Below are 60,511 nucleotides of genomic sequence, written 5' to 3' on the forward strand. Positions count from 1 at the left end.
CGGTAGCGGACAGCGAAGCAGGTTGCGACGCCTTAAGAATGGCGTCCCCCAGGGATCTGTCCTGGCCCCCCTCCTTTAAAACATCTACACCTACGACCTGCCGATCAGTCTCCAGGAAGTATGCAGACGACCTTGCGCTGGTGTACTCAGCTGGAGACTGGCAGACCGTGGAGGAGACACTGAGCCAGGACATGCAGACACTAGCAGCATACCTCCGGAAATGGAGATTGAAGCTCAGCGAGGCAAAGACGGTGTCGGCGGCCTTCCACCTTAACAACAAGGAAGCCAAACGTGAGCTCCGAGTGAACATTGATGGAACACTCCTGCCATGCAGCGCCGCCTAACAGGTGGGAGATCGACTAGCTGCTGTCCTGGTGCGGCCAAAACAACCTGGAGCTCAATGCTCTCAAGACACTGGAGATGATTGTAGACTTTAAAAAGACCCCTCCCCCACCATCACACTGAATGACACCCCAGTGACCACTGTTGACTCATTCTGCTTCTTGAGCACCACCATTTCCCGGGACCTCAAGAGGGAGCTGTATATCAGTGCCCTCACCAAAAAAAAGCACAGCAGACTATGTACTTCTGAGGCAGCTGAAGAAATTAAACATGCCAACGCTAATTATGGTACTCTTCTACACTTTCATCATCGAGTCCATCCCCACCTCTTCCATCACCAGCTGGTTCACAGCCGCAACAGACAAAGACAAGGGCAGAATGCAATGCATCATCCGCTCCGCTGAGAGGGTGATCGGCTATAGACTGCCATGGACCTGCACGCCTCCAGGACCCTAAAATGGGCCAGAAAGATCGTGGCCAAACCCTCCCATCCTGGTCACGGTCTCTTTGACCCACTCCCCTCTGGCAGGAGACTGCGGTCCATCGGGGCCGGGTCCACACACCACAAAAACAGCTTCTTTCCCACGGCCATCATACTCATTATCAAGGCTACATGTGGCTGAGATCATTGGCTAGGTTGCAGGATATGAGTGGGTTTCTTACACATACTGTATACATATAACATTGCTCATCTTTCACACTACACTCTGCACACACTGTATAGTACATGCACTCATACTTTTAACAGTATATCATATTTTGTATATTGCACTGTACTTTGTTTGCACTGCACTATGTCTTTGCACTGTCCTGTCCTGACCTGCATCCTGTCCTGTGTTGTCTGCAACAGCGTATGCCTTAACCCATCAAATTCCTAGTATGTGTCTACCATGTACATGGCCAATAAAACAGACCTTGAATCTTGAATGATACAGTATGGTGTGGCATGGTTTGGTATGCAGTATGGTGTGGTATGGTACAGTACAGCATATTTAATTTAATTTCAAACCTTTATTTATACTCGTAAAACAATGAGGTTTCCTCATTTACAGTGTTGACGAGTTATGGTATGGTGTGGTACGGTAGAGTATGATATGGTGTGGTTGGTACTGAATGGTGTGGTGTGCTATAGTATTGGTAGCCTACAGTAGGCTAAGACAGACACCAGCATCAGCAGGTACCCTGCAGTACTATTGTGTTTAGGGTTGCTATGCACTCTTTGCCATGTCCTGTGAACTAATGACCTTGCTGAGAGAAATGGAATTTTGAAATCCCTGATTTGTGTGTTCCATTCAGGCAATACAGTAGGATGAAAGTCCACTTCCTTACACAACTAAGAATAATACAAGGGCCCTACCCCTCTCCTCTTACACAACTTAGAATAATATAATTATCACCTGCCTCAGCCCTGTGTCGTGATAAGCAGCTTGTGTGAGAATATGGAGCTAGCTAGCACAGTGCTGCTTGACAAAGCTCTGATGTAGCTCTAGAAGAATCACTCTGTAAATTAATGCTGGATTACATTAGAGGGTATTGTAGGCCTACTTGTGTTAAAAATGCATACATATGAACATGGGCTAGCTCTTTCTCTCTTTCTCTCTCTCCCTCTCTCTCTCACACACACACACACACACACACACACACACACACACACACACACACACACACACGGTTGTCCCCTTCCCCACCCAAGTGCCTTATATCAATGATGTCATTATTTTCTAACCGGTGGAGGGGAGGGGACTTCAGTTGTCCTAACGGCCGTACCTCCACTGTAACCAATAGCAATGGGACGCAAGAATCTCAAACGCTCGCCGTAGACGTATGGGAGGGTCTTGTGTGTCAGCTCCGTTCCTTGCCAATGTACACCCCGATTAGTAGGCTACATTGCAACAAGGGAAGGGCGACAGCGAAAGGCAAAGAAACGGAGTAGGCCTATTTCAAATTTGAAAGCACACGAGGGGCAGAGGTAAATAATCATTGCCTAAACTGTTTTTTGGGGGTTAGTTTTCTACATTATGATTTTAAATTTGAATCCGAGCTTTTCGAATGAGTAGAAGTGAGTTCGGACGGAAAAGTAGGTGGTGGCTGCCTGAACGCGTGCTGATCAGCCCGAGGATTCAACAGATTGAAAGCACCCACTCGCTACATTGGTTTCAAAGTATTTTCAATTTAATTGATAGTCTACATTGTAATGGCTTTGGAATTGTGTAGAAAAGTAACCTATCTCTCGCTCGGGGACACCTGTTTCTTTAGTAAGCGGCTCGTTGTGCGGATGCATACCTGGACTTGCCAGTTAATGTTCGGATGAACCGTTGAGAACACCTCGGCGTTGTAATGTAGGCTATGGATGTGTGTTTGTGTGAAGGTAGGCTACTGTAGGCTAGGATACATTTGCTTACTTTGTTTTTTAACAGTCGAATGTAGCTTAGCCTTAACCTTAACCTAGTTTACTGGATGTTTATGCGGCCCATACGTCCTGAAAAGTTTCACGTTCCGTGTTCTTGTTTGAAACCTGTTAGGGCAGTAAGATAATTGTGGTATTTTTCTAGGCGTTTCCAGTTACCAATCGCTATAGAAATGAAATAGCCTAATCTTAAATCGGGAACTTCCTTTAACTATCCGCAGCATTCGTTTTGATTAAGGCACGAATTATTGTCTTCAACTGACGTTGTTTCTTAAAACAATTCTCGGTCCCGAGGACATTCCTCTCCCGGAGTCACCACACCCTTCGGAAGCTCCGTTTCTCAACGTCCGTGGTCGCAGACCCCGCCTGCCAGATTTGTTGCTGCTGTAACCAACTCAAGTTGTCGTGTGTTTGCAATGACTAGTAGCCTAGGCTACTTTGTTAAAATCCAGATCAACAATTAGTCTGACTTCGTGCCCCCCGTATCTCCCTACAGTCTGACCAGGATACTCTCTCTCTCTGCGTGAAGTAGGCTAAATAACCGGGTTTGAGGATGCAGGCATATTGTATTAGCCATACACCGTGGTTAATTGCATTGAGGAATTCATTTCGACCCCTTCATACGGTCGTGTTCGTATGTAGCAGGCAGGGAGGGTCTGTATGATGTCATTGTAGTGGAACAGCTGACTGCTGACCAAGCGATTCACTCAGGTTGCCCTGAGAGCTGGCAGGGTATCGTTAACACACACAGGATTAACCATAATCCACATGATCAATGTCACTGTTTCGATTTTGACCATAGCGAGACAAGAAATTACAACAGGACAGGTCTGCAATATCGTGCACATGCATGCATGTTTGTGTCTTAATCTTGAGAACGCAGAAGCTTGTGTCTCGTCTCTTCAAATGTACTACCGGGCCGTTACTGGTCTTGTCCATTGTATAAAGTGAAGTCCCCTCAAAATGGCTTCTGCTTTGTCTACAGCCATCATTATTGAGGTTGTGTGAGATGGTTGAGTTGCTCTGTGGGTCAGTAATGAAAGTCTCAGTGCTAGAAATAAGGCCATAATGGCCCTTCAGAATACACACCCCCTCCCCAGCCCCAAAGCCCTCATCCACCCTGAGGTGCTGCTCTGTTGTCTGTGCGCAGGATGCCGTTTGTAATACAAGGACAGTTTTCTCTGTTGTGGGATCGTGATAGATTCTGGTTGTGTTTTAATTGGGAGTTGCGGGTTTTGTTGACTTTGTGGGTCACAGTTTCCAAAGCAAAATGTTTCGGGAGGAGCCAGCCAATGTTTGGTCAGTGGATTGACAGTCAAGATTGGATTCTCCCTACTTCACACTCCAGCAGGAGGACACGCTGTCTGGTACTGTCACATTTTGTGCGTGTGGGTGTGAGTGACAAGATGCAGTTCTGGTGTGCGGCAGCAGTAGGAACTGTACGTGATGTGTGAGTGTGTGAGAGAGAGGCCGGCACCTCAGGATACGGAACATTAGCTCAATGATGGTGACATCACACTGCAACACAGGAAACAGGAAAGAGACAGAGACAGAATGGGAACGGCTATGAGGGAGCACCAGGCTGGTTGGGACTAAGGAGGAGTGTGTGTCTGTGTGTGTGTGTGTGTGTTTGGAATGCACAAACTGTACAACTAGGCCAGCTCTCCTTCTGAGTGCAAGCGAAGGGCAGGAGGGGTGTGTGAGGGAAAAAGAAAGACACCTTCAGACAGATAGACGCCAGGCTTGTGGAGGAGCGATCATTTCCTCACACAGCTTCTTATATTAGCGCTTACTTACCCAGTCGAACAACCATGACTAATTCATCTGTTTATTTATTTCAGCTCATGGGATATTAATCAAAGCATTCTCCATTTGTGTCGCCCATTAACGGCGGCTGTTTCTAGGGTCATCTTTCCCCCACTCTCCCCCACTTACACTGTGTCTCTCTCTCTCTCTCTCTCTCTCTGTCTCGGTGAAAGCTTGTGGGCGGATCATGGATAAATCTCTGTTATATTTTCTCCTCCTGTCCCCAGCTCGGAGGCGAGATGCTGTGCAGTGTGATAAATTGGGCTGGAGGAGAGAGTCTCTATGGCTCTGTCCTATTTCAGTCCTCCCCTCCTTGGCTGCTACTGTAGCTCTCTCTCTTTCTCTCTCTCTCTCTCTCTCTCTCTCTCTCTCTTTCTCTCCCTCTCTCTGCTTCTCTCTCTCTCCCTCTGCCTCTGAAAGGACATTGCCTTTCATCTGTCATCCCACTCACATCCTGCAACCTAGCCAATGATCCCATAGCCCTGTTCTTAAGGGGGTGACTTGGGCCCAGTTCCATTCCGACCTGTTCTTGTCCACTAGGTCTCTTTGGTTAGCCATGGATGGATCTGATCGGGCTTGACGGTGGCTGTAATGGATGAAGGTCTGATTCTAGTCTGCGGAGAGATTGAGAGATCCATTGCAGATTGAATTGAATTGAAACTTTTATTTATTCAGGGAAAACAATTGAGAACACGTACAAAATAGGAACATGATCAATACAACAAAACAACAGAAAATCAAATAGGAAGTCATAAGATCCCAGAATAAAATTAAGACTAGAAGAAATGTGCAGTCAACATGGAGCGCATCTTTTATCCCTTCAACCTCTCCTGCGAGACAAGTTGGTCAAGCTTTAGGGAGTCCTGCAGTCTGTCCCACCTATCAGGTGCATACATTTTAAATGCAGACTTTCATGCATTGATGTTATATCGAGGTATGTAATTTGTAAATTGAGTATTGGCTTGCCGTGCTTTAAAAAATAAATAAAAGAGAATGTTGTTCTCTTCGCGTGGCAAGAGACGACCATCCAGATGATGATAACTCACACATCTCCCATTATTAACAGAAGGATGTGTGAGAACTCTGTCTTTGATCCAACCAGGGCAGCGAGAGCTGAATAGTCCCCTCAGGCTGAGAGGATGTTGGGAGCATTATGACTGTCCCAGAAGTGGAGGAGAAAAGGAGAGTGGTTTTAGAGAGGGGGGGGGGGGGGGGTTGGTGTTGAAGGTAGGTGAGACATTCCTTCTTTAAGCTTACTGCTGGCTTGCGTCCTATAGCCACACACCACCACTAACACACTATTCTAAAAATAAAAACCACTATGCTGTTTTTTTCAATCGCAAACTTACTAGACTAGACTACAGGCCAAGAGTCAGCCCTCGTAACTGAAATGGTTCCCCTCTATAATCACATTCAGCACATTTGAGTGTTGGCTAAAACGCCAGAGTTGAAACTGTATTCCCTGCAGTTTCTCAAAACCCCGGTATCGGCTGTATCTTAACCAAGATGCTCTACATCTAGATACACATCTCTTCCCCCAAAACTCTGGGACTGACCCACATAGCGGCGCACAGCACTGCTCTACGTCAGAATCACAGTCACAGCCGAGGCCCTTGACCGCGTGTGAAACGTTGATGCGGCGTGGGCCTCATTGTGGATTTCCCATCGTGGCGTTGTGTCCCCGAAACATAAATGGCTCAGCGGGGTCGATTTCTGGAACCCGCTCTTTGGTTGTTCCAACAAACCTGTCAGTGAGAGGAGCCTGGCCTTTGGCACGCGTCATAATACTCGACCCCTGACTCGGTGGCGTTCAGCCCTTTCGGTGGTGGGAGATGGCTTCCGGATCTGATGCAGTCTCTCGGGCGAATTCCCGAGCCTGCGATATTAACAGGCTCGGTCAAGCCCTTGTTGGGGATCCTGGTTTCCCGCTCAGGGTCGCCATGCCGGGCTCGTGGGAACGCTCCAGACGGCACCACTTGATTCTGCTGAGTCAGTGTGCTGACATTAGGGAAGGCAACAAAATGTCTGGGTTAGTTGGTTCTCAAGGGAGGGATTGAGGGAAAGGAGGATGCCTACAGGTATGTAGAGTCTCTTGTTGGTTCGTTGGTCTTACAGTCCATCTGTGTCTGACGCACTCATACAGGGAAACCAGTGAGGACGCGCTACCTGATATAAGATTCAACTGGTGAATCTCTCCTCACAGACTTTGACTGGTGGGAAGAAAACTAGCAAAAGTGTCTTTTCTTTCTCTCTTGCTCCTCTCTCTCACTAGGGATGGGGATCATTATTTTTTATTGATATTGATACCGTTATCGAGTCTGCTTAATTATCCAGTTCCTTATTGATACCACTATCGATACCTTTCTATGGGAAAAACAAGACGGACGGCAATACATGTTTAACAGAACTGATTTTGCATTTGTTGCTTTTTCGCCTCGTCTTTATCTTTCACTCTTGTGAAATGAAGCCAAGCACTTGACCGTTTTGCATGCTCTGCCATTCTCTCAACAAGCAAACTTGTGAACGAGTGTGCAAGGCAATACAATAACAGCGGTTGGCATGCAATTCAATTGAATTCAAAAACTTGATCAATCATTTGTTTGTGCACCACGATCGGACAGGACGTATAATGTGGGTGAACAGACGTCCCGATTGCCCGTGTCAAGCCGGTTGTACCGAGAAATATCTGTAGAACACTCGTTTTCAACTGCCAACGGTTTTAACCACAACATAATGTGATGCTTGTTAACAGTGCTCACATGACATTTATCAAGTTAATCGCAGACCCGATAAGCAGACCCGATAAGCTTATTGATTACCGGGTCTTGAGAAATTTGGAACCGGGTCCTTTTGGACCCGGGTTTTGATCCCCCATCCCTATCTCTCACATGCACATATTTTCTCTCTCACACGCCCACACACACACAAGCTATCCTCTCACAGCCTGATCATGTGACTCATGCGTGAGACTGCTACAGTATTTGTATGACTGGGCCGACCCCAGAAACTGATGCCTTGTCTGGGTGTGTGTGTGCGCGTGTGTGCGCGCGTGTGCGTGCGCGCACACCAGTGAGCAATACTTAACCGAACTTTACTCGGCTTTGTCCTATCACGTGTTCTCTCTCGTCATCCTCTCTCTATCTCTCTCTCTCGAATGTTGAGAGGTTGTGACTAGTGGCTACAATGTTACAATCTTCATACTTAAAATGTTCGAACTAGTCTCAAGCATAACGTTGTGTATTGTCATACTCTGGTCGTGATGGTTTTGTGGATTTACATGGGGTCTCTTCTGCTGGTAGCTGTAAGGGGTCTTGCTTTGCAGCGCTACCGTATGTTTAGCATGCAGCTGCTAGAAGCCGGGGGGGGGGATCTCCTGACTTAAACCTTTATTTGTCAAGCTAGACTCACCCTAACGCTGAGGGTGCCATCTTTCTTTAATGGTAAAAAAAAGAAAATAACCCAATGTTGGGTAAGTCAAACTACAGCTACAGTTATGTCCAGTATGGTGGACCTTAGCACACCTCGTACATCATGAGACCATTAACCACACATATAGATCGATCATTAAACATTGATAACACGCCCCAGCAGTTCAGCCCTCATAATGGATGCTCCAGTCAGTTTAGAGGCCAAGGAGAATGAATCATGTGGCTAAGCTCTTCATACCTCATCAACTAGCAGATCAAAGACAAGCGAGTAGGCAGGCTTAGCCACCCTGGCCCGCAGTTAGCATTAGCCACGACTGCTCTAATGTGCTGCTATCACCACTAGGTCTATTGGCAACACACTTGTTGGGCCGCATTCCTCGTGTGGAACATGAGTTAACTAGCATCACTTAATGGAGTAGTTTGATATTTAGCATTATAAGCCCGGTTATTTATGATCATATACAACGGCCCACATTAGTGCTCATTGCTCATGTCACAGCTAAGTAAGATCCATAGTGTACTTAGCTGTGACATGAGCAATGAGCACTAAATACCAAACTACCCCTTTAACTGGCAGGCTAATTAGTTGATTAGCAGCCTGTTGCATGCAGCCTCTAGCACTTTCGTATTGACAGTTGAGGAAGAATGTCCTAGTTGGTTTTCATATTCTATTTCATATTCTTTCTATTTACAATTATTTCAGTAGACAAAACACATATTTAAAGGTATTCTTTATGCAGAGAACAGCCATTTCAAGTGAAACTGCTTCTGGTTGACTTTTCACAGCACCGAAAACTAGCTGGTGCAAATGGAACGATACAGGGGAAGGAAACTGAGAATCAGACGGACAAATGGGGAAGCGGGAATCGGAGAGACAGAGAGACTGGTCGGGTCAGCTTTCTCCTTGTGTCAATAAAGCTTGTTTAAATTGTCGTGAATGTGAAAACCCCAGGCGGACACAGTAGGAAGAACATGCGAGAAACAGAAGTGGGGGGACGGGGGACGCGACGGATAGAAGAGAGAGAGAGAGAGAGGAGGGATTACGTGGGAGAAGGGAGCGGTGTGTTGAGCCACGCTAGCGGGAGGCCCCTCTTGGCCTTGGAACGGGAGGGAGAGGCGCACGAAGTGGGCAGTGTTCCACAGTGCGGGGCCCCTAGCGACATGACACCATGTCCTGTCAGATCCGACACGCTGCGAAGAACAACAGCACAGAAACAAGCTGGCCTAGCGCTGTAGGCCGACTCCTCTATTAACGGCCCCCCACCTATTACTGCTTGTTTCCGTAATTGCGAATGGAAGAAGTGCTTGCATCTATGTCATACACTGCAGAGAGAGAGAGTGTGTGAGAGACAAATGGAGAGAAAGTGTGCGCGCGTGCGTGTGTGCATGCATGTGTGATGGTTTTAATGTGTGTGTGAGTGTGATGGCTTTAGTGTGTGTGTCCTGTCCCCTAGAGCAGTGACAGTATGATGTATGAGGTGGACTCATGCAGCAGGCTATCACAGAGAACAGGTGGCTCTCTCCAGAGACAAACTAACTCTAGTGGCCTGATTTACTGTGTGCGTGTGTGTGTGTTTCAGACTGCCTAAAGATATCTATTCTGGACAGTGAGGTCTGGGGCTGGGTGGTCTGCAGAGGACACAGGAGGACGACGGGGACATTAGCGCTCTCTTGAGGCCCTACTGGGTTGTCCAACACGACACAGTGACCACCAGCAAGGATATTTGACGTGTTGTCTTGGCTCAGCACATGGGTCACAGAGCTCCAGTTTGCTCATGGGGGACGGCGTGGTCGTAGCTAAACTAGATCAGTACCGTGACAGAGTGGTGTGTGTATGTGTACAGCCTGGTCTCACTTGGCAGACTTCAGAATTCAACGTTTGTGATGTTGTATGATGCCGTCTAGAAATGGCGTTGGGAGTTGTATGATGCCGTCTAGAAATGACGTTTGGAGGCGATGGACAAACGTCGAATTCTGAAGTCTACCAATTGAGACCAGGTTGCAGTGTGTGTGTGTGTGTAGGTGCGGTCTTATGTCAGATCTGTAGAAGCTGGGGCTTCCTGGCAGACGTCCAGACGCTTGTCTCATCACCTACTGCCTTCTCTCCATTATTGTCAGCTAGAGGGAGTCCACCATCGATCTGTGTGCGCGTGTGCACATGGAATCTAGGCTTGTACCTTTGCTGAGAGGCCAAGGTGACGCAGCGGCTGTAGATTTGTCACACGGTCATGTGTGTGTGTTGTTGGTCAAGGCCACCTTTTCCCATCAATCACTGCCTATCATTGTGCCCTTGAGCAAGGCACTTAACCCAAACACTAGTGCATGATTGCACGTTGCGTTGGATAAAAGCATCTGCTAAATGAGTGTCCCTGTCTGGGGTTCCAGGGCCATGTGTCCCCTGAGGTCCAGGCTAGCGTAGTGTGGAGCTCTGCCTCCCCCAGCCTCTACTCCTCAAGCCTCTCCTCCTTCAGCCTCTACTCTACCAGCCTCTACTCCTCTAGCCTCTCCTCCTTCAGCCTCTACTCTACCAGCCTCTTCTCCTCAAGTCTCTCCTCCGTCAGCCTCTACCAGCCTCCGCTCCTCTAGCCTCTCCTTCTCCAGACTCTACTCTACCAGCCTCTCCTCCATCAGCTTCTACTCTACCAGCCTCTACTCCTCTAGCCTCTCCTCCTTCAGCCTCTACTCCACCAGCCTCTTCTCCTCTAGCCTCTCCTCCATCAGCCTCTACTCTACCAGCCTCTTCTCCTCAAGTCTCTCCTCCGTAAGCCTCTACCAGCCTCTCCTCTACCAGCCTCTCCCCATCCTCTCCAGCTGGAGTTTCCCTGCTCCAGGAAGTCAGGAAAGGGAAGAGTAAGAGGAAAGGGTGCGGCCCCCCAAAACAGCCTTTAGATCACCCTCCTTTCTCTCTCTCCCTTTCTTCTCTTTTCCCTTCTTACTTCCCTCTCTCTGGGTCTCTCTATTCCCCCTCTCTCTCTCATTCTGTCTCTCTTCCTCTGCCCCCCTCTCTCTGTCCCTCCCTCTCTTTCTTGTTATTTATCTCAGGCCCTTTCTCATGGCTGGCTGGATTTGCATACAACACTGATAATTATAGTTCCAGTGGCCTTGCACAATTTTGCAGGGCTCCCCCGCAGGGTCGATCATGGGGCCCCGCCCACTGCCCTACCTAAACCAATAATAGAGTGATATGGAATAGACATCGCTTTCACCTCATGCTTTAAGAAAAATAATGTTATTTTAGATTTGCAACATGCACAACAGTCACAGGTACTGGTGAAAACCATTTTAGTGCTGTGGTAACGTCGGGGACACTTGGCCTGATTGTGAATGAGCAGTGTCTTTGATTGTGCCACGTTCAGTTTCCTTTATAGTAGGCCTCGGAGCATTTCGGAGGGACAGGATCTGGAAAGGAAACCTGGCTGATAAGTTGTCTTTATATGGGTCGATGACGAAAAGGTGTCCGATGTCATTCAGTACAACGCTGAGTGCCCCGTCGAAAAATTTTCATTTTTTCATAATCACAAGTTTATATATCCATGTGCAGTCTGGCAGAAATATAACCACCCAGAAAAAAAGACATTTTTATTTTGAATACCACTCTTTTTTTTCTTTTTTTTTTTACACGTTACACTGAATGACACGCAGGTCATTGACCCACACATGTTGATCCCTCTCAGCTGTACATGTATCAAGATGTACAGTACGTGTGTGTGTACAGTACATGTGTGTGTACAGGTACGTGTGTGTAGTACTTCTACTCACCATGCGTGTGCGTGTGTTTCAGATGGCTGCTATCCGTAAGAAGCTGGTGATCGTGGGTGACGGAGCATGCGGGAAGACCTGCCTCCTCATCGTCTTCAGCAAAGACCAGTTCCCCGAGGTCTACGTGCCCACCGTGTTCGAGAACTACATCGCCGACATCGAGGTGGACGGGAAACAGGTACGGCCCCGACCCAGACCAGGCCGCCCTCGCTCTACCTCGCCCTCTGGCTCTGTGACCTTGTCCAGGAACAAGCCCTAACCTTAACCCTGACCTTAACCTAAATCGCTTCTGCGTTTAAGAGAACTAGCCTTTACTGCCCTTCTACGCCGGCCATAGCTGAACCCCTTCTAGCCACGACTTCTCTCCCCAGACGCTTGTAAGAAGACTTGATCTGAGAGAGTCGGATCAGTGTTTCAGAGGGTCACATGGATTGATTGGCATCTTGATTACACCCATCCAGTGCTGTTAGCTCTTCACAAGGTCGAGCTGTTGTTTTTTATACTAGTTTGTCAGAGAAACAGAGACCCAAGGGAGGGAGAGACTGATGGAGAGACAGAGAGGGAGAGATGGAGGAAGGGAGAGAGAGAGAGGGAGAGAGAGAAAGAAAGAGAGAGATTGGTGGGCTTGGTTTGCTTTTGTACTATGCAGCCCACAAGAGACGGAGGCCTCACAAGTTTGAACAACAGGAAATGGATCCCATCGCCAACTTCCTGCGTGGGTTTGGAACAAGTCTCGCTTCCCCTCTGGTGACTAATGCCTCATTTCCTGTTCCTGTTTCCTGTGTACGGGGGGCTAAGAGGCCTCAGATCAGCTCATCGTCCATGTACTCTGACCCTGAACACTCATCTCTGGAGTACCAAACTGATCCTCAATAAGTGACTGGCAGAGTCTGATACATGGATGAAAATACAATTTCTATTTGTTTGCTACTAGTACAGTAGGTGAACTAAACCGGTTAAATCAAGTGTCCCCCAAGTATTTGCAAATAGTATTCCAACCCCCCCCCCCCCCTCATACACACACACCTCCAGATGGACCTATAAGCGGCCAATCAAGTTCAAGTTCACTTTTGTATTGAAAACCACATACTGTAGCAGTCAGTACAGGCTGAAATCCATGGGCGTACAGGGACATGTCCATTAACATATAAATTACTTGCATACATACTCTTCTGGGAAGGCTTTCTACAAGATTTTGGAGTGTGTCTGTGGGAATTTTTGCCCATTCGCCCAGAAGAGCATTTGTGAGATCAGACACTGATGTTGGATGATCATTCCTAAGGTGTTCTATGGGGTTGAGGTCAGGGCTCTGTGCTGCCAAGTCAAGTTCTTCCTCCCAAACCTCACTCAACCATGCCTTTATGGACCTTGATTTGTGCACTGGGCCACAGTCGTGCTGGAACAGAAAGGGGATTCCCCAAACTGCTCCCACAAAGTTGGAAGCATAGAATTGTCCAAAATGTCTTGGTAAGCTTAAGCATTAACATGTCCCTTCACTGGAACTAAGAGGCTTAGGCCAACCCCAGAAAAACAACCCCAGACCATTATCCCTCCTCCACCAAACTTTACAGTTGGCACAATGCATTGGCCAAACCCAGACGGCATGCTTTACACCACTCCATCCGACGCGTGGCATTGCGCTTGATGTTCATTCATCTGAAGCTTTAAATTGGGACTGTCATTCATGTCTAGATGGCGACAGGCAGTCAAATAACATGTCAAACAAGCTTAGGATTTATTTTGGAACACTAGCTGGCTGTCATAACCAGTTTGTTGGCATTTTGTTTTGACAACTGATAAATTGATCACTACGCTGTCATCCGCCTGCGCCATCTTGGCAGCTCAGTAGATGTGACAACTCTTCCGAATAGAAGAATGGCCAGAAAAGCATGCTGGCTTGCATACTGCACAAAGCCACCGGATGTAGTAGGTCATCCTGGTATTTTTAGCATACTGTATTTGGCATACTATGTATTGGGACATACTAAATCTTTTTTTTGGCATACTATATAGTATGGAAATGTGATTCGGAACGCAGCCCAACTGAAAGCAGAGCAGAAGGGGCTTATGGGAAGTTCAGGCCTCTGCGTGATGATAACAATGAACCTCTTGATGTCAACACTGAACTGTTGACACAAACCCTGTAATCCCAGCCAGCAGCCAAGCGCTTTGACTAAAGACAGAGTTGGGAGGGGAAAGAGAGGTTTAGGGACTAGCACTGAATCCTTAGAGACACCTAGTGGTGAGATAACATCAATGCAGCCAGCCAGCCTGCAGCATTCACTGCTAATTATTTCTCTCTGGTCACACTCATCACTCTGGATTGTGGGGGTGGGTGGGTGAGAATTTTTGTGAGATTTTTTTTCTCTGCATTAACTGTAGATCCTGGATGTGCTTTTTCACTCAATGGTTGTTCCTGTGGTACAAGCAGCAATAGCAAATTCAATCAATCAATCAATCAAAGCTTTATTTATATAGCGCATTTCATACCCAGAGGCAACACAATGTAGTTTACTGTATAGTTTACAAACTATGTAGTTTACAGTAGGATAGTATGCCTGCTCTTTAATATACAATATGGACCATGCTGTTATCTGGATTTCCTCAAGGTGTGTGTGTGTGTGTGTGTGTGTGTGTGTGTGTGTGTGTGTGCGCGCGCGTGCGTGTGTGCGCGCAAACAGGAGCACTTTAGCACACACAGCCTTCCTCCACATTCCAATGGGAAAGACTGCTGCTGCAGGAGTGTGTTTTCCTCCCTGCCAATCATTTTGTTTGTGCGTGTGTGTGTGTGTGTGTGTGTGTGTGTGGTGGTCCAGCCCAGCTCAGCCATTCAGAGACTGGACTAGCAGCAGAACAGTATAAAGGTTACAGTGCCAGTATAAAGAATGTTTTGACGTCAGAAGTGTGTTGGCGTCATTTTCTCTTTCTGTCGTCTGTTTCACCTTTCTAACTCTGTTTTTCTTTTGTCTACTTTTTCTCTTTCTCTCTCTCTCTCTCTCTCTCTCTCTCTCTCTCTCTCTCTCTCTCTCAGGTGGAGCTGGCGCTATGGGACACAGCAGGACAGGAGGACTATGACAGACTGAGGCCTCTCTCCTATCCAGACACAGATGTCATCCTCATGTGCTTCTCCATAGACAGCCCTGACAGCTTAGGTAAGACTGGGACACATACACACACATAACACGCACACACTTTCTCACACCAAAGATATGCACTGTAATTGGGACACGCTGCGGACATACTGCGGCCATTCCTTGTAGTACTGGATACCGCGGTGGTAAACGTCCACCCTCTATTACACATTCAGATTTCCATCTTGTAAGTTCGCTCCGTTCCAAGAAATTCTCTTGTGACGATGACTCAATCAGTTTAATTGGCTCAAATGGTTTTGTCCCAGCTAGACTGTTCCATGGAAAACAAAGAGAGCCAGAACAGAATGTATTTTTGAGCACGAGAAATCACGTCAGGCCAACGGAGACCCGTTCTTATTTTATCCTCTTGCTTTCTCGCTCGCTGTTCCTCTGTGTTTTGATTTGACCGTGCCAACGGCTGACGCAGGCCAGCGTTCCTCTGTTATCTCCGCACGCCGTCTCCCTTTCCCATGGGAGCCCCGGTGACGGGGTTTGGCAGGGGGAGGTACAACAGGGAGCGGCCCGTATTCCTTCCTCCACGCCGTCTGTTGTCAGACTGGGCAAAGGAAACTGAGCCAGTCCTTCCTACAGGCCTCCTAGAACTGACCTCTGGACTGATGTAGGCCTGCTTTTCTCCTAGGAGAGGACTGACCTCTGGACTGATGTAGGCCTGCTGTCCTCCTAGGAGAGGACTGACCTCTGGACTGATGTAGGCCTGCTGTCCTCCTAGGAGAGGACTGATATCTGGACTGATGTAGGCCTGCTGTCCTCCTAGGAGAGGACTGATATCTGGACTGATGTAGGCCTGCTGTCCTCCTAGGAGAGGACTGATATCTGGACCGATGTACTTTCCTTGCCACAGACGAAGCATAGTCTAGAATTTAAACGGTTGTTTCAGCCGTCAAGTTTTGTGGTCCAGGAAATGGGTCTATAGTGTGTAGAACGGGGTGTATGGCTGAGTGAGGTGTGCTGTAGTGTGTTGTGTGTAGAACGGGGTGTATGGCTGAGTGAGGTGTGCTGTAGTGTGTTGTGTGTAGAACGGGGTGTATGGCTGAGTGAGGTGTGCTGTAGTGTGTTGTGTGTAGAACGGGGTGTATGGCTGAGTGAGGTGTGCTGTAGTGTGTTGTGTGTAGAACGGGGTGTATGGCTGAGTGTGGTGTACTATAATACTAGAATACTATATTATGGATTGATTGTGGTGAATCTCCCCACAGAGAACATTCCGGAGAAGTGGACCCCCGAGGTGAAGCACTTCTGTCCCAACGTTCCCATCATCCTGGTGGGCAACAAGAAGGACCTGCGGAATGACGACCACACACGCCGGGAGCTGGCCAAGATGAAACAGGTGTGTGTGTGTGTCAGTACCTAAACCTTATCATGGTATGAGTCAGGCCTGGGCCAAATGCTGTAAAAGAACGTGGGTGAACCTGACCCATCCAGTGTTCATTTTGTCGACGAAATTGATGTTTTGTTTTGTCAATGACATTTATTTAGTTATTTTCATGAGACGATGAGTAAAAAACACAAATTTATGGATGACAAAAACTATGATGAAATCTATTGACATTTTCGTCAACAATAAAAACTAGACAAAAGGAGGGATGATTTGGGAAGAGAATCAGAATGCTGAGATTTCTGTGAAGGTTGTGGCTCATGCTGAAACACAGGCAAGAAGAGCGCATAGAAATGTAATTCAGTAGCTTTGTCCATCAGTCTAATAGATGTTTCCTCCAGAAGTATATACGTTTGGAAACTATTTAATGGTTAAATAATGCAGTACTCTTTAACTAAACCCATTTGATTTCAGTCATACTATTTAGTCAACTAAAATTAGACTAAAACTAAACAATTCTGATGACTAAAATCAAACTAAAACTAAATAGAATTTAGTTAGACTGACCTACTACATCAAAATTTGCTGTCAAAATCAACACTGGACCCATCTTAACCACTACAATCAAAGCAATGGACCAGACCCCAGGTGGTCTTAGGGTGCGTGTCCACCGGGGAGCTGTATTTTAGAGCTGGCGCTGTTTTCTCGTTGTTTACAATGGGTAATGAGCTCTAGGGCGCTATAGAGACGAGAGCTGTGTTCCAAGCCCTTTTTAGCGCTACAGCGCCATGAGCTCTAGGCTTTTTTTGCAGTTGAAAAAAGTTTAACATTTTGGGCTAGAGCGCAGGCTGTAAACGTCTGTTCTGACGATGACAACGGTCAGTTTTTGGCAAAACCGCAGAGACAGCAAAGTTAGCACTAGCTAACATTAGCTAGCTATCTTAACTTGGCTAGTTAATCTGCAGTCTACAAAAACACGACACTCGTTGCTAACGTAGCTGTAAAACATCGGTAGCCTAGCCAGCTCTAAACTCCGGCTCTAGTGCGCTCCACGCAGCTGTAAGCTTGGCGCTGTTCAGCTACATACAGCTCGTTGGTGGACACAGCCTTACTGCCTGACTCCTACCTGTGCGTACTGTAGGTGGTTCTAACCCCCGTCTGGACGTTAACCCCCCCTGTCTGGATGTTAACCCCCCCTGTCTGGACGTTATCCCCCCCCTGTCTGGACGTTATCCCCCCCCTGTCTGGGCGTTATCCCCCCCCTGTCTGGACGTTATCCCCCCCCTGTCTGGATGTTAACCCCCCCTGTATGGATGTTATCCCCCCCTGTCTGGATGTTATCCCCCCCTGTCTGGATGTTATCCCCCTGTCTGGACGTTATCCCCCCCCTGTCTGGACGTTAACCCCCCCTGTATGGATGTTATCCCCCCCTGTCTGGATGTTATCCCCCCCTGTCTGGAGGTTATCCCCCCCCGTCTGGACGCTTCCCCCCCCTGTCTGGACGTTAACCCCCCCCCTGTCTGGACGTTAACCCCCCTGTCTGGACGTTAACCCCCTCCTGTCTGGAAGTTATCCCCCCGTTTGGACGCTAACCCCCCCTGTCTGGACATTAACCCCCTCCTGTCTGGATGTTATCCCCCTGTCTGGACGTTAACCCCCCCTGTCTGGACGTTAACCCCCTCCTGTCTGGATGTTATCCCCCCGTTTGGACGCTAACCCCCCCTGTCTGGACGTTAACCCCCTCCTGTCTGGATGTTATCCCCCTGTCTGGACGTTAACCCCCTCCTGTCTGGACGTTAACCCCCTCCTGTCTGGATGTTATCCCCCTGTCGGGACGTTAACCCCCCCTGTCTGGACGTTAACCCGCTCCTGTCTGGACGTTATCCCCCCCCTGTCTGGACGTTAACCCCCTCCTGTCTGGACGTTAACCCCCTCCTGTCTGGACGTTAACCCCCTCCTGTCTGGACGTTGTCCCCCCAGGAGCCTGTGAAGCCGGAGGAGGGCAGGGACATGGCAAACCGCATCAGTGCCTTCGGCTACCTGGAGTGTTCCGCCAAGACCAAGGACGGCGTGCGGGAGGTGTTTGAGATGGCCACCCGGGCGGCCCTGCAGGTCCGCAAGCGCAAGAAGAGGGGCGGCTGCCTGCTGCTGTGAGGTGGGGGCGGGGCCACCCATCAGCCAGCGGAGTAGAGCTCGTCTCCCGAACCGAGCGACCTTGGAGAAACCTTTTACCGAACCAACGGCTTCCTTGGACTGTATTCACACAGACACACACACACACATAAAGATACACACACATAAAGATACACACACATAATGATACGCAGACGCGTGCGAGCGCCACAAGCGAAGTTGTAAAGACTGGGACACGCCTGTTCAAAGCAAAACAAATCAGCCTTCTTTCTTTTTTTTTTCTTTTTTACTCTTGCTCTGTTCTTTTACTCACCCGCAGCCTGGTTCATTTTGTTTCTGCTGTATTTTTTCACCAGCATATCAGCCTGTTTGTATGAAGGGGAAGGGGGCAGCCCCGCCCCCCCCATGTTATGTATGTATGTATGAATGTATGTTTGTATTTATATGTGCATATACTTTACATATACTTCACTGCCATCCTGCACTGCTTCTGCGTTCTGACTCCAGTATTGTTTAGAGAGAAGGACCAAGTAGCCCCGTCCGGCCCACAGAAAGTTCTAGCTAAGTCTTTAGCTTAAGGTTTCATTCATAGCCCCCCCCCCAATAACTTTTTTCAAGCTGTAACCTTCCTGTTGATTTGGTCAGGTTGCCCCTCCGCCTCTGTTTTCGGCCAGTGGAACACCACTGCTTTCCCCCTCCCAACCTCGTCAATAGCCCTCCAACTATTTACTGGGGAGGCTAATAATTTCACCTCCGGAAAATGTCAGTCCCATCTGACTCAGCGGAGTTAAAAAGCGCTGTCCACAGTTTTTTCCCGGCTCAGCGAACTACAGGCTCAACACTACGGCTTCACGCTTTCTCAATACCGGCCCTCTCACTTGGACAGACCCCAACAGCAAGGGCTGAACACTGAGGGAGAGTTAAAGGAATGCACCTCTCTCTTTCTCTCCGTCTCTCTCTCTGTCTCTCTCTTTCTCACTTGTTCATGGTGAGAGCATACATTGGCACCAGTAAGACAGTGGACTATTGTTAGGAACACAATGGAGCCAGTCATACACAAAGAGCTACACACAGCACGGACTCTGGTGCAGACAGACAGACTACTGACCAGAATGGACCAAAACACCTACCCTGGCTTCTCCTACCCATACAGAAACTGTCACTCCATGATTAGAGTTAGATTTCTATGATTGCACTGATCATGTTAGTATCATATTGAAGATGTTTGGAGCAGTCGATATCCGTCCCGCTTGATTGGCCCCACCAACACAGTGTAACAGTGTAACAAACAATAGCCTGCCAAGTTCCACTGGACTTCAACAGCGACAGTTGCCATTGCTACTACTGATCCAATTGGTTTGCTGGAGGAGTCTTGTATGAAAATAGTGCTTTATATGACCCCATACCAGCCAATCAATCACTTCTTCTTTGTGTGGGTGTCGATGTTCCACTCCCCCCCCAATCAATCACTCTCACATTAGAAACCCAGAACACATGATATTATTGAGTTGTGATTGGAAGATCAGAACAGCGTCACAATTTACAAACCAAAGACCAGTGTCTGGTCAGCATCAATGAATCCAGATTCATTAATCAGTAGTCCACACTAATTACTACAGTTATTCGGGCCACATCATTGAAGACAGTTCTCTACTTGTCTCCTTTCCATCTATCACACTGATCTGTAATCACATGACGGGTGTAAGCAATAGGATTGGCGTATATACCAGGCTTCTGCTCACACTGGTGCAGGTGTTTTACCAGAGCTGAGGGGGAAGGAGACAAGGAGATGAACGGTCGGTTTCCCACATCTACTAAGAAGCCATTTCAATGGAGAATCTAGTGAGGTGTTGTTTTGTTGCCCTACTTCAAATCCATGTCCAAGAAACTGGCTTGATGTGCATGTTCCATCCAAAGCAGTTTTGTCTTCACTAGGAAGGCGAGCAGGTGTGGAGAGGAAGTGGTTGTGACGATGCTTTTTGAACAGGACTGGGTGGATGTGGAGATGATCATGTTAATAAAATATTTTTGAAATGGTATGATCCAAAACAAGACTAGAATCTTTTCTTTTAAATTTAACACATTTGAGTTGAGAGGCACTTAAACCCTCAGAAGGCCAGGTAGGACTATATTTTGAGGTACTGTTACTGCAGAAGTATGGTAGTAAGACGCTTTACCTACAGAATTCCCATAAGTAACTAGCCTGTATCCAAATGGTGCTTGTGGTTCTGAATAACACCATGTAGCTCACATCCACAACCAACCCGTATCAGCCACTAGTAATTAGGCTAGTTGATAAGCATCACCTATTTTTGACAAGTTCAGATTTTTTGTTTGAGGAAGAATATTCTGGTAAATATATATATATAGTTTGCACATGTTAATATAATAAAATAAGATTTTTTTACGATTATTTAAAGAGTGAAATTCAACATGTATTCTTTATGAAGAGAAAATACAGGTACCACTTAATTTTACAGCCTGTTAATTCTGTAGGTAAATACATAGTACATCAGATCAAGAAGTACTTATCTGGCAACTATTTCTTGTTTTGTTTTTGTGCATGGCTGTAAGCCAGCACACCAAAGATAGAAAATGTCCGGTTGTCCCTCCCTCCCTCCCTCCCTTCATCCCTTCCTCCCTCCCTTCCTCCATCGTGTTGTGTTGACCTGCAGTTCTATGTTGCTACCACAAAAGGCAGTGTTTTATTGTGCATGGCTGTAAGCCAGCGCACCTAGACAAGAGGCAGTGTTTTTTTGCACATGGCTATAAGCCAGTGAACCTAGACAAGAGGCAGTGTTTTTTTGTGCATGGCTGTAAGCCAGCGCACCTAGAATAGTGTTTGTCTGGCATGCATTTCTCTGTTGGCATCACAAGAGGCAGTAGTCCCAGCACACCAAAATAAAGAAGGCCTGCCGATCTCCACTGCACAAGTAGAGTAGCGGTGAAAGCATAGGACTCCCACCCAGGAGACTGGGGTTCAAGACCTCAGTGGGGATGATTTGGGATTATGGGATTATACCCCAAACCTCCACACATTCTTCCTTTCACTCCAATCTTTTTATCCCTTACCTTTGTCCAGAAACAGAAGTTGAACCAATTGCAGCAAAATAGCTAACGTTACAGGAATCATCAGTGTAACTGCTTTAGCCACTGACTAAACACTACCATTAATGTTATGGAAGCTGCTGCTAATTGTTGTGAGCTCATGAGCTAACTGGCTATCCTGCCCTTATTGTGTTGGATTAGCACTGGAAGCATTGGAACTGATGTGTCCAGGCGATCTTAATTTATCAGACATTATTTCATGTCATTTCAATTCGCAGCTATTTCAGTGGCGTGACTAACTTCCGTTCGACCAGTCCTGAACAGAAACAAGCCAGCCATGCACATAAGCCAGGATGGACCTGGCCTGGTTTTCCAAGTACTTAGTACCTTTCGAATAAGAACAAAGCATTTACCATAACCAATAATGATAGAGAGGAGCTAAATTGCATAGTGTTTGCTAATAGAGACATGATCAGGTGATCAATCACACCCTAATAGAGACATGATCAGGTGATCAATCACACGCTAATAGAGACATGATCAGGTGATCAATCACACCCTAATAGAGACATGATCAGGTGATCAATCACACCCTAATAGAGACATGATCAGGTGATCAATCACACCCTAATAGAGACATGATTGGGTGATAAACCACACCCTAATAGAGATATGATCAGGTGATCAATCACACCCTAATAGAGACATGATCGGGTGATAAACCACACCCTAATAGAGACATGATCAGGTGATCAATCACACCCTAACAGAGACATGATCAGGTGAAAAACCACACCCTAATAGAGACATGATCAGGTGATCAATCACACCCTAACAGAGACATGATCAGGTGAAAAACCACACCCTAATAGAGACATGATCAGGTGATCAATCACACCCTAACAGAGACATGATCAGGTGATAAACCACACCCTAATAGAGACATGATAAATCACACCCTCATTGCACACATGGTAAATACCATGTTCTTACTCTATAGGTACAGGACTTAAAAAACATGTCATTCTATGTATTTACCTAGTAATTACCAAGTAATTAACAGGCCACAAAATTAAGTCATCTGTTCTTTTGTCCAAAGGAACAGAATGAATGATCCCAGTGCTCCTGCTGTGTCACTGCTAGTGGTTAGCGCCATCTTGTGGTAGAAGAACGGATTGTGTGTGAGTGAGTAGACTGACCCATTTCCTGAGTTGGGGCTTCCAGGGACTTCATGTACCGCAGAATTCTCTTCACTTTCCATGTGTAGTCTATATTTCCCTGCCATAGTCGTCTGTAATAGTCTATCACTAACCGTTCTGACAGATAAAAAAGAGACCTAAAACAATTCCTGGGCTGTCTAATATCGAGTTCAGAGGCCTATCATTATATTTAAGAAATAAAAAGTGAACAAAACAGTGAACAAAATCTGGACATTGCTTCTGTTTGAGTGTTATGGTATTGCTTTAACACAATGCATGTTTAACTGTTGCTCCAAGTCCCATTGGTCTGACAGTCAGAGAGGTGAAAACATGCAGTCTTGTTCTGAGTCATATACTCTTATTGTTTATTAAACGGGAAGTGTATAGTCATCTTTTAGATAACATACAACCATTAAGAACATTTCATCCTTTTCTCAAAAAAGTACAATGCTTCTAGTCATTGATTTGCATGAAATGTACATTTACATGACAGAGATGCAGGGGCGTCGTGAAGGATGAATGATCCAGGAATATCTCCCCTGATAAATATTTACTGTAAGGGGCCAGGAGGAAAATCTGTTTTCGTGGGGCCCAAAATTCCTGGCGACGCCCCTGCAGAGATGTCAAGTATAGGCGTAGTGTATCATACAAATTGATGGCAATGTACGTAGTGTAACATGGTATGTCCCTTTACCGGAAATGCCATATAGGTATACACAGATTCTGAGTGCACAATCATTCTGCTTACTCGATGGATGTCAAGAGGGAAACGGGGCATCTTATTGTTATAGCTCTGCAAGATGGAGAGTGAGGCAAGCTTAAAGACATGGTTGGAACTCACAGGAATGCATATCTCCTTCACCAAGGACAGTTACACACAACGTTCTGGAACTTGTAAACACAACAGTCAGTATGGAATCATCTTCATACATTTGTCACTTCCTGCATGTCACCAACGGGGTGACAGGAAGTGTTGTCAGGTATACAACATTCAGACCAACTCGACTTGTTATTTTTAACTTCAGACTTAACGTCCTTCACCATGGAATTGTGGTTTTGATTGAAGTCAAAGAGCCAGAAAGGTAACAGAGGTTAACATGAAATGTCTAAACCCAAACACAGAAACTTAAATTGAGGCCAAAGCTGAATTAGATACAGAGCTGAAATTAATTCTGTTACTGTTTGCATTTAAAGCTGGGATTTTGACTTCAAACCATTGCATATTAACTGGACAGTATTCAGCGGTAACATGATACAAGGCAATTCAAAATACAATCTTTAACCAATAAGATTTCAAAGATACAAATTATGGCTGATTCATAAAACAATAATACTGTCTAAACAAAAGGCACTTCTTTAACAAAATAAGAAAGACACAAGAGGAAGTTTGGTTTGGCAAGCTCATCCAAGGGAACCAAAACATCAAGGACTTAGATTGAGGCCAGTCCCAGACTGGAGGCAATTACCAACGAGAGTCTCTGCTGAAAGTGTGGTTAGGTTAAGTTATTTAATCTCCATCCAGGAAATTGCCTCCAAAAGCCACGATAATCTCAGATGGTGTATAATCCTGTGGTAGGAGGAGGTCTTGTGCAGCAAAACCAGCGTTTCTTTCAAGCAGGGCTCCCAGGGCCGTCTGTCTCAATCTGGCTAGGAGTGCTGGGTCTGAGGAGACCACATGTTCGTGGAGAGAAGACTCTCTCAATCTCAGGCACTTGAGGGTCTATACAGTGTCCTTGGTCCTGGTGAGAGGCACCACTCGCACTTGCTCACTTAAGATTCCCTCTCTACTCGCTCTCCAATGCCAACACAGTCATTTTCCATCGTCCTCAACTTTGAGTGTGTGTGTGTGTGTGTGTGTGTGTGTGTGAGAGTGTGAGAGTGAGTGAGCGTAAGAGCGTAAGAGTGTGCTTGCAGTAAGAGGGGAGTATCCCACCTGATGTCTGTGCTTGTACAATTACACCTGCTCGTTAAGAGTCTCCACTGAGGATAAACATGTACATAAATAAATAAATACCCCTGTAAAACAAGGGCCATTGGTTTGGTCCCATGCCCATTCTCAGTCTATGTGAGCTGCAGCCTCAGGGGTGGGTGGGACCACCAGGACATAGGGAGGGGGGTTACAACAGGGGAAGGGGAATAAGTGGTTTAGGGTCTCTTCCAGCCGCTCCGGATCAGCGCGTCGGCTCGCAGGAAAGGCTGGCTGCGGAGATCTGTGAGTGGGTAAGGGAGAGAGGGGTGAGACACAGGGAGCACAAGGAGTTAACCGGGAGATCGAACTCTGACCCTATGATGTCACTCTCAGGGGTGGGGCTTCAGTGAACGGTAGGATATCTCTCCGCTCATTGACCATCCACATATAATTGAATAATAATAATTTAGCATTTATAGGTAATTAATGGTGTATGTGAATGTAATTGATGTTTAAGTTAACATATCTCATAACATAAAATGCTGGCAGGAAGTTGAACCAATTAGTGTTTTGGGGTAGTTGTAGTACCCACCCAGAGAATGACATATTCCCATAGCCTTGCATTCCCAGTTAGACAATGACATTGATACGAAATGAAATTCCAAAGTTATGGGATTTTATATTGATAAGGAAAACCCAATTACACCAAAAACACATATTATAAAACACTTATCAGCTGGAGAATATCACAGCTATAGTGACAGCAGTCAACAAGCTCTTAGAGGTGCTTTGCTGGAGAGCAGATAACATTCTACTAGCAATCCCAAATGTCATAAACAAGTATACTTCTAATGTATTTATTGTATTACATTTTCTCTAGATGCCACCTCTCGGAGCGTGTTGACCACAGAGCCATTCAGCACACCGCAGAACACAAGTTAGCGTAGACACAACATGGCGGACATTGTGGACAGGTGAGAGGTGGATGAACACTGGACAGCATGCACGTAGAGGTGGGGGGGTGGGGTGGGGGTGGGGGTAGGGGGTGTCGATGGAGGTGACCTGGAGAGGAGGAACGATGGAAGCCAGATGGAGAGACCTATAAAAGAGAACTATACTACCTCTGAGGATCTTTCCTGGAGGGCAAGAAGGAATGGAAGGAAAGAAAAGGACCCTGATATTTTGACTTCTGCCGTCTCTTTAGGGAAGAGGAGGACTTGCACAATTTGAAATGCACAAGAGGAAGGGGGTACAACTGGCTGTTTCATCGTCATAGCGGCAAAAGCACTGTAAAGTGAGCTCAGCACCTTCCACTGTCTAACTGGTGTACAGTAAAGCGTATCTGTCTAACTGGTGTACAGTAAAGCGTATGTATCTGCTGTAAAGCGTCCTCTGTGCATCTGAAGCGCATTTGCTGAAGCAGCTGACATCACTGAACAGTAGCAGCAGACAGCAGCTGAGGGGGCCAAGCAGGCCAGGCTACCTTCCTTACCCTGGGTTTAGGACTGGAAAATAGACTGTCATTAATCTTCTGTTGCGCTAGAGAGGTAGATGGAATAAAGAGTGGTGTTTGAGGAAAAGGAGGTTGCAACGTTAGAAGGGGGAAACCAAAAAACCAAACCACATTAGTTTTATGGAAGGCCATCTAGCCAGTGGTCCAGCCAAACCTCTTTATGCTGAAGTTGATGAGCAATAAAGTTTTCAAGTTGCATTGTCAAGCTACAGTAGGAAGCACATCTAGCGTACATTTCCATGCCTGTGTTATGCTAGATGCCTTTGACTGTATTGCATATAGTACCAAATATATACAGAATAAATATATATTCACATTTTCACAGGCATTACATGAATACTGTATAAGGTAGCATTCCAAAGAGGTTTGGCTGACTTCTACCCTGAGACATCAGCTAGAAGTCTTCTTATGACATACACCTGGCCACCGATGACGGCCTATAGGTTAGTAGAGAGAAGGTGAGTGGAGGGGGGGAGGGGCAGTTTTAAAGGGGACGTGACGGGATTCATGCCGCATGCACAGTGGTCAGGGGTGGGGTTGTGGTTTAACGAGAGACACCTGGACAACCTTGGCGTTAGGGGCGGGGGAGGGGCTAGCAGTTGGAGTCGTCACAGAGGTTGGCCTCACAGAAGAACCGTGAGCCTCGTTTAGCGGTGCGGGCCGTGAACGGCACACTCTTCAGCACTGAGGGGAGGGAGGGGAGGGAAGAGAACACGTCACACCTGAGAAACAACCTGTCTGGGGGGGCGAGGTGGGGGCACGATACCCCCCCCTTACTTGTCCTTGACTCAGGAACTACACAGATGCTGTGGGAGCAGGATATGATCTGGAGCTCTACCTACGGCAACTCCTTCTACACTGTGGCCATTCATTTGTCATCGATAATAAGGGCTATAGCAGTGCTATACTGTGTGTGGATTATATATACAGTGTTCAGATGAGTGACAAACCCATGTCATTAGGCGTTTGAACTGGTAGTGGGGGAGGGAAAAAAAGCATTATTCACATCAATTCACACAACATTAAGACCAGGGTGAGGTAATATCCTGAGAGAGGTGTTGATTAAAGACTGGTGGCGGCGAATGAGACGCGGGTCAGATGGTTAGTTTATGGAACTCGTCTGGAGGTTGAGGCCAGGCGGGCGAGAGACATTACACCTCCCGTGGGAGCAGGGCGTTGGCTCATCAAGACTGTAGTTCTGGATCGTGACACAATTCACAGTTCCAATGGCTCGACTGCATACATATCTACTCACATATCTAACAGTTTAAGGCTCAGTAGTTTAGCTGCACGGTCTGAGACACTAATTTCACACATTCCTATGGCTCATAAAGTCTACTTCTACCACTTTTGCTGTCATGTGCCTACATGCAGGCGACTAGGGTTTGACATTACTGCCTGCCTCTGCGAAATGCAGTTATTTGAAGACTACTATTGTACCATGTAATCTTGTGTATTGTAATTATACATAAATGACCCTGTTATGCCTGTGGATTTCAGCATGTACAGACTGCCGCGTGGGTAGAATATCAATAAAAACGAACCTGAACTTGAACATAATATTCTTTATACGAAATGTGTGCTATTCTAAATAAAATTTGAATTAATTCGATTTGATTCTACTACTGAGTCTCATGGACTAGGTGGGGGGAAGGGAGGCGCGGCGACGTCCGACTCTGGACCACGTAGCACAGCGTGCACTGGAGGGGGGCCGAGCAGTGGATGACCACCGTCATCTTAGGGCCGCCGCGCCGCCCGGGGCTGTGGGGGCCCGTCGGGGGCTGCGCCAGGGGCCCCCCGGCAGCGTCGGGGGGAGGGGTCCCGCCGTCTGGCCCACCTGTGATGATGTCCTCGATGGTGCCATCCTTGCCCTCATACACCGGCCGGTGCTCCTTGGCCTGTCGCTTGCGCAGCTCGGCGATGAGCTCGTGCTGCTGCTGCCTCTTCTTCTGCGCCTGGACCTGTGGGGGGGAGAGGTGTGGCACGCGGTCAGGCCAATCACACGCCGGAGATTCTGACCAGTTAAATACAAGGACCTGATGCGATGACCGTAGCTGCGATATAGGGGCGACGCCGGGGGAGGGTCTAGCAACTGGGGTCATCACAGAGGTTCGCTTCACAGAAGAGAAAAGGAGTAGAGTCCGCACACTGGAGCATATGAAAAATAGACTGTTCGAATCAGAATCTGATGAAGATCGAATAGATCGCAAAGTTATTTAATAAACTATTGGGAAGAGTCTATTTTTCATATGCTCCAGTGCGCAGACTCTACTCTTTTTCTCACTCACACTCTGGTTTGTCCTGCATCTGGTCTGCATAGTGGATGAGCAAGCCTCTTTTTTCTTTTCAACTCGCTTCACAGAAGAACGATGAGCCTCGCTTAACACAATGTCTTGCATTGCCTACCTTAACACAATGTCTTGCGTTGGCCACTTTCACACAATGTCTTGCATTGCCTACCTTAACACAATGTCTTGCGTTGCCTACCTTAACACAATGTCTTGCATTGACTACCTTAACACAGTGTCTTGCATTGCCCACCTTAACACAATGTCTTGCATTGCCTACCTTAACACAATGTCTTGCGTTGCCCACCTTAACACAATGTCTTGCATTGCCTACCTTAACACAATGTCTTGCATTGCCCACCTTAACACAATGTCTTGCATTGACTACCTTAACACAGTGTCTTGCATTGCCCACCTTAGCACAATGTCTTGCATTGTGTCTAAGTATGTTCCTCCAGGCTCCAGGTTAAATGTGATAATCTAGAGACATATAGAGTTCTGTGTTGTACCTTGGGGTCGTGCTGTTTCGCCTCCTGAGCCAGTAGCTTCTCTCTCCTGGCCTCCTCCTGCTTCTTCCTCTGCTCATTGTCCTCCACTGCATCCTGCAATGCAGACAAGATGGCGTCCGCTCAGAGACAAAGGGACTGCAACTCAACAAGCTAACAGAACTAACCAGACCAGGCCGAGATGAGCCAAGCTGCGGAAACAAACAATCATAGATTAATGTTTTATATCTCACACACACACACACACAGAATCACATATTATACACAGCTTACTACAATGAGAGCACACCCATGCATACTCTCTCACACACACACACACACACACACACACACAGATCCTTTTGCAGCACGTTTCCTCGAGCAGATCCATAAATTCAGGCCTAGGACAATGTCAGGAAGAGGGCTGTGTGTTGGGGCAGGGCGGGGCGGTCAGGGAGGTCAGAACGGGCAGGCCAGGAGGCCCAGTCTAAACACCCCAGCTGCTGCTCGGAGCACAGGCCCAGCTGGCCCTTCCTGTTGTTTGGCCTCCAACTCCTTACCACTTCCTGTCAGTGCTGCCCGCTCTGCCCTGCCCTGCTCTGAGAGGCAGAGAGAGAGAGAGAGAGAGAGAGAGAGAGAGGAGAGAGAGAGAGAGAGAGAGAGAGAGAGAGGAGAGAGAGAGAGAGGGAGGGGCGACACCCAGACTAACCCTGTTGGAAATTTCCAAAGGATCAGGAAGAGAAAACCCCATCTTCATTGGTATTAGAGATGGACAGACAGACAGACAGACAGACAGACAGACAGGCCTCACCTTGTAGGCTCTGATGAAGCGTACGAACACAGGGAAGAACACTGAGGGAGGGGTTGTCTTGCTGCTCTCCCCGAAGTAGTTCACCACATTGTTGTAGGCTTCCTAGAATTCGGCAAGAAAGACATTTTGAAAGTGGACCAAGAATATTTGTCAACATTACAAAGTTTTGTCTGGGGTCAGATGTCGAGCTGTGTTGTCATGCACTGGGCTCTGACGCGTTATGTCTGGGGAAGGGACGTTTCCTCAGGTGTGGTTGTGCTTCGTCCGCGGGTCAAAGGTGAGTGATGATCAAAGCGAGTACCTCTGCCATCCTGGCGTCCTTCTGGACCTTGTCCAGCTGTGTGTCGCTGGTCTGGAGGAAGCCCTTGAGGACGGAGTGGTCATGGAGACTGCACTCTCTCCTGATCAGGTCCATCCCCTTCCCCAACTCCTTAACGTCTAGCAACACGTTCTCCAGAGATACTGTAGACACACACACACACACACACACACACACACACACACTCATGGATTTTAAGCCCGATTCCTCATGGCACTTCATGTAATCTTCGTACACAAAAGACTTGTAGTAACCATGGACCCACCTGCAGCAGCTTTGTCCACAAAGTGCAGCTCGTTGTAGAAGTTGGCGAGCTCCGGGTACTTCTCCTTCACCGTGAGAGCGATGTAGTGGAGCAGTGTCATCTTCCTGTCTGTCGACTTAGTGTCCAGCAGCTGTCCAAACAAGAGGAAAGCGGGGCATCGTCAGCCAAGGATCTTTCGTTGAAACCGACAGTGTGGCCAGTTTATAACTAACATGGCCTGCGAGAAGTAGGACAGGTAGTGCGCTCAAATATGTGTTACTTTGACTCAAACGTACCAGATCGAGACTTTGTAGTTTGAACCCATACACGGAGCCTCTCTTGCTGCTGTTCATGTAGTTCCCCAAGGCTAAGATGATCTGTAGGGAGAACATAAGACGTTTTTTAAGTGTCCCTGTTTGAGAATGTGAGTAGAGTGCTCGGAGGCCGACATCCGGCCTTAGCCGGGACAAAAACGTAGACCCTCACTTCGAGCATCCTTTTTAACTTAGGCGACGACTTCACAGAGGCGGACGCGGCGATGATGGCGTTGAGCTGCGGCGTGAGCATGCCAACGCTGTCGGAGAAGTTGCCCACGAACGTGATGATGTTCATCCGCTGGGTGAGCCTCTCGATCTTGCTGAAGAAGAGCATGAAGCGGTCCTCCTCGGCCAGCTGGTCCAGGGGTCGCCGCTCGCGCTCGTACTGGCGCATAATCTTGGTCTCCGCCTCCGTGGGCAGGAAGCGCATCAGGCACTCCACAAAGTCCACGGGCAAGGCCTTCAGGTCAAACCTGCGGAGAAAGGTGCCAGGCTGGTCACGTCCGAAATGTCGATTCGCGCTTCGTAAGACGGGTGTCGTGCAAGCTGTGTAATGCCACGCCCCCCGCCCCCCCCCCTGTCCCCCCCCCCCCTGTCCCCCACGCCCACAGCCCATTACGCTGACGTTGAGATATCTACAGAGTGTGACGTACTTCTCAATGGCTTTGCAGATCTCCTCCGTGCTCTTGTGGGCCTTGCGCAGCGTGATGGCCAGGTTCTTGGAGCGGTTGGAGTCCAGCAGGGTGACCTTGTTGATGACCTTCTGGGACACCTTGCTCTTAGTGCAGGACAGGTCCATGATGGGACCCTGGGCTCTGGTCTTGAACAGCTCCTCGAACTTCTCCAGGTCCAGCTCCTACACACACACACACACACACACACACACACACAATGAATACAATGAAGAATATTTATATTTATGTGTTCTGATATTTAATTCTATGCGATTGAAGCAGTGTTTGGTTGCACAGCAGGTAAACTATACAGATGGTACTTTGAAAGCTCCAGTCGACCCACCTCCAGAACACGCTCATCATCGATCTCGTTAAAGACAGTGCCGTTGATCTGGTTGGGTTTCAGAGCAGTCCAGTTGAACACAGGTAGACGGAATTTCGTCTTAATGGGCTTCTTGATTCTGATAGCTGCAAACAACACAGTATGCAATGCATTTAAAGGTGCAGTATGCGGTTTGTGATTTCCTGTTGAAAATTGAAAGATTTTGAAAAATGACAAAATCCCGCCCCTCCCTTCAGGCGGGTCCAAAGCCACTCCCCCAAACTGGGGGAAAACAAATGACCCTCGCTAGGCAGGTATGTAGGTTGACAGGCTGGTAAACCAACCAATAATTTCAAATTGTCAACTCAAAATGATTGGATGCACTTATTACAGTCTTGCGACAGATTATACATTTATATAAGGAGATGCACTTGTGGGTTCTGGCAAGTAATAGTACATTGGCTTTTCTTATGTTAAATGCAATTATTGTTAGTCGCTTTGGATAAAAGCGTCTGCTAAATGACTGTAATGTAATGTAATATAATTTTAGTGTCAGAGCACTTTATATATTGAATGCTGTTGTTGAGAATTGCAAAAATAATATAACGAAAAGTGCTTTTGAGCCAAACAGCATACTGCACCTTTAAGTACAAGGTTTTGATGGTGTTTGTTTAGTATTGAAAATAACTCATACCGGAGTGCTTAGCTCTGACCTGATAGGCCCAGACTGACTACTTAGCTCTTACCTGATAGGCCCAGACTGACTGCTTAGCTCTTACCTGATAGGCCCAGACTGAGGATGACAGAGGGAGATGTTCCTGGTAGAGGCGGGGCCAGAGGAGGAGGTGGGGGCGGCATTGGTACACTCTCTCCTGAGATGCACAAAACACACAATGACTTAGCATTCAGCAACGCGGAAACATCCACGCAACTTCACTATGGCACATATCAGCATGATCGACATTACACAACCATTCACAATATTGGCCTTAGTTGGCTGTCCATCCAGCTGTTTTCCTGTGTGTGTGTGTGTGTGTGTGTGTGTGTGTGTGTGTTTGTGTATGTGTGTGTGTGTGTGCGCGCGTGTGAGTGTGTGTGCATGTGTGTGTGTCTCTGTACCCTCCCACACAGGAAACCCCTAGTACATTTTTCTTTCCTGTCTGTCTGCACTGTCTGGGCCCGTCTACGAAGCGTCACCTGGCTGGGGCATGGAGGAGCACTGAATATAGGCCTGACCTCATCAGTTATCCCCCTGCGTCTCACACCCTCCCGTCAGAGGACGCACCAGGCGCCGACTAGCACCGTGAGTCATGGGCCGGTACCTGAGGCGGACGGGAGTGGAGGAGGTGGAGGCGGTGGCGGTGGAGGTGGTGGGGGCGGGGGGGCCTCCGTGGCCGGGGGGAGGCTGGTACCAGGCCCCCCTGGTCCCCCTGGTCCCCCTGGTCCAGTGAGACCGGCTGCGGGCCCGAACGAGAACTGCCCACCCAGAGGAACCCCACCAACGCCGCCGCCGCCGCCTCCCAGGGGCTCGATGGCGATGTCCCCGTCGGGCTGTTTGCGCAGGCGGATAGTGCCCTGCTGCTCCAGCTCCAGCAGGCGCTTCTCGATGTTGTAGTGCCGCTGGTAGGCGGCGTCCTTCTCCTTGATCATCCTCCTCAGGGTGTTGACCTGGCTGTTGGTGGACTCGTAGGTGTCCTATTCCGTCCACCAGGGGGTGGCAAAGAGCACAACACACACACACATCAATGACTCCACAAACTTATCATCCCATTTCCTGCTGATAAATTTAGCCACATAGCATCCTTGATAATGGCTACATCATGCATCTAATCGAGATGAGCAGAGACTACAGTCTCGATAACATCTGGCAGTACAGTCCAATTAGAATCGTCATGATCATCAGTTCTCGATGGCCAGCTCACCCTGATGGCCTGCAGGTCCTTGTCCTTCTGTAGGAGCTGCTTCTCCAGGTCAGCCACCTTCATCATGGTCTCATTCTCCACATCCAGGAGCTTCTCCGTCACCTACGGCAACATGTCCAAGCAAGCGATGGGAGAGGAGAAGAGGAGAGAAGGCGGGGAGGGAGGGGGACAGGGGGTGGGTGGATTAAAGTATTGATCCAGCATCCACCAGAGCGAGCAGATCCTCTGCCAGATCCCCGCCCCCCCCACCTCTCTTCAGTTCTACATCAATAAGAAATGCGATATGCCCAGCAGGATGACACAGCAAGCCGGGCCGGCTGGCTGACACAGCTTTCACGTTTGCATTCGGACTGATAACACATGTTTGAGAGGAATTTCTGCCCTCGTACTCCCCCGTAAATTCCTGGCCTTGTGAAAGCAGAGTTTGTTTTGAAATTCCTAGACCGACAGCGTGTCTGCCCGTGACCTTTTCTGTGCGAAAAAGGCCTTTCCTGCTTTATGGCATACTGAGACAACTGCCCAGAAAGAAGAAGATAATAATTTGTAGGATTGTTTTCAACTGAAAACACACCAGGGCAGACAAGATACTGTAGAATCATTCGATATTACTCCTCTGAATCCCTCTGAAGGTACTTAGAAATATGAAAATGAGTACCATTCAGTAATACATGAAGTGCTAATTACAAGATACAGATAGGTAGGATACAGTGGAAACAGGGGGACGTTTTGTCCAGGGCCTGGTTGGTGGAGCTCTTACGTGGGATAGGTGTTCCTCCAGTTCGTCAACCTTCTCCAGGGCCACATTCTTCGTCTCGGCATCCTCCAGGAGCCCACCCACGTCGAACACATTGTCCATATACGCCTGGATCTGCACAGACAGCTTATCGCTCTCCGTGTGTTTAGATTTCTGCAAAGGAGGACAGTCTCAGATATTAAAAACATCAGGTGCTCGTAGTATTGCTCCTCAAGATGTTTTCAAGCTTGTGTAGTTTGGCCTTGTCATTGCGATTGTTTAAAAATGTGTATCATGTGATGATAGCGATGGTCTCACCTCCAGGTAGTCATCCAGACCCAGCTTGGTGAACTCATACTGCAGGTGAACTCTGAAGTTCATGTCTTCCACTGAGTGGACCACGATGTTGATGAACTGCATGCAGGCAACCTGGGGTAGAACCAGAGATACTGTAGCTCGGAACCAGCTCACACACCCAAACCCATGATCTTGGTCACAACAGGGAATTTACCATGAAGTCAATGTTTCCGTCCTCACAACGGAAGTAGTCCATCAGCTTCTCGAACCGATGCTTCTCCTTGCACACCTGTAACGTAGAGGTTACGTGAGCGAAGACGCGGTGCACTCTGGGAAAACATGTGTTCATGATCAGCGATGCTGGTGAAAGGTGAAAGACGTCCGGAAGGTATATTGTTGCAATGGTAAATCATCTCCCTCCCTAACGGGAGACGATCCCCTTCAGTAAGGTTCACAGAAGTACTTCCCCTCTTCTTCATCTTGATTCATACTAAACATGTGATACAGAGTTGCTCTGACGGGCGACAGCCTCAGGTTTGAGCGGCCCTGTAAGCAGAGGTCGGCACACTCCATTTGCTGTGAAAACCCCTCCTAATTATAGGAGTTCATGGGAAGGGGAAAAGTCAAAAGAAGGCAAGGGATAGAGATCTCGCCAGACTCCCACACACACACGAGAGAGAGAGAGAAAAGGAAAACAAACAGAACGTTTTCCCAAACTCTGAAAAAAAAGTTTTTAATAATGGGGAAATACCAAACCCCTCATATGTAATCCCCACATGACAACCATGAGTTATTACTCACTGCAATCAACACTTGATTACACCACAAGATGCAATTACATGCATTTTAAACTGCAATTGGATGTCCATCACGAAAAGTCCCAGAAAGAACTGTCACTGTGCATTGTATTACTCATTTTTGAAGTACCACTACAGAGAGTGGTGGCTCCCACAGTGTGTTGACTAGCCAGTCGATTAGCCACCAGAGCTCTTCGGGGCTGAGAATGCAGAGTAATTGGCGCGTTCCGGTGTTTAGATGACTATACAGGCAGAGACTGGGGCTAAAGCAAACCTTTTGAGGTCCGTCTGCTCCTGTCTGGGTAACTGCTCAGGCTCAGGATCACCTCAGTTACATCTGGACAGAACGTGTACATTTACTTTGTACAAGCTCTTTCACACCTTAGACATATTTGCACAATCTAGGTAGCTAAGGAGCGTACCGACTGCTATACTCTTGTACAGTACATTTGGATTTCTGTACATTTTGTATCAATTGAAAATTTGTTTTGTAGTCTGTGTTACTTTATTGTCTCTTGATGCTGTATTGTAGCAGTGCAATTTACCACCCTGGGATCAATAAAGAACTACTACTACTACTACTACTACTACTACTACTACTACTACTACTACTACTACTACTACTACTATTACCACTACTACTATTACTACTACTAATACTACTACTACTACTACTACTACTACTACTACTACTACTATTACCACTACTACTATTACTACTACTAATACTACTACTACTACTACTACTACTACTACTACTACTATTACTATTACTACTACTACTACTACTACTACTACTACTACTACTACTACTACTACTACTACTACTACTATTACTACTACTACTATTACTACTACTACTACTACTACTACTACTACTACTACTACTATTACTACTACTACTACTACTATTACTACTACTACTACTACTACTACTACCACTACTACTATTACTACTACTACTACTACTACTAATACTACTATTACTACTACTACTACTACTATTACTACTACTACTACTACTATTACTACTACTATTACTACTACTACTATTACTACTACTTCTCCTCCTCCTCCTCCTCCTCCTCCTCCTCCTCCTCCTATCTGGGACCCTGAAAGACTAATAGCATTATGGGCATATGACTGTATGGCTGTGCTTACACCATCTGTACTGTAACCTGGAATCCCCACAGCTCCTCAATCTCCTGTCTCTACACTGGTCCCTTTCATGCTCTGATGAGCCCATTGGAGTTGAGGGGAATAACTGTGCTGGTTATATTCAGTTCTCACACTTGACAACACATTGGAATGAGGCCTGGGTAAACAAGATGTTTGAACCTCGAAGGCTGCATGTCTTTTGAATGGACGCGTTGTTGTCATAGTTTTGGGGGGAATTTGGTGGTCAGATCAGCCTGACAGTATAACGCCGCACCTCTTTGAAGTTGTCGAACGCAGAGAGGATGATTTCGTGACCCCCTCTGACCAGACACACTGCAGCCAGCAGCTCCAGGACCAGGGCTTTTGTACTGTTGGTACAACACACACACACACACACACACACACACACACACACAGAAACAGAAAAAAACTATTAGTAAAATCCAGCTGAATATGGTTCAAACCTCAATTTGAAATTTGTTTTCATTGCAGAAGTCTGACTCTAAAACAGGATTGATAATGACATTGTTGCTTCACAGTATCGAGCCTTATGATTTGTTTCATCCTGTTCTGTCTTTCATAACTATACACAATGGACGGTTAAAGCCTTTGAACTTGCTTACTTGTGACTTTATTCAATCCGACAGTCTTCACATTCAACTTTACTCTAGCCAGCATTACATGGCTGCGTTCTGAATTGTATACTTCCATACTATATAGTATGCCAAAAAAGATGTAGTATGTCCCAATACATAGTATGCCACATGCAGTATGTAAAAAATACCAGGATGTACTACTACATCTGGTCGTATTTTGCAGTATGCAAGCCAGCAGACTTTTCTGGCTATTCTGACCCATAATCCATTGCACAGTGGAAATAACGTCACATTTGCAAGTCGCAACAGCTGTGGATGAATGCCGCTTTATGGACTGATGGATGTGGCCAAATTTTAAGGCGCAATGTTATGACAAGTGGTATGTCCCAATTGTATGCATGCTGCGTGCAAAGTACGCATTTTCTATGGGCAGCAGTAGTACATGCTGGTAGTAAAAAATAGAAGTATGTGATTCAGAACACAGCCTGTGTGTTCTGTGTGGTCTGTGTCCCACTCTAGTAACTCCCCGGAACCACACAATTTAGGAACAACAATCCTATTGTTACATATTTTCTTTTCTTTGTTTTTCTTGAATTTAAGTCCCTTATCGTGAAGCCGTACAGAAACTCTCTAATCTGTAGACCCAGAGGGGCGTGGCTTCAGAAGGGCCCGCTCCTCCTCGTTAGAGGGTGATCAGCTCCTGGGGTTCACAGCTGATCTCCCTGTGGTGAACAATCCCTCTCAGCGCCGACGAGCACATCTCTGATCCTCACCACAGAGAGGGACAAGCCCCGCGCACAATGCATGATGGGAGGAGCATATGAACGGGGCTTAAGTGGATCCTCTATTGTTGGACCCGACCCACCCTTAATATTCCCTAATGCGGGATAATTACTGTGAGAGAGGAGAGAGAGAGAGAGAGAGAGAGAGAGAGAGAGAGAGAGAGAGAAGGTCTAGTGTGCGGGTTTCCATCCCAGGTCTCGGAGGAGGCGTGAGGGAGAGGCAGATCTGGGGAGCGTTACGGCTAACGCCACGCCCCCCTTCTGTGCCTGCGTGCTCTCTTACCGTGAGTTCTTGTTGTTCATGCTCAGAGCGATCTCGTTGACTGCGTGAGCGTGGGACATGACCATATTGAAGCCATACTGCGGAGAGAGAGGGGAGGCAGAAGAGAGCAGGATGTGGTATTGAAGAGGGGGAAAAAAACAGAAGCAGAACGTTCTCTGTCTCTTCAGGTGAACACCGTTCACTTCTTCATCACCTCTTGCGTCATCATAACCTTTTTTGGTCACGTCGATAGTATGTTGGCCACACAGATAGCATGCTGGACACATAGACAGTATGTAAGATATCTTATGCAATGAGCAATAGGTTTCTCCTTGACCATTCTTTCTAATTCCACTGGAGATTAGGGATGATATGAACATTTTGGCCGATACCAATAACAGATATTAAAATTGCTATTATGGCCGATAACCAATATTTACCGATGTCAATATGATCTGTATAAAAACAAGTTTCTATGATAATAAAATGTTATACATACTAAAAAACACAGGTAAACACTGTCTCTATTTCCAAAACATTTTGAAAAGCCGATAAATCATCGATTTACCGCATTGTTTCCTCTCAAAAACAACACAGACAACAGCAGCTAGACAGAAATAATTATCGGCTGTTCACATCGGCCCTGTTTTGCACAAAATGACTAACATCGGCCGATACGGGTATGATTGCCGATATACCGTGCATCCCTACTGGAGATGGGTGCATTTGAATGATTTGACAGTAGTGATATGGGGCTTTGCGAGTGAATGTACAGTACGGTGCCAAACTTCAGTACCTGGTAGTTCATGATTGCTCTGAGACACATGATGCACACGTGCACATCGTCCTTCTGGCTCACCAGCCTGGAGTTCTTGATGGTTTTGCTGTTTGTCACTGAGCCATAGCTGCAACGGAACACAGAGGTTGACAACAAAACATATTTTCGACATTCAATGATAACGAAAGGCCATTCTGAACGTAAAGACATTTTATAACACTGTGAAGTGAGACTTATGTTCGCTGAGCTGTGCAGTGTACTATATCTGGCTTCCATGTGAATCTGGGGTTCGAGCGACGAGCTACAAAGCGTGCCAGAGAACTGGCAGAGAGCTGCAAAGATGGCCCTGTGGTCACAGATGCATTCTGAGATGTGAGGCCGCCAGTTTCCTGACAGCCTGTTACCAGACTACATGGCTCATCATCACAAGCACAGATCCAACATACACACACACACACACACACACACACACACACACACACACACACTCATCACAAAAAACGTTTCTGTCAAGTGCATGTTCTCACCACTTTTTCTTTCTACTTTGTTCGTCTCTTTTCTTCAGTTTTAATTATAATCGAGTATACAGAACGTAAAGCATTATAATCTGGATACAATCAATCTGAGCCTGAATATAAAGTCATGTTTACACTTTGCAATCTTGCACCTTTTAATCATTCTGGCTCCTATCATGTGTAGCGTTTCTTTCCTCTCTATGTGTGGTAGGCTGTGATGAGGGAGAGAGACAGAGAGAGAGAGAGAGAGAGAGAGAGAGAGAGAGAGAGAGAGAGAGGGAGAGAGAGGGAGAATCACAGGCAGGCATTCCACACGTGGAGCCCAGTGCAGCTGGCTCTAATCTGGGCCAGGACAGAAGACACACATCTGGATGGAAGAATGGAGGGATGGAGCTGGAGGTGGAGGAAGAGGAGGAGGAGGAGCAGGAGGAGGAAGGGAACGTTTAACAGTGAAAGGAAATAAAACAGTTCGGCGGGTGTGTCTGTCACGGCTACAGTAGGTCAACGCAGACAGAGAGAGAGAACAAGAGAGTGGTGGAGAGAGAGAGAGAGAGAGAGAGAGAGAGAGGCGGGGAATGACGCCCCAGATCGATATCGTCCACACAGAAGCGAGCTCGGTTCAGGAGGACTGAGGTGTCCCTCGCTTTTCATCAGTAATCCCTCCTTCCTGTCAGCTGGGCATCATTGCATCACATCAGAGACATGCTAACGCTAACATGCTAATGCTAACATCCATCTAGAGGCATCAGGGCACAGTCAGTTAGCGCAGCAAGAGGCAGCGTAGCGGCTAGCGATTAGCACCGGGGCTAAAGCATACAGGGGCTATACCTACCGGAGGACGGACTGGCGTGCAGAGCGGACCAGGGTGTTGCAGAAGGGCTGGGCCCCGCTCTGGTGCAGATCCTCGATGGACCTGCTCCAGGACTTAGCCTTGTCCAGGGAGCCCTCCTCCCCGATCTCCAGCCCCTCAAAATCAAACCTGGGACCGCAGACAAGACAGACGGACAGGACAGACGGACGGACGGACACATTGACAGACAGAGGGACAGGTGGGGTGGGGGGGGGGCAGGGGTCGAAGTTCGCAGCTTGGTGAAAGAGCCAAGGGTTATGTTCACGGTTGCACAGTAAGGTCTGCTGCTGCTGCTGCTGCACGGTAAAGCTTAGTGCAACGGAAAACATGGCGGCCCCAGTCAGAGGCCAAGTACGCGCCAGCGTGGCAGTAAAACGGCGCTCCACCGCTCAGCGGCCTGTCTGGCAGCACGTTCGCTCTGCGGGGCCGCCATGTATGACACCAGGCGTACGAGCACATCCAAGCACATTCAAGGGTAGGTAACGCATTATGAATGCCAGAGCACATTTTCACAGTCACAAAAAGCAGTTCATTGGCTCGGATTAGATCTGTTTGCACTGATGCCTTTGACAGTCTACCCTCAGTCCCTGTGTGCGTGTGTGTGTGTGTGTGTGTGTGTGTGTGTGTGTGTGTGTGTGTGTGTGTGTGTGTGTGTGTGTATGTGTGTGAAAGAGACAGAGAGGTGTGGTGTGGTGAGCCGATCAGGCCGAAGTGTGCTCAGAGCAGTGTGTTGTGTGTGTGTGTGTGTGTGTGTGTGTGTGTGTGTGTGTGTGTGTGTGTGCGTGTGTACTCACATGACAGCACACTGGGCGAATGAGAGGTACTCCACCAGGATGTCCAGCCCTCGGTTCTCATCGTTAAGGAACTCCCTGACCCATCTGTGTGACGTGGGACAGGAACCAGGGAGGTTAGCAGGGCAACGGGGCAGAGACACACACACCCATATCCCTTAACTCAGGAAAGAGAGAGGGAGGAGCAGCAGGAGGAGGAGGAGGAGGAGTGAATGGAATGGAGGCAGGCATTCACTACACTCTGCCCTCATTACTGAGACCAACAGGGGCTCTGGCGTCTGCATCCCCCGGACTAAAAACTGCACAGAATGGGGTCCCCCCCAGACAGAGGGAGAGAACTTGGCAAGGCCTCAACGGAAAGTAAACGACGCAGAGCGCGGCCCCAGATTTCCTCTCTCCCGTTGAACTCCCAGTTTTCGGGGGGAGCAAGGGAGAGGGCAAGAGAGAGAGAGAGAAGGAGAGAGAGAGAGAGGGAGGAGGAAAAACTCCAAACAAAGGCGTTCCCACTGCGAGGAGAGAGAGAGAGAGAACGTAGAAGGCATATGGCCGAGGAGGACCAGGGCTCTCACGTCGAACCCCCCCCCGATAGTCACGGTGTTTAGTCTAACCATCCCCCCCACCTACCCCCCCCCCCACACACACCACTACCACCCCACTCCCCCGGGGAGGCGGGACTGGGGTAAAAGGTTCTTAGAATAGTCCCGCAGCGCTACATCCTGTGAGACAGACCCAGGCGATGGAGGACATGGGAAGGAAGCACCGCATGCATGTGGGGAGGGGGGGGGGCTTGAGGTGAGCAGAGGAAAAGAGAGAAAGAAAGACTGGGCAGAAGGGTGGAGGGGCGGAGGGGATGGGGAGGCACGCTTCATCATCAGCTTCCTGTCTACCAGCCCTCCCCCCCCACCCCCCTCCCTCTCCCCCTTTTCTTTTCCTGTCCGACCAGATGCTATTTCAGATTGTCTTGGCAATCCGAGGAATAACACGTATCGGAGAGGGGCCAGAATTCAGGCCCACACATGTAACAAACAGGCCCCTGTTACCCTTAATACAACACACCCAGGCCTTCTGAAAATAGCCCTCCCACTCTTCTACGGTGCGTCTCCCAGGGAAAGGCACTGGACCTCGACTTTAACTGGTGAATAAGCAGGTCTTCGAGATGCATTTACCACAGGCGGGCGACTGGGTGGCATATAGGGGTGACAGCAGACGAATGAGCTTAAAATCAGCAGGGCGTGCATTCGGGTTACCTGTAATATCCACTTTGTAGACGCGTGCGTCTGTGTTTTTCGCTTTGCACCGCTATACTTAATACGGTAAGTGTGTGTTTACGGCTACGCTCGTGTGTGTCTGTGTGCTTTTATTAAGGTGCGCCGTTGGTCAGCCAAGCTTCCTGACCCTCTGGCGATCACAACAAAAGCTTCCTGCTCCCGCAACTACCGAGACGGGGAGAGAAGCACAATGACTACCATCTGGGTATTGTGAGGACTCCGTCATGAACTAATGTGAGTGGAGGCCGACAAGCCAAGAACAATAGAGGAGATCTGGGTACGAAGAAAAGCTCGGACTCCCTTCAGGCAGGAAGGGCAAGGAAAGGGCCTTTCTTAAAAGGGAAAATACCATGAATGGTACTGATTTCACTTCTCGCTTCAGTTCGTGTAGGTCACTGAATTGTGGTCGTTTCCTGGACATTAGATTAAGCCTAGGCTGGTTCAGGACTAATGGCTTCTTTTCACAGACATTTCTCCATTTGGCGGGTACTGTATGTGTCTTGGGAAACGGCCCAAAGGTTTCAATGGAAATAGAGGGGAAGTGTAGGGAAAATGTCAGGGATCCTCTCATCCTCTCACTCTACGATTTGATAGGCCGAGAGGGGGGAAGGGAGAGTAGATTACCCGATGTGATTGGTCCTCAGAGAGATCTCCAGCTCCCTCAGGACTTTAGTGGACTCCTGGACCCGCCTACGAAACTTCTGCAGCAGAAAAGGGGGGGAGAAGCAGTTGATATCAGACCTTTAGGTGTTTACACGTCCATGAAGAAGCACTGCTGTACAACTAAGTAGCTATATTGCAAATAACAAAAAGGTTCTCACAATATACAACTCATAAATCTAGTGAAGGGAAAAAGACACTAAAGAGTAAACTATGCAGTTTAAAAGAAAGCTTGTATGAAATATGAGAGGAAAACATTTGCACTTTAAGACCAACCACAGAGCTGCTATCTCTGGCTGGGGTGGGTGGAGGCTCTCACCTTTCGTGTGACTCCAGGGTCTAAGTAACCCCTAAGCTTCTGGATGTAGGTGTGGGGGGGGTTCTTCACCTGGAACCTCTCCTAACACACACACACACACACACACAAGTGAGTAAGGCAGCTGAACATCAATCAACAGCCCAAAACATTATTGTTGCCACAACATAGCTGCACACACACACATACACAAACAAAGTCTCACCTGCATGCATGGACATACTTATACAAACAGACAAAATTACACACACACACACACACACACACACACACACATACAGTACACACATACAGTACACACAATTTGTAGGTGTTAGTGCAGACTGAACAGATAGACCCATAACACCTGTATTAGCTCGGTGCAGGTGTATTATTGAGGTATACAAGACGTGTACCTGGTCACAGATGAGGTCCCACTTCTTCTCGTTGTCATACTGTCTTAGGAGCCTGGCTTTGTCGGGCGGCAGGTTCATGGAACTCTGAAAACGGAAAAGAGGAGAGTGTCGGGAACAGATTTCATTAGCCTCAGTAAGTCATCTGGTTATCTTAACTGCGACGGTGGGGTGATGACTGTGTCAGTGTCATGTCTTTCAGGGCCTTGACTCCTGCTGGGGTCAGCAAGGCCTCTACCCAAACCCGGTTAGCCACACAATGACCTCATTTCCTGTGTTAACTCTGAGCATCCTGTTGCGTGAGATCGCCCAAATCTCCCCTGCGCTTGCAAATCTGGTTTCTGGCTAGACTAGTAATTTTAAACACAGAAAGCCTCCGTCAGAGAAAGGAGCTGGGAGTATCATCTACTCGGGCTGTAAAAACAGTTAACACCACATACAATCGGGCCCCAGGCAGCTAGTTTTACTGTGGCTCAAAATGAGCCATTTAGCATGACGATTAGTCTAATTTGTTGTTTGAGACTGACCCAGTTAAGTATTTCTTCATGTCTTCTTCACCACTGCAAATGCAAACACAATGGCTGACATGAGCAAGAGTTACTACTTCCTGGTATGAGTCACCAGCCAATTAACAGAGGTCAACTTGGAAGTCTCTTAAAAGGCTAGGAAGTGTAACAAGTTTAAGAGACGGTTTGCACCTCCTGAAAACTGATCACCTCAGCGTTTTCTCTTTGAAGAGAGCATAAAGGGGTGTTTGTTCACGACCCGCCACTTGGAACCCGCATGCACAGTAACCCCCCTCACCACACACACACACACGCACACCCCCAGGCCTCGCCACATACTGCCTGTCAGCTTGAACTTTGACCGCCATCTATAACTCACACTCTCCTCTCACACAATCCGACTACACATCACAGCCCATACATGCTAATCCAATTTTCTTTACATAGCCCTATGTAGCACTAACACCGGATGGCACAACTATCCCCTACTTCCCCTCCCAATAGCAGGCTAACTCAGGCTAACCTTAGATGATTCATAGACAATGAATATCACATGTGAGTATTTTTATTTGTTTTCCACAGTGGAGCCTATTTAGCTTCCTCCAGCAGCACGTAGTGAATCACTATGACTGGGATGAATGGGCGCTGTGACACTTTGCTCCTGTGCCCCACTGCCCTGCTGCCTTACTGTCTGCATGAGATAGGCCCGAGCTGCTCCTACTTAACTCCACAGTCTAGACTAAACTGAACTCTTCAGCGTCGCATAACAACCGCTTTGCGTCTGGCGTTGTTCGGCGCGCACAGAAACAGAGACCGTATAATCACCGGTGCTTTGGAAGTAACGTTACAATTTATTGAAAAAAGAAAATAAAACAACGCCGAAGCCGCCGAGAAGAGAAGAGCTCCGGAGACAGAGCGGTGAGAAACTGTTAGATTAGCGCTCCCTGACAGGCCTCGCCTTCCCAAACCCACACAGCGGAGAAAAAAAGAGAAACGCTGTGCATTCCAGATGTCCAGAATTACAGAAGGAATGCGTCCTGTTTATAATGGTTACAAATTTGCTATAAATTCTCTCTCTCTCTCTCTCTCTCTCTGTGTCTTTCTTTCTTTCTTTCTTTCTTATTTTCTCCCCCTCTCTCCCTCCCCTGTACTATTTCTCTCTATGGAGGAGAACTTTACCCACCACACAATCGCCCCCCCCCTGGAAGGTTACACATTTGGGAAGGGGTGTTGATGTTTAAGCCCCCACCCCCACCGCTCTCTTTGTCCATGCAAGTGCCAGGCCAGGCTAGGAAGCTATCTATTACCACTAAATGCAATAATGTAGCCAAGCGAGACTCGGGCAATAACAAATAAAGGGGACGACACTTGTGGGTAACCAGTAACATCCCCCTTGTTTACAGCTTCTGTCTGCTTGTACGAGGATTGATGGGTCTAAAAACCTCCGTGACGAGGCCACTGGGACGTTCCAAACAGTGCGTCGGTCTGCATGAGTCCCATGCCAGAGATGCTTTTACGACTTCATTACCTGTGAGGACTACAAATCCTGCATTACCTGTGAGGACTACAAATCCAGTCTTTATGGCGGTGTGTTTTATGGGAACGTAGCTGGGCCTCCATGCAAACACGCATGATTACATGGGTTGACAGGGCAATAGATCCTGATGTATCTGGCCCAGCCTCAGGCCAGGACCAGAGCCTGTTCCCCACTGCTTGTTTTTCTGGCCGGTCCAGCGGATCAGGGAAGGACCTCGGGCCATAAGAGCAAAGTGCAGTGTTCACGTTTCTAATTCAATTCTGCAGCATGCAGGCTGCAACAGTCCAGACAGACAGAGATGTTGCTTATTGCTTTAGACCCTAAAGGGAAAAAGTCCTAAAAAGCTGAATGTTTTTCAATCAACTATTATTGAGATTTGAAAGCGAGATAAGCCAGTGAAAGTAATCCAAACTGAATGAGAAGAGTAAAACACCAGATGAGGCTTCTGTTCTCTAACGTGAGCTTAAAAACAAACTGAAAACCCAACTTGTTCAAAGAGAAACAAAATCTGATGGGACATTTACTTTTGCACACTTTTCTTGCTATAGGAAAGCCTTACAGTGGCCTAAAATGTAGAAAAAGTCACTTTGTATAAAATACTTCATAACAAATATAAACAAACTAAAAAAAAAAAAAAAAAAAACAATAAAATACTTAATAACAATTGTAATATACCGCATACAATCATTGGATTAGTCCATGTTCTTATTGGAGTGAAGACACTGACCTTGAGTGTCAGCCCGAGGTGTGTGTGTGTGTGTGTGTGTGTGTGTGTGTGTGTGTGTGTATACTGGTTAACAGTCTTTTAGAATCCAGAAGGTGTGCTTGGAGACTTTTAGAGCAGGGTTAGGGTTAGGCCTGTCCTGTCTCTACAGTGTAGAGAGGATGTTTCCTATGGCCTTTATTTGGGTAATTGGAGCCACATAATCCAATTAAGATAATTGCATTTCACTTTCTACTCCACTGATACCATCTCATGCTTCCTGTGTTTACAGAAGAAACCCAGAAAGTCGTACTTACTAAACTCCCAAATAGCTACTTCTGCAAAGGTTAGGACTAAGTTGACCGGTCTGGGCAAATTTTGAAAGAGAAGAATGATTGATATTTGATTGCGAACCTCAACAAAAATGCCTGGAAGTTGTGACGGAGCCAAGCCACCCACCAGCGCTGCTCTCTGCGAAGGCCTGTCTTGTCTGACCTGCCATCAGCCCCACAAAAGGCGCTTTGTTTGAGCTGTTCTGATGAAGTCCCGATCCCGCCATGTGACATTTGAGCTGTTTTTCTCCCAATAACATATCGTCAAACAATAGCTTGTGGGCAGGGACGATGTTATGCAAGAACACTGCCCTAACTAGCCACTGCCCAACCAGACCCACTGGTTCTACTGTCTCCATTATCTTCCAAAATAATTAGGCCCCCATTGTGGCCAGGGACACTGAGGGCCGTGAGGAGGAGAGCAGAATTAGGCCCTGCAGCCCAGATGGCTGTTTGAGTTTGTGGCTGCAGCAGTGCTGCTAAACTCTAGCTCTTAACTAGAAATCTGCCATTCTCAAGGCAGATGATACATTCTCACATTCTCTACTCCCCCCCCCCCTCTCTCTCTCTCTCTCACACACACACACACAAATCAAATACTCAACAAAAGATCATTGGAAAAATCAAACAAAAGGGGAAGCGTGAGACTGCAATGGAATAAATAACACATGAGACGGAGAGAGAGAAAGAGAGAGAGAGAGAAAGAGAGAGGAACAGAAATACACAGAGGGGGCAGATCAGCCGGGAGACATTTTAAAGGGATAGGCACTTCACACAAGCCACACATCAGAGAGATAGAGAGAGAGAGAGAGAGAGAGAGAGAGAGCGAGAGAGAGAGAGAGAAAGAGATAGAGAGGAAGGGGAACTCCTCAGTCTTTCAGGGGTTCAGGGTATCAGTTGAAGTCGCTGAGAGGTGGTGTCGGGTTCGAGGACGGGAGCCCGGGAGGGCCATGTGAATCTGAGCAGGGCAGGGACCCCGGCCACAGTCACGCACAGGCCCGCGTCTGCCAGCAGGTGATGACGAACACCGCCGTGATGAAGGAGGGCACTGCCGGCTTTGGGCAGCTTCATCTGACCTATAGGGGAGCTGTTAATCCAATCGTTTTCCGGTCTGACCAATTAGGCTCCGGTTCCCGTTTATGACCTGCGACAAGGCCGCAGAAGAGGTCGCGCACACCCACGCGCACGCACACACTCTCTCCGTACTGAGGAGGGACACATGGGGGAACAACAGGATGCGACCCCCCGCCCAACCCCCCACCCGGCTCTCTTTCTCACAGCTCAACACCTAGACAGCGATAAGACAGGGCAGATATTGACAACAAACCAGCTCATGTCTCTCACACATACACACACACACACACACACACACACACACACTGTTCTCTCCTATCTACCCATCATCAACCCAGTTTCCTCTTAGTCTTATAGTCCCACTTTTGGCTGAAATAACACGAGAAAAAAAGACAGCCGGCGTGTATTTCTGGAGCAGGACTTCTGTCTTGTTTTGATCTGGGTTTTTCTGGTCGCTTTCCAGAGAGTGAGCAGGAGTTTGTTGCGCCGAGATCTCTGAGGTGGTGCATTCTGGGACAAAAACAAGTCCAATAAAGTGCTGATGCGTTTGGACTGAATCTGAGTAGATCAGATGAGTCACAGGGAGCCGTGAGCCATGTCATTAGGTGGCCTGGTAAGCTGTGAGAAACACACCCACACACACATACAGTAAGCTTCCATGGATACACACACTCACCCACACGGGTCCTTGCAAACACACACACAGACACACACAGGTCGTTGCAAACACACACAGAGACACATCAGCACAACCTTAAGACTTCCGTTTAAGACCTGTCAGTAACTAGCTACTGTTCCTGTCTACTTTAGCGCTGTCTACCATTTCATACGCTAGACAGACGCCAGACCTTGTCAAGGGGAGAGACGGAGAGAGAGAGGGTGGAGGGGGGGGGTTGGAGGGGGGGGAGAGAGAGAGAGAGAGGATGAATGCAGCATGTGAAAGCCCAGACACGGACATGCAGACCCAGACAGTCATCTTCCACCTCCGCTGGCCTGTCTCTGACCTGGTTTGTTCTCTTTCATACACACACACGCACGCACACACACACACACACACACACACACACACACACACACACACACACACACACACACACACACGCATACACACACATTCAGACACACACACACACTTACACACACTCTCTCTCTCTCTCACACTCACACACATACAACCACAGAAACACACACTTCCACCCCCCTGTACTGAATGTAGGGTGTCAGAGGTCTGTACTAACTTTTGTCACCAAAACACACCCAGCTATAATGGAGTCCATGTATACAGTACACTTGAACAAGCGTGACAGTTACTGTATACAGGGTTTCTCTTCTAACTTCTAATTAACTTTCTTTCTCAAAGCATTTATACTAAGTGAGAAAGCTGGCCTCCTTCTGAACTCAAAAGTGCCAGTTGAGAGGAAAACCCAGAGCTGACAACGGAGGAGTAGGAAAGTCCTGAAGCTCTCTAATGATGGGTATTGTCTGGCAAATGTTGTTGATCCTCGCCAGAAACAGATCCAAGATGGCTGCAGAGAAAACAACATTATTTCGGCCTTAGTGTACCAGTGTTTTCTTTAGGATTTTTTACAATTATTATTATTATTTTTGGAACAGAGCACATCTTAGGCCTGCTGGACGAGAAACGCCAAGCCGAGTTTGGGCGGCGGACCATTATTTGTGCCAAAACGGAGTGGAGTCGTCTGGATTTGGTTCAAGCCAAACCCCCGCTAGAGAAGAGAAGAGAGGAAGTCAGGGTAGAGACGACCCAGTAGAGACAACCCAGCCTCTCTCTTAACCTGGCCCTCTACCCTCAGTGGAGCAGTACTGACTGAAAAAATGGGCACTGCACCAGCTTTCATTTGCTATGGTTGTGCAATTTGTTGTAATCAGTGTGGTGATCTTGAGGCAGGTTTACTCAATGTCAAAATATGGAATGGAGTTTACCGTACACCCTCGACGAAAGGGTGTCCTAACAGTATATAGGTACAGACACCTGTTGCCTAACATCCTTGTTGGGAATACCTGACAGGATGCAGCACCATACAAGCCAATGACCTGGGGGGGGATTACATCATACCGTAAACAAGGGCGTGTCCGCGTACTGTAAATGTATCGGGGAGAGAGACGCCATCCCTGACAGCGTCTGAAGATAGTCTCTGTCACTGGCCTTTTTTTCCCCCTGCCGCCATCAGGGGTGTGTCTATTGTTCTGCTGAGTTCTCCCGCCTGGGAGTGGAACGCTGCGAGAGAGAACCGGGAGAGAGACTGGAACCTCGGCTGTCGCCTTCGCCAAAGGACGTCCTCAGCTCCTCTGTTCCCTAGATTTTGTGTGTGTGTGTGTGTGTGTGTGTGTGTGTGCGTGCGTGCGTGCGTGCGTGCGTTTGTGCGTGTTGGTGTTTTTCCAGCGATCAGGTAACCTGTTGCACTCAGAGTGGTGCATCATGGGAAACGATCCCCCCGCTTTCTCTGCAACGACACCTGATGCTCCTACCGCTTGTTACAAGGTAACATGAACCAGCCAATCACAACAAAGCATGCCCCCCCAGCACAAAGACACTGGAGGACTGCTGGGGCCCACAGACCAGCCACTGCCACCTCTCCCAGAGAGAGAGAGAGAGGGGGGGGAGAGAGAGAGAGAGAGAGAGAGAAGGAAAGAGAGAGAAGGAAAGAGAGGGAGAGAGAGAGGAGGGAATCAGAGCAGGGGGGAGAGATGGAATGAAAGAAGTAGGGTATCGGGGGAGGGGAGGGGGGGGGGGGGGGGGGGCTCTATCTCTCCCCCTGCTGGGCCTTGTTTACAGAAGGAAACCCAGGCAGGCTCAACAGCCACATTAAGGTAATAACGGGCTCTGGCTGAGTTACCACCACTCTCTGCATTCACATGCAAAGCCAGAGCCAGTGGCCAGACCACATTCTAGAGAGGTGAAACCTGAAGACAAGTGAAAACATTCCAATCCGACCGACCCAAACAAAGCAACAGACGTCACCGGCGACCAGAAGAGCTGAACCCTGCTAGAAACGCAAGAGAAACTGTCATTTATTCAATAACGCTAAAAGTTAAGTCGCTGATTTACAGCCACAGCATAACGTCATATAATCCCTTTAATCTTATGCAATCTCATCAACCCCATGAACAATTCATTGAAGCTTACTGCCCTTCCAACAGCTGTGATGCCTCCTGAAAAGCATTACAACACAAATCAGGGGGTGTAAAAAAAAAAATTGCCATGACGCCATCGTGATGCGGAAGTTAACGGCGGCACCCTTTACAGCTGTGATGTGAATGCCAGCCCGCCTGTGCTGGTATACCTGCCGCTCTTCCTGCTGGTCTCACTGCCGTCTGGCAGCCCAGAGCTGGGGTCTGGGCTCTGGGTCAAACTCACGCATCACACACTTGATTTACCTCAAAGTTTGAATTATTAGTTCTCTGCCATTGGCTTCGTAAGTACTAGGCAAGTGAAATCAAGTGCCCCCTGAGTATCCATAAGAGTATTGATAAATAGTATTTTGTCCAGGTGTGCTAGGGTCTGGGTCTAAGGTCTGGGTTGACCCCCCTCCGTATCCTTTGACCTTTGGTCCAGGCAGTAAAGAGAAATAACTTTTCTACCAGGCGCTAGCTTTGTGATTGCCACTCAAGGCATTAGACACAGACATTCCGTTGCAATGAGAGTCATAAAGAGTAGGTGTTGTCGTGGTGCCATTTGAGGGGGAATTTAGGTATTTCTGGAACTTGCAAGCTATGAGTTCATGTATTTACCTATCCAACAATAGGACTGGGACACGGGAGCTGATGGACTCACAGCCTTCAAAGTCCGGCTGAGTTCAATTTCAAGACAATTATTGTCTTTGACCCTTTGAAGCCTGCCTGCTTACGACCGAGGCCAGAGATCAACAGAGAAATGTCCAGAGTTCAGGGTCGCTGTGGCGGCAAGGAGCCAGATGTTTTCCAGCCTCCAGCGTGAACAAAACCGACAGTTAACGGTAGCATTTCACTCTTCACCTTGAGTCTAAAAAGTAAGTACTTCAGACAGGTGCTCGTTGTAAACATCCAAAACACATCTCCGACCCCAAGAATACACCCGAAGCTCCCCCTCCACCTGACTAAACATTGCTACTGACCCAACAATGACTTACATTCCTGTTAATGTGTTTTGACACTGGAGGGCCCTGTGCCCATGTACAGGAATAACAAGGTTATGAGTAAGATATAAACAAAAGACCACTACAATCGGTCATGAATCAGATGTGTGTTTTTTTTCATCAGTTCCTGTGAGATGGATATCCTGTTTGTTGGCCCCTGGCCACCTCTCCAGGCATAGAGACGGACTGACGGACAGAGAAGGGCCAGGCCCCGGGCAGGAAACTCGCACGAGCAGAATGTCAGGAATGCAGGTGAAGCTACACGCTACGCGCTCCAGTGACCCTGGCCGGCCCTGGCCCGGGCCCTCTGACACACAGCCCAGTGCCACGTTCGAGAGGCGACACCGCGACCGGGACAGCGTGGAATCCCTTGGATTGTTTCTATTCCACTGAGTTCTATTTGCGTTCTATTCAACGTCGGGGGACGTCGGGTCTAAACCGACCCGTTTTCCGACGTACGGTACTGCGGTGTTTTCATCTAGGAAAATATTTTTTTAAAAGCCGGTCAGCATTTCAGGGAAGTCGTTCAGGGAAGTCGTTTTGAGTCAGAAAGAAACAAGCTCAAACAAACTCAATCTGAGAAAGAAGCAGAAGAAGAAGAGAAGAGTTCATGTATGATTGGGACCCATGTGATTCCCAAGTTTCCCAGCTCTCTGTCACATGTCTCTGAGTTCCTTCATCCGCTCTGAGACGTCAGAGTAGACCGGGGCAGCCCTAGGCACTCTCAAAATGAATGCACTCCACCCCCCACCAAAAAGCAGAAGTAGGCTACAAATACGAAATAGAGAGAAACTGATAGAAATAGACAGAAAGGGAAGTTCCCCATTATGTAAGGTCTTTCTCGGGCCAGTCAGGTCATTGCCATATATCATTGGGATGGGAATTGATAAGTAGCACTGAGCCATAATCCATTACCTCTTTAAATGGATTTACAGCAGTGCAGAGAAAGAGAGAGGGAGAGACAGAGAGAGAGAGAGAGAGAGAGAGAGAGAGAGAGAGAGGCACAAAAGGAACCAGGGGTTGAGGCCCCCTCTTTAAAACAACACTGACTGACAGAGTCCCCATTGTATTGAGGAGGAAACCACTTCTACAACCTAGAGGCTCGGTGCAGCTGCATCAGAGCAGTGAGCTAAACCCCCCCCCCACCCCCCATCTCTGCCCTAACACACGCACCCGTGCACACACACACCCTCACTGCATAAACACTGTCATACAAAGCGGCTGATTCTAGAATGTGTATGTGTGTGTGTGTAGTGTAACTTCTCTTGACCACACATTAATATTATTGAGGTAGTCAGTTGACTGTCTAATGACTGTATAATTAACTGCTCAGGCAATCACATGAAGGAGATGCACGGGCACACACACACACACACACACACACACACGCACAATTTATCTAATTTATCTTTTCAAAATAATAGTCATCTGCTACTTTCATGTTTTTTGGGGAGGGGGTGACAAATGCACATGTTCTAAATATTGATATTGAGTGACAGCCATTTCATCATAATTACCAATGCACTGGTCTCATTATGCAAATGGAACAAAAGCACTTCTTGTTGTGTTGTGGGCGCTGTCCAGTGCACTTCAAAGATGATTTTTTTGTCATTGACTTGTGGTCACTTAAAGCAATGTCCTTCAACTTGATTTGCTTTATTTGGATATAAAAGACCAAATTGTCATTGGGGCTAGGGAGAGCCAGGTGGACTGGACTGCTTCCCTTCCTGCCTGTCTGTCTGCCTGCTTACCACCTGCAGTAGCCTCTGGACACAGCATGTACCCTGGCCATGCACACATGCTCCCACAATCCCCTTCTCCCTGCCCAGCCAGGGTCATCTCCCAGGGTCTGGTTGGCTAGCGGAGCAGGGAGACAGATGTACATTCTCCCCCGATGTCAGTTTGCGGCACAATAAACAAACAAAGGCTTAACCACCCCCTACCAACACACACACACACATTCTAGACTTTTGAGAAAAGTGGAATGATGTTTGCGGGGCAGAGCACATACATAAAAAAAACGAATGAAAATGATTTAGGTTTAATGTCCCATCGACACGGCGCACAGCTGGACTCCATTAGTTCCACTTGAGTGGCAGCCATCAAACACTCCCAGCTCTCCAGGTTCTTTTGAAGGCCGGCTCTAGGGGCGTAGCGATGTCACCGAGAGGGTGGAGGGACCACTCTGTCGGTACTTTCTGTTGAATTTCACTTAACTACCGTTGACCTTCACTGACACAAAAACTTTGTTGCCAAACAAATATGGGTGAGCTCACTCCTAACCAGAGGGACTTTCCTTTCCACCACAATGAGACCTCAATAGCGAAACCGAGGGCACGTCATCCTATGATGCAACGCCATGTCAGGAGCAAAACGGACGAGGTGAAGGAGGTAGAGTGAGGCAGCGACGGACGAATCCGCCCGACCCGGCTTCCAGCTCAATCAAGTCTTTAGGAAATAACCGTTGTTCCCAACAGCTTTGAAAGACGTGCGCGGACTGTTGGAGGAGCGCTGGGTAAAGTCATTACAACCAGGCGCGGTGGCAGACGGCCAGTTCAATGGGGAATTTTCCCTCCGTCTCTCTCTTTCTCTCCCTCTCTCTCCGAGTCCTCCTGTGGCCCCAGACTAGACCAGACCACAGGAATCCGGCGGGGGAGTTTTGAAAGAGGATACCCCCCTCCTGAACCCAACGACAAGTACCCCGCTCACTCACTCACTCCGGCAGCACACCTTCGGAAACGGCCCCTACCACCACCCCCCCCCCCCCAACGGGAAAGTCATATGGAGAAGGTTATAACTGGGCATAGAAGCCAGACATGCCATAGTGAGCCAGGCTGGAGGAATGAAAAAGGCGGGAAAACAAAAGCGAGAGTTCTATTTCCATAGGAACTCCATTTCCCACAACCCCATATGGTAAAGTCAAAGGAATGGAAGAGTCCCAAGGACACAATGGGAAGGTAATAGGAGAAAAAAATCCAGACATCTCGAGGGAGATATCCCTACTGATTGATGATGACTGACTAAGGCCCTGTTTGTGTGTGCGTGCGTGTTTGTGTGTGAGTGAGCCCACATCTGTCTGTGAGGTCTAGGTGGCCTTGCGATGCTAGGCTGCTAGTTGCACTAATGACATGTAGTAGGGCCGGTAGCTGTCTCCAGGAACACACATCCTATTGTAAGGGAAAACTGTTCTCGGCGGCCGAATGCCTACAATGCAATTTCCTATGTAAAAAGACAGGGGGGAATGTCGGGCAGCTGTTTCCAGCCACAGAATACAGAGCTGCGGCTGTTTCTGAAGACGCTGGACAGTGGAGAGAGAGAAGGAGAGAAAGAGAGAGAGAGAGAAAGAGAAAGAGAGAGAGAGAGGAGAGAGAAAGGGGGGAGATGCCTTTAGCACATGCTCCCGGTTAGACTTGACCCAAGCATTTCATTTGCAAGACCGCATGAAGTGGTCTAATTTAACCCAGGGGTCTCTTACCCTCGTCCCCTCCCCTCACCCATCTGCGGACGTCCTGCTAAAGTCATTAGTTCAGGGATATTACTACACTGGCAAGGACTGCACCCATGACATCATTACGCCCTGGCCAATCCAATGGGACGTCTGAGAGCTGTCTGGGATGGGGGGATGCTGTCCCACTAGATAGGGTCACACGCACACACACACACACACACACACATTACATAAATACACACACACACACATTGTACATACATAAATACACACACACACACATTGTACATATATAAATACACACATACTATTAACACACACACACACATATTGTATGTAGTTTGTGTCTAGACTGACAGGGTACCAGTTGGTGTTTGTATGTCTGGATATTCTCAGTGTTTGTATTATTTTAGGTGGACCCTGGGAAGACTAGCAACCGCTGCTGCGGAAGCTCATGGGGATACGAATAAAGAATAAACAATAGTGTACATACTGTACAGCACACACACACACACACACATATGTAACCATGTGAAAATGAGTCCTTGTGAGTCCCGAGTAAGTAACGAGTTGTTGGTTAAACTCACTCCCCCAATATAAATACAGTCCACCCATGCTGATGAAGAGAAGCTGGCTAAAACGGTGTCTGTCCCACTGGAGACCGGGGTTTGAATCTGAGAAAGCAGAAATGTATGGGTTACACATGCATACTGTACACACACACACACACACACACACACTCACACACACACACACACAGACACACACACACACCGGAAGCTCAGCAGGGGGAGGTGGAAGATAAGAGAAACACCCCTTATGGAAATCAGATTGTTTATTTCCATGTATGCCTCTGACAACTAACACAGAGGCAGAGGAACATTCTGAATTTGCGAAAACGTTCCACGGAAGACGTTTTCACTTCGACCCTATAGTTGACAACTACGTCTCCCGTCACTGAGCTAGTTTTCATCTTGTCGGCTGTCGTAGGAAGGGAAAGGCCACGTCTGAGCTCAGCCAGAAGCCGCCGCCCATCTCTTCCTGATGACCTTTAACCCCCGATTCAGATGCTTTTTGATGTCGCTTTATCTCCAAACAAGAGCCAGGCAGCGCAGAGCCACGACCATTGTCTGATAAGACATCTGAAAACACACGCGTTGTTCTTTCCCACGAAATCAAACGAAGCCAGAGGAAATCTGGTGCTACCGGGTGGATGGAACAGTCTGCCAGATAATACAACAGCAGCTAAGGACGATAGTGGACTTGTGTCAGCTCTATCTCCTGCTGCCATATTTTTCCCAGGGATCATGCCGTAAATCTATTTCTGAATCTGATGACTCACTTTTGGTCATCGTTCTCTGACTGTAGGCCTAATAAACATAGGCTATAGCTTTTTTACTGTTGTTTCTGGAAAATTATGCTGGTTAAAAATATTCTGCATGTCGCCCGACCGTCACATGGAACTTTATCGTCAGCTAAATACAGGCTTTCATCATGACCACCCACTGGCTTCTGTAGGGAGAGTCAGCTCTGTGTGGGAGAGATGGGAACAGTAGTTGAATACTTGTCACAATAACTGAGACTTATCACAGCAGTCAACAAGAGTGCTCTGAATGGTTCCTGGCTGTGCTGCTGCAGTCTGCTGTAGCTGTGACAGTGGCCAACAGTGACTGAGCTCTCTCCTGCCAGGCCGGCCAATGAGCAGTGGCATCGCGCCCATGGACACTGTGGCCGCCCGGGGCCCCTGGCTGGATATGGTTAATTATATTGGGAGAATCGGGCATTCTTGGAATACATCTTAATAAGACGAATCAGCAGCCTCGTGTCAGGGAGATGCCATGGTTTAGCAGATGTATGTTTTACTGTGAAGTCCGCAGGGGACTAAAATTAGAGCGGGCGTGGTGGGGGTTGATCACATCATCAATGGCACACTCAGTATAAACACTTGTAGTACACACATTATGGATGCTTCACATGAGGGACATGACTTACATGAGGCCTTTTCAGAAGCATTAATGGTGCTTTAGGCTGTAATACATTCATTAATTGAGGAGTTATAAGCCAAGTTGGTAAATGCAAGCTCTTGTAACTGAGGTGTAAACTTTGTTGATATTCCAAATAAGATTCCTGATCATGTTTTTCTAGCAAAGGCATTCCAAAATAAAATACAATCTAAACAAAAGTCCACTTTCTGATTAGGCCCTAAGTTACTTTTTCTTCATGGCAATAGCTACAAGGAACGTATCATTCAAACTGGCATTTGTCATTTGTCTCTTGATTTTGGAAGAGAGACACACTTGGCACTTCCAATGTGGTGAATTGTAAAAGTGGGTGTTGACTGTGTGCACAGTATCACAAAGCGCGCAGACAACTACGACCCTGTAAGACGGGGTGCAAAGATGGTGAGCGGAGAGGAGAGGAGAGGAGAGGGGGTGGTTCTTTACGAGCTCTCGGGTGTGGGAGTTTTGGGGGAATTCAGAAAATGTTGTTTTCACAATCTGTCAGCGAATGATGAAAAAACGTGTTGACATAAACGTAGCAAATATGAATTCCACAATGCAAATAATGTATATATAATTTAACGTATGTTTTAGAAAGTAAAAATGATCCCTCTCAAAACCAGGCCATCGCCGCTCCACGCAGACTTCACAAAATCAGCCCAGAGCCTCGAGTTGACTTTCTGGAAACAAAAGAACTCCAGGCGAGGGGAAAAAGAGTGAAAGAGCGGGGGTGGGACGGGTCGGGGCAATTTACAATATCAGCAACTCATTACAGATGAAGGGACGTGTAAAATGTGTTTTGGCCTCCCTCATGACAATACAACATCGCTCCACGCATACAGCGCTCACAGGAGCCAAAATAATCCTCTCCATTGTCACGTCAACATGACTACAGTAACATCATCATGCCTGCAAGATAAATGTGTGAGTAGTTTGATGTGTTGAATAAACAGCTTGTTTCTGGTGTTAATGAGTTTACATATTGTAGCCTAGCGACTTGGGTAGAAGGTTGAAATGTGTCCGACAAGGCTACATTCATTCAATCATCAACCTCAAATGAACTAATGTAGCCTAGGCTTACCAGGCTACAAAGTTATATCAAATCAAACGTAGCCTTGCCTGCAAACACGCAGTTGTCTGATTATATGGAGTGTTACGACAGAGATGCGAGGATTTGTTTTGTACAGGACCTAATTTAGAGCACTTACCAAAACTATAGCAAATCTCTCCTCCAGCTCTGCCTGATCGGGCATGGGCACTTTCAGCGGCATTATATGATGCTTCATCTCCGAATGTCCATCCACACTCTCAATGTTCCCCATGTTTCTAACGAAAAGCAGATCCTCTTATAAGATTAAATAAAAGTCCACTAGATCTTGTTTCAGAGTTCCTCCAAAGAAAGGAAAATGTCTTATGGTCCTCCAAATGCACTGATTCGTTATTCCAAACGGACTAAAGTTCCACTAGGAATCAAAAGTTGACACCACAAAAGTCTCATATTGTCTCTTAATAAAAACCTGCTATTTTTTCATCTGATGTTGCCTACAGTAGGCTATATTCAACTAGCCTGCTCTAATTGTTACTAGCAAAAGCAACAAGTATGATACAATTGCTTTCTGTTCCAAAGAATGGTCTCCGATTTACCCGGCCAATCCATCTCTTGCTGTGAAATCAATAAAATAGCTTAATCCCTTCAAATAGTTCCTAGCTTTCTGTACTTTCTTGGCTGCGGTGTGTTTCCATTCATTATTGTTGTGTGATCCTGATTATAGGCTCTTCGATGTAGCCTCCACTCAGAGGGCTGGCTTCATGCTATTGTCCCTCCCTCGAGAAGAGAAAACCTCCCCATGAGGCGGTGCCTTGTCCATCTCTACCGCTGACAGGATTTAGGGGGCCTGATAGCACTTTATCGCAACCTGGTGGTAAGGCTATGACCCATCACTAACTATAGAGCCTATACACAATTGAAAACAATGTCTTAAGTATGACTGTACACCTTAACTACCTCCGCCCCAGCGACAGCGCAGGGCGAGAGGTAATGTTTTCAGTGGCATGAGTAGGCTACGTACATAGGTCTTTTAGCAGGATTACACAAAAACTACTGCACCGATTTTCATGAAACTCGGTGGGAGGGTATAGCATGCGCCACCTTAGAGCCCATTAAATTTTGGAGCGGATCTGAATCACAAGGCGAGTCCAGGAGCCGCCCAAACACTGCCAGCCATTCATTCTTTAGACCAGGTTTACCCTAAAACTACAAGACAGATTTTCATGAAACTGTGTAGGTGTGTCGCATGGGTCAACTAACCCATTCAATTCCAAAGTGGATTTGAATGGAATTGAATCCCAAAGTGGATTTGAATCACAAGGCGGGTGCATGAGCCGCCCAAACACGGTCGGCCAATAACTACTAGACACTTTTCCTCGGTGGAGGGGTTTAGCATGGGCCAATTTAGAACCCATTAAATCTGGGCATGCACAGAGCCACGACATGCATTCAGGGGCGGGGGGCTGTGCTCTTTGAGCACCATTTCTAGTTGGGAACTGATCTGAAAGTCTAAAACACCAGTATAGTCTACCTAATTTACATATCTAAAACATAAGCTAAACGTGTTGAATCTACAGTGATAAATGACACAAACAGCAGCTGATTTTGAAAGTGCAAACATTTAGTCAAGCAGCAAAAAAGCAGGTACATGATCAAGTGTATGTCAGCACAGCAGTTTCAGTCTCTTATCTCTATCAAGCAATTTTACTTATAGCTGTTTTTAAGCCTCAACAGTGAATGTTGCTACCCTGCCATTTTTGCTACTTTCAGAAGTTTCGGTCTTCTTAAAGGACAATGCTCGTTTTTGACAACCTGGACCTTATTTACGACATATTATAAGACGTTTGACTCACCAGAGATCACTTTGGTGTAGTTCAGAGGCATGTAGAAGAAATTTACAATCCAGCGTGAGCCAGTATATCCATGTAATGGCGGTGGTGGGGGCACCAGGAATGCAGTTTCTAAAAATCTATTTTCTGCCAAGAAACGGTTGTTTTCATCAATCTGTCTTTATGAATCGCTAGTTGTGCTTACATAGAGCGTAGGCCTGTTGTGGTTGTTCACATGCCTCTGTAATATGATCTTTAGAAACGTCTTTCGAAACAAAATAGCTTCCCCACTTGCTCCAGCACGCATGGGCAC

The 60,511-nt window shown here is 47.5% G+C and overlaps 2 protein-coding genes across 2 annotated transcripts; one reads left to right on the forward strand and one right to left on the reverse strand.

Moving 5' to 3' along the window:
* Positions 1–2,205: 2,205 nt before the first annotated feature.
* Positions 2,206–20,338, forward strand: LOC311329870 (rho-related GTP-binding protein RhoA-D). Its single transcript, XM_084461814.1, has 5 exons — positions 2,206–2,311; positions 11,765–11,920; positions 14,774–14,894; positions 16,088–16,218; positions 18,187–20,338. Exons 2-5 carry the CDS (start codon positions 11,765–11,767, stop codon positions 18,358–18,360), a joined length of 582 nt encoding a protein of 193 aa, XP_084317940.1. The 5' UTR covers positions 2,206–2,311; the 3' UTR covers positions 18,361–20,338.
* A 4,242-nt stretch (positions 20,339–24,580) lies between these two features.
* On the reverse strand, positions 24,581–58,643 carry fmnl3 (formin-like 3; the record flags this gene model as incomplete). The annotated part of the gene is made up of 26 exons (XM_084461750.1): positions 24,581–24,796; positions 26,576–26,692; positions 27,846–27,969; positions 28,806–28,898; positions 29,593–29,694; positions 29,894–30,054; positions 30,177–30,306; positions 30,452–30,532; positions 30,642–30,945; positions 31,126–31,328; positions 31,490–31,614; positions 32,248–32,340; positions 32,791–33,163; positions 33,391–33,492; positions 34,148–34,297; positions 34,442–34,552; positions 34,635–34,709; positions 36,650–36,743; positions 38,037–38,113; positions 38,812–38,920; positions 40,141–40,287; positions 40,953–41,036; positions 42,842–42,918; positions 43,197–43,277; positions 43,589–43,672; positions 58,530–58,643. 25 exons carry the CDS (start codon positions 58,641–58,643, stop codon positions 26,601–26,603), a joined length of 3,186 nt encoding a protein of 1,061 aa, XP_084317876.1. The 3' UTR covers positions 24,581–24,796; positions 26,576–26,600.
* Positions 58,644–60,511: the final 1,868 nt, after the last annotated feature.

The sequence above is a fragment of the Borostomias antarcticus genome (assembly GCF_949987555.1).
Source record: "Borostomias antarcticus genome assembly, chromosome: 3".
Classification (NCBI taxonomy): domain Eukaryota; kingdom Metazoa; phylum Chordata; class Actinopteri; order Stomiiformes; family Stomiidae; genus Borostomias; species Borostomias antarcticus.

Bases quoted from the DNA above. Each gene is read 5' to 3' on its own strand.
- LOC311329870 (XM_084461814.1), top strand. From the start codon at position 11,765: ATGGCTGCTATCCGTAAGAAGCTGGTGATCGTGGGTGACGGAGCATGC. The intron at 11,921-14,773 runs GTACGGCCCCGA...TCTCTCTCTCAG, and splicing joins TCGAGGTGGACGGGAAACAG to GTGGAGCTGGCGCTATGGGA. The intron at 14,895-16,087 runs GTAAGACTGGGA...ATCTCCCCACAG, and splicing joins AGACAGCCCTGACAGCTTAG to AGAACATTCCGGAGAAGTGG.